Source organism: Cupressus sempervirens, chromosome 11 (assembly GCF_028749045.1).
Source record: "Cupressus sempervirens isolate cs-2001-9-10 chromosome 11, ASM2874904v1, whole genome shotgun sequence".
Taxonomy (NCBI): Eukaryota; Viridiplantae; Streptophyta; class Pinopsida; order Cupressales; family Cupressaceae; genus Cupressus; species Cupressus sempervirens.
Genome location: NC_143128.1, coordinates 518113202 through 518185290, shown reverse-complemented (window position 1 = coordinate 518185290; position 72089 = coordinate 518113202). Strand labels below are relative to the sequence as shown.

The following is a 72089-nucleotide window of genomic DNA, read 5'->3' as shown; positions in this document are numbered from 1 at the left end:
AAGACCAGAAGGTTTTTGATATTCCATCTGATAGCTTGATGCAACCCTATGACTAGGCCTTCATACTCAGCTATATTTTTTGTGCAAGGGAATGATATCTTATAAGACTTAGGAATGAGGTCTCCTTGCGGTGTAACAAACAAAATTCCTACCCCTGATCCCTTTTGTGTGAAGGAACAATCAAAGAATAACTTCAAAGGTGTAGTAGGGGTAATAGTCATAATAGTATCATCTGGAAAATCTACTACTATAGGATGGTCTCCTGGAAGAAGAGCTTTAGCAAGATGATCTGCAATTACTTGTCCCTTAATGGCCTTGCACTCCTTATAAACAATGTCGAATTCACTCAAAATCAAGACCCATTTTGTAGCTCGACTAGTGAGGGAGGCTTTTGATAGCAAATATTTGAGTGGATCTATCTTGGCAATGAGATGTGTAGTATGATTAAGCATGTAATAGCGTAGCTTCTGCATGCAAAAGACTACTACCAAACAAGCTCCCTCAATAGTAGTGTAGTTCAACTCATAACCAACTAGTGTTGGACTAAGATAGTATATAGCTTGCTCATTACCATTGTCATCTAGTTGTGCCAAAAGGTCACCTAAGGCAACTGAAGTGGCTAAAATGTATAGGATCAATAGTCGTCCTACAATGGGGGGGACTAGAACTAGAGGATTAGCCAAGTATGCCTTAATTTGTTCAAATGCCTTCTGACATAAACAATCCCATTGAAACTTAGTGTCCTTACGAAGCAAATGTTGAAGAGGATGGACCTTATCTGCTAACTAGACTATAAATTGGTTGATGGACTATAACTTTCCTTGAAAAGTATGGATTTGTTTCAATGTGGTAGGTGGAGGCATTTCAATGATGGCTTTTACTTTGGCGGGATCTACCTCAATACCTCTTCTTGACACAATGTAGCCTAACAACTTGCCTGATATAACCCCAAAAACACATTTCTTAAGATTTAGGGGCACTTTATATTTCTCCAATCTTTCAAAAATGGTGGTGAGGACATTAATGTGGGACTCACGTGTCTTTGATTTTCCTAGGATGTCATCAACATAGTCCTCCATTATGACATGTAGAAGATCATGGAATATGGTAGTCATTGTGCATTGATAGGTGGCGTCGGCATTCTTCAAGCCAAAAGGCATGACTTGATAACAAAAGGTTCCCCATGGGGTGTTAAATGTCATTTTATGTTGATCTTCTTCTGCAATTTTGATTTGGTTATAATCGGAGAAACCATCCATCAAAGACAACATCTCATGTCCAGTAGTCAAATCCACTATGATGTGTATGTTAGGAAGTGGAAAATCCTCCTTAGGACATGTGAGGTTTAAATCTCAAAAATTTGAACAAACACAGATGCCCCCAGATGTTTTCGCTATAGGAACAATGTTGGAGACTCACTCAGGATAATCAATAGGGCAGATGAACTTTTACTCTAACATTTTTTGCAACTTTTCTTTGACTAAAAGTGCTACCTTAAGATGCATTTTGCGTACCTTTTGCTTCACTTGTTTAATCTTGGGATCCACTATCAAGTGATGCACAACTAAATCTATGTCTAAACCAAGCATATCTCTATATGTCCATGCAAAATTGATTTTACCCTTTTTCAAGAATTTAGTCATTGTCTTTTGTTCTTCGAGACTTAGGGTAGCTGCAATGTAAGTGACTTGTGGATAATCCTTTGTACCCAAGTTGATTGGAATTGTGTCCTCCTTCAAAATAGATGACTTTTCTAATTGTAAATATCTGAATGGCAAGTCAATCTAGCCCTCTTTTGGAGCCTCTAAGAGGTTTTCACCAAAATATGCATCGTTTATTTTATCTTTTTCTTCATCCAAAAGTGCCCTAGAAGAGTTTTCACTAGAGGAGGTTTCTTTTATTTTCACATTTTTATTTTCTTTTTCTCTTTTGCAACTAAGAGAGTTGACTTGGCTACCAAAGTAGGCTTCCTTGTTGTATTGAATCTCATGTTCATAATCTTGGAGATTCTTAAGGCCAAAGAGTGCCATCACTGCCTCATCAAATTTGCAAATATCAAGAGTTGGTGGTGTATCCTAAAGGTCCTAGGCTATCATGTCAAGGTGGGTGAGCGGTAGGTTGGTGGATGAAAGGTTAGCTATGGTAATGGCATGGATATGGTTATCTAGGTCATCTTCAATTTATTGGAAGGGTATTTCAAAGAATTCCTTCTCTTCAGTCTCAGAATCAGATTCAACCATACAATAGTTGTTAGCAAACGATACTTTAGGTTTAATGGAGCCCAAACCATGTCCTTTAGGATAGCTATTAGCTTCCAAGGGTTGTCTAATTCCATCTCCTTTAGGTCTAAGGCCAGTACCATGATATCCCATGTTTTTGATAATGGGAGGGGCCTTAACATACTTATCCTTGGGAAACTCTACAAGTTCATCTTTTCCATCATAGTATAGCCAATCTAGGATATTAGATTCCATATGCTCATCACTAAGTGAACCCCAATGTTCGAACATGGTCTTGTTAATATACATAGTCTCTTTGTTGGTAGGAGGTGATAATTGTGAAGGTTTTCCAAAGGAATGGAGGGAGAGTGGTAGTTGTGGAACACACAAGGAATTTTCAAACTTATACTCTCCCATTCCTAAATGAATAAAAGTAACCTTCTTCCCTGTAGTATTGACCTTAGTATCTTCCACCTTTTCTTTTTCTTTGCGATAATTGGAATCATTATTGGGTGACTCTAGTACTGTTGTGGAAGGTGATTCTATTATGGTGAGAGGCTTAGGTATAACTTCAGCAAATTCACTGATTGGACAAAAATTTGTTGGTGCACCTTCCAATCTTTTGCAAAAGGAAAAAGGTGTAGGATCTCCTCGAATTGTGACCTCTCTGCCTTAGTGGGGAAATTTCAAGCATTGATGATAGGTAGATGGGACAACCTTTAGTGTATGTATCCAAGGTCGACCAAGAAAAATGTTATATGGAAAATCCAAGTCGAGGACATGGCATTTAGTAGTTATCATGGCTGTTCCAACCTTTAATGGTAACATGATAACTCCTTTTGATTCTCTTTCCCTTTCATCATGTGCTTTCATTGTTATCCTCTTATTGACATCTAGGAAGTCTTCTAGAAGTCCCAAGAAATGAATCATCTTCAATGTACATAGGTTCAAACTGGATCCATTATCTATAAGGACTCTTTTAATCTTATGTCATTGTATATGGACTTTAATGTGGAGCAAAAAATTATGGTGGGGATCAAGACCTTGTAAATCCTTATCTATGAAGACAAGGTGTTGTTGTGTGGCAAGGTTGACAATCATGGTAGTGAATTGGGAGGCATTAATATTTTCAGGAACACGAGACTCTAAAAGAGCCTTCTCCAAAATTTATTTATGGATGGGTGATGTAGTGAGGAGCTCAAGAATGGATATTTGTGCAAGAGTCTTACCTAATTGGGACAACACATCATAGTGGGAAGTGGGCCTTTGTGAGGTGGATGGTGTAGCAGGTGCATGTGGAACTGATGGATTAGTGGGATTGGGAGTGGTAGCTTGCAAAGTAAGTCTTCCCTATCGAGTGGTTGCATCACAATTAGCTGCTTGTAGGACAAGGGTATTCACATGAGTGTCTACCTCTTCAATGCAACTACACATGGAGTCAGATCCACATATATCATTGGTTTCTATTTTACCACACAAGGAGTCAAACCCTAATATGTGATTAGTAGAATAGTCATAGGGTAATGCATTTGATGTGGAAGCTCGATTTGCATTGTTTGTATTTTTGTTTCCTTTGTTGTTATTGTCATTGTTGTGATCAAGAAATGGCTTTTGGAAGATCTTTAGCTTAGCATTTTTAGAGGATGGTCCTCCTACCTCAATTTCTCCATCATTGACAAGGTTTTGAATGAAGACTTTGAGTTTTATACACTTGTTTGTGTTGTGTCCCTTAATGCGATGGTATTTGCAATATTCATTTTCCCTATACCATTTTGATTTGGTTTGATTCTCATCAAAGGGTCGTGTGTTAGGAAACAACATCAAATTGTGTTCCACCAGTTTTTGGAATATGCCTTCCAAGGGTTCATGAAAGTTAGTGAACACCCTATTGCGATCATAGTCATGGTTTTAACTACTGTTGGTATTGTTGTTGTTATGAGGGAAAAATTGTGTTTTATTGCGAGATTGCTTATTGTTTTGACTCTGATTGTTATTGTTTTGGTTACGATAGTTGTTGTTATTTCTTCCTTGAAGGTTTTGCATGTCTTTAACATTAGTGATGTCATCGTGTGTGACATCTTTGTTCTTGGACCAAAATTTGGGCTTTCTATTGTTATTTGTGTCATTGTTTGAGGATGATGAGCTATAATGTTTCATGACACCTTTGTCTAAAATCCCATTTTCAATGCTCTTGCCCCTCTTGACTAATGTAGCGAAATCTTTAGGGCTAGCCATCTTCATGTGAAAAGACATTTCTGGTATCAAGTTTTTGATAAATATATCCACAAAGTGGGAATCCTCAATTTTGTAGGGCATGTGGTTAGCAAGATGCCTCCACAGTTGTAGAAAGTTGGCAAATGTTTCACCATTTCATTGTTTTGTGTTGCACAAGTCACTTAATGAGGCATGGTGTTCAATGTTGTAAGAGTATTGTGCTACAAACTTTGCTATTAAATCATTGAAAGATGTAATGGAACCCTTGGGTAAGTTCGTTTGCCACTCTAGTGCGGGGCCTCCAAGACTTCATGTGAAGAGCCTCTTAAGATAATCTTCATTATAGGCTACTTCTTCACACAAAATTGAGAATTCTTTGAGATGTGTGATTGGACATGTTTCTCTTGTGTATTTTTCAAATTTAGGAATCTAAAAATTTGGTGGGAATGGTATCATGCTAATGGATTTATCAAATGGGAAGGGACAAACTTCCTCAAAAGAGAAATCCTTCTCCCCTTTGTTGGTCATGGAATGTACCAAGTTTCAAAGTTCCTATAATTGCTGCGCTAAATCTTGGTTTGGTTGCACTTGTGACTATTGAGAATTTGCAATCCCACCTCCCAAGCTATAGGGAGTTCCAAACATATTATAAGGTGGTGGGAGTGCTCCACTTTGGCCAATGTATTGATATGCAGTCGTTGGAATTGGCACGGATGTTTTTACCATACTTGTTGGAATTTGTGAATAAGAAAAATACATTGGTTGTGTTGTAATTTCCATCTATTGAGTAGATATTTTCCCAATGTTTAAGCATCCTACAGTTGGACCTATTAAGGTGGACTGTGGAGTACTAGCACGCGTAGTAGTGTTGGGTATAGCACTAATGATTTGTTGGATATGTTCCTCACTTAATTGGAATGTCGATTGTGTGGTGCCACTTGATGTAGATATAGCACTAATTGTCACTGTTGGTCCTTAGCTAGACGCTTGAGTTGTGTTTGGCAATACGAGAGCACCACCCTTTGTAATCTATCTAAGAAAGGTGGTCTCATTAAAGCTTGTAGGGACATTACCACTATCCTTAACCAAGTTTAGGAAGATCTCAGTTTTTTTTTTCCTTAATAGATATTTCCATCATTTTGACATTGTATAGATCTACAAGGAACGTTCAAACATGATTGGGGATATTGTTGTTGTCAATAGGGTTTTCCTCTTGGTATACTTCCTTGTCATCATTTCCCAAAGTTGTGTTGTGAAAAGGATTTTTTGGTTCTTGTGTGCATGTTAAGCTTGGCATGCCAAAGTTTGAACTAGAGGGAAATCCTCCCACCAATGATGTTATGTGTGGAGGAAAAGGATTCTCCATCTCTTTTTTCCTTAATGATTCCAATAAGCGAGACATGGGATTAAATGTAAATCTGTCGGATCATGTATGTACCATACAATAGTGACCAAATCAAAGGGTGAAAGACTATGGAAGAAAGAGAGGAATGTGAGAGAGAACTATTGAACCTTATGCAATGAAAGGGGTCAATAACCTAGATGTAAACAAAAGACCTTGATTTAGCAAACAAAGTGTGCTTAGTATCTTTCTCCTACTAAAGATGGTCAAGTGATCTTTAGGCAAGATAGGCAACCGAATTGACTATTTACTATTTGCAGATAGACTTGTGATCCCAAATGAGTGATAGGTGTTTGCTTGTGGATAAAAGGTCTAATGTTATAATCTTGGAAGGTGTTCTTATGCCCAATTTTTTAGGTTCAAATGATCAAGCTCTCTAGAGGAAGTTCGCAAATGGAAGACTAGAAGTTTGGAGAAAGAAAATGGTATGTGGAGAACATAGGTGTGGTGGTCACTTATACATTTAACTCAATCCTCACTCACGAGAAACAAAAACCTGGGTTTTACTCCTCGGAAGGTAGACCAATTTCAAAGTTTTGCATTATACTCAATTCTATCGTAGCGGCCTTCTTTAGCTTCTTCTTTTTGGATGTCATTGATAGCGTATCAAAATTGTTTGTCACCGTGTGCTAGGTTCTTCCTTTCCTTGTAGACAAATGGTTTGGACAATTTCACCTTCTTATGTTTGACTTTGTCGGTCATGGCAGGAACAAAACAAGACACAATTTCAAACACAAACTAGACTCAACCAATTTCAAATTCTAGACCAATATAGGACTCTTGAAAATAATCGTAAGTCAAGAGGACCCACTTACCACTGTTTCATTCACTAAAGTTTAGCTCACAATTTCACTCGTTTTGCACTTGTTTGATCTTTGGTGTTGGTTTTTAATGTTTAAACAATCAGTCATGCAGAACATGCCAAAAATCCTAATAAGGCTACAACTAATCTAAAGGGTGTCCTTGATATACATAAGGTACGTGAGGCCCAAATCTATAGATTAAAAAAAAAATTGCCACACAATCAGGAGGACACAGTAACCCAAATCTCCTCCTTCACTTCCCAAAGGTATAAAGTTCTTTGGGGCTTAGCCAAGAGTGACAAGATTTTCCTTCGAAGAGAGGTATCTTTCAATTCACCTCTTGATTCTTATACTCTGCCAAAACATTGGAGTTGAGGTCATCCCAAAGGGTGATGAAATCTCTAAGCAAGCCTCCTAAAAAGAAAAACAAGACCACTTATTTCTTGTGCACCCAAGATCACCCAAAGGCATGAGGGGAGAGAATACGTAAGTGGCCTCAGAGTTTAAAAGACACTTGTTCTTTCCTAGTGGAGCTTTAGTTTTTGTAATCTACTTTGAAGACACACGTGTTTAAAGCATACGATGTTTTTTCCAACTTGAAATCATTGTCAACATAAATAAGAGTGTAGATTCATCAACAAGAAAGTAAATTGCTCGTGAACATAAAAAAATTGTTGAAAATGAAATCAATTTCCTTTAAGGCATTCAAGAGTATGTGAATTCATTTTAAGCACTAAATCCAAATATTTGCTAGCCTAGACATGCATGTCCATTCCCTTAAGGCATTCAAGAGTGTGTGAATTTGTTTTAAGCACCAAGTCCAAATGTTTGCTATCCTAAACATCCATGTCAATTCCCTTAAGGCATTCAAGAGTGTATGAGTTCATTTTAAGCACCAAATCCAAATGTTTTGATATTCTAAACATCCATTCCAATGAAATATGAATAAATTCTTTTAAGGCATTCAAGATTGGATGTAAAGTTTTCCTTTAAAACATTCAAGAGTGTGTTTCAGTTTTACTCATTAATTGCACCATGCATTCAAAAGACAAGTGCTTATACCATGCAAGTTAATTAACCTTTAATCCTAAAGTGATGAAAATAACTACAAATTTTCTAAGTGATAAAAATCATTATTGGTTTGTTTCAAGTCTCCCAAGGTCTATTTCTTGCATGCAAACTCATTAATAGTCCTTGCAAACGACCAATCAGTGAAAAAATGTGTTTAAAACTTAATGATTCTACCAAAAATTGTAGACAAATTATAGGCACAGATGACAAAACACAAAAACGCTAAAATTCACAGATGCCAGAACTCAAAGATGTTGAACTGCAAAGATGGCAGAAGGCAAAAAGGTATAGCTGGCAATCTAGTACTTTTGTCAAACGCAAACGACAGTTTAAAGATCAGAGACACTAAAAAAATGCAAACAACAAAAGGCATCTAGCACACAATGTAGATGATAGTCTGAAAAGCGTAGACGATAGAATGATTTTTCTAAATTTAAACCCACCCACAATGTAGATGACAGAATAACCTACGCAGCTACTAAAACTAGGTTCTCAAATGTAATGTGGGTAGCAGGGAAAAGATGCTAATCTACACAGATGCTAGTTTACAAAGACATCAGAACACAAATGACACTGTGTTTGACGCAGATGATAATGCGAGATTTTTTACGACAAACTACAAATTCTTGATAGATTTTTGAAAGGAAAATAAGGACGTGGGTCCCATCGAGCATGCCAAAATGTATTGCATAAAAATGTAACAAGGAATAAATAATAAGTAGCTAAAGTCTATTCCTACATATTCATGAAAACCTCAAATATGATAGAAAACATGTAATCAAAGAGCTTAAACCATTCAAAATAGCAATAATGCAAACCTCATAAAATCACCAAGTGGTTGATGATTTCATTGTTGTGGGATGTGGTTTCTCACAAATCCTACAGCATAACAATGGGCTAGATAGTGCTTTTTGGAAATGAGGAGAGGGCTCTCCTTTTATAGGAAATGAGATGAAAGAGACGGTTGAGATTCAATGCAAGATGAAGGGTTAGGATCTCTCATGATCAATGAGGTGTCCCTGAGGTGGAGGCCAAGTGGACTCCATGTGAATTAAGATTTTTGACCATTCAAAGGGGGAAAGATGCTCACACATGTGTGAGCAACCTTTGATATGATAGGTCAATGACAGGTGTAAGAGGTGTGAGAAGCATGGTTTCTCACAAGTGTGTGAGACACCTTGACTCTCATGTGAAGGGGGACAAATGTGTAAGAGGTGTGCAAGGCATGAGGGGTGTGGGAAGTCTGAGTGTTCCTCACAGGTGTGAGCACACATTTAGGATTAAAAGGGGATTAGCAAAGTGATTAGGAAAAGTAAGTGGGATTAAGGAAGTGGGTAAGTTTAGAAGGATGAGTTAGGTTAGGAAAGTGAGGTTAGGTGAGGGTTAAAGTTAGAAGCCATGTGCTCAAATAGGATTAAATTTAATATTTAATTTCAAGTGGGCTTAAAAGGGATTAATTAAGTAAACGAAGTACTTTACTTAATTAAAGTGAATTGGTTACGATGTGAGTGGAAAGGCTAGGATTTAAATAAACCTAAGTTTATTTAAATCAAGGAAAGGTGAATGTAATTAAATAAATGTAAATTTATTTAATTAAAGGTAGGGTAATTAAATAAATAATAAATATCTATTTAATTGGTCATGAAAAGGGGATTTGGACAATTTTACATGTCTACAGTATTTATCCACCAACCAAGTGCTTGTCTTGTCCTTGTAAACTTAGGTGCAAGTATCAAGAAAATCATGGGAGGGACAGACATGATTGACTTTAGACAACCCCAAATTTTCATGCCACCTTCCACTTTAGATCAAGGGATGTATGCTTGTTCTAGGGGGAAGTGAGATGTGTTGAGAACAATGTGCCTCCATCCTCAAGCGGGTCTCACCTCCCTAGGTGCTAAGTGGGTGGAGTAATGGATTTTTGAGATTAAAAATAATAATAATAAGGATCAAGGCAAACTTATGTTATACCTTATCCTTTCAAAAAAAATCTACTTGAGATTCCATGTTATATGTACATGCCTGACAAAAGTCGGAGGGAACTTTCCTAGATGTCCCACGTTGGGTATGGTGAGATTCATGCCCACCTAGGAAGTAAATGTTTGGGGAGGTAGATGTTAGACTAGGGAAAAAGGGGAACATAGGGATTAGAGGGTTAGGTGAGTAGAAAGGTAATGAATAATGGTTTGGTAAGTATTAATAAACTAATGAAGTTCTTAATTAAGGTTAGTGTATTTTATGAAAATTAATAAAATTTCAAGTCAGACATAGGTAATTTCTAAGAATAAGTAAAATGTAAATTTAAGATGTTATAGGTAGTGAAAGGTTAAGGTAGCTTTATATTAGATGTTGAATTTGACTGACTAATAAGGTATGTCATTTAGAAGGAATAAATGAGAATGTTTTCTATTAAATTAGGATTATTAGGATTTATTGATAAAATTATAAAGTAATAATGTTATAGTGAATAGGCATTGATTTATAAGATAAATTTAGTAATTTAACTAACTCACAAATAGGTACTAGTAAAGAGAGATTTGTATATGTAAAGATAATAATAACAATAAAATAAATAAAATAACAAATTCATTGGATAATTAATATTTGGGGCCTAGTTAGTAGTGTCTAGTTAGTAAATTACCAAGATGGTTAAAGTGGAAAAAAAATAAGGGACAAAAGATACTAAGTTCATTAAGGGGATGTTTATACGCAATTAATGAAAAATGGAAGATAAAGGGGATAGGTAGGTATGAGATGGGGTAACTTGTATTTAAACATTCAGGACAATTATTAAACATCTATGTGTTCGTAACCCCTGGAACCATTGCAACTACATTAATATGAAAATTGAATTTCACATGTATTGTGGGGAGTCTCAATTAACAGTATACTAAGTGAAGGATTTATAATCAAAATATCATTTTAACTTAGTAATGAAAACAATTTTAGGCAACCCATCTTATAAAACTTGAATTTATATTTTGAATGGAACAATCTTCATTCCATCAACTAGCTTAACATCTCCAAGTTTAAGTATAGATTATGTATCATATCTTTAGATTTATCTCTTGTTTTAAAAAAAAATTGTCAATTGCGTTTTTTTTTTTTTGCCTTGTAAAATTGTGGGCATGACAAATTTTAGTTTTCTCCATAGTCTGGTAGTTTATTTTTAGGTTTGAATCTTGTGAGATTCATAGCTCTTACTATTGACTTTGTAGTCAAAACCTCCTTGGAGATTTGTGACATGACTTAACTACCTCCCATGGATTAGGTTAACTCATCAAGTTATTTAATTCATTGTTGAGGTTAATTACAAGAATATATACACATGAGGTTTCATCTTACATGAATTCCTTCTAGTATTTTTTTTGAGTCAAGGTTATTTCATTAACATACCTAATTGCATATTAAGCATAATTGCATCAACATACATTTGTTGTTCTTCGTTGTTAGATTTACTTCTACTCCATGTTAGCATTCCTTTATTTACATTTATTTCAATTAAAGGTTGATTTCTCAACCATGGCTTGACTAAGGCAAGATCCTCCCCACCAAAACAAATTTCCCTTTCTTGTGTGTAGGAGTGGATTTATTGTTTTTTAGGATCAAGTTTGTAGATATAGGGTTATAGATTTTATTAGAGCTTGAAATCTCATAATATTTTGTGCAAATTGGATCAAGGTTGACCTCATCCCTTAGCGGTCCATCCCTTACCCTCCAGATTATTTATTTCCCTCTAGGTCATCTCTTACCTAGAGCTTCTAGATTCTCAAAGTTTGTAGATTCTCATTTGTAGGTTGCAGATCATGCTCAATTTTAGTTTCCCCTACAATTTAGTAGACTATTTTTCATGTTTGAATCTTGGTGAGCTTATTTCCCTCTTTTCTTTCATAGATCTTACTTTCACATATCACTTTCATTTCAATATGATTCCTTCTCTTAGGGAAATAAGAAATAAACTCCAAGGGACCTTTACATTGAGGAGATCACGCATTAGTACTTGCCCTTATACTATTCAAATTTCCTTTAAGTTACAATTTTGGTTTTCCTCCTATATTTTTGGTGGTATATCTCCATCTTCAATATCATGGCAACTTTAGTAAAGAAATTTCATTAAAAAAAACCCCAAAACTTGTAGCACATGGACATTTCTTGCCTCTTAAAAAGAATCATATTGATACTTCAACTAACTCTGAATAAAACCCATATGAACATATATCCCCAAATCCAAAAGTCCTAATCTGACAAAGAGTGTCTTATTTATAAAGAACATCACCCAATGTTTTCATCTTCAAAATAACTTATTGCATACAAAAAATGATTAGTTGAAGACAAGGCATGGAGTCATATATCTCTATGTAGATGCAAGCATGTATGAAAAGTTTGGAAATATAGACAAAGCACATGAATTGTTACATAGATGCCACCTTAAAAAATATGGTGGAACGCTAATTCAAAATTCATAATTATTCTAGTCATCAAATTAGGACAAAAAACATGTTCAAAATGGAATATTAGAGAACTGATAAGTAAGAGATGTTTTCCACATAAAATCAAATTCTGGTTTTTTGAGTCCAATGGATTAACATGTGTTTTGAGTAGTGGTTCACAAGAACCCATCTCTCATAAGAATGACCGAAACACTTAGCACTCATTACATCTAGGTGATTCACAAAAGGATGAAGCACTAGGAATTTCTAGGAGGTTGTCCATCCTACTACTACTCTGGCTCCAGTATACTTAGCCACAAAGTTTCCTGGTTAGGCCCACTTTTCTTGTAAGCCTATTTGTAAAACCTTCAGCAAGTATTATGCCTTATGAAAAAATCATTATAAAGCCCCTTAAGCTAACCAGACGACAAGTAGGAGATATTTTCATCAACAAGTTGAATTGTGATGTTTCTATCAAGATTCAATTGTGTAGTTTTGGAGTCAAATACATTGACCCAAGTTTCAAGAGTAGTGGTTCATGAGAACCTCCCTCTCATTAGAATGAATGGAACACTTAGCATTCTAAGTGTTTCATTCATTCTCACAAGAGGTGGTCTCTTTTGAACCATGGATTAATGTGTATGACTCAAAAACTACGCACTTGAATCGTGGCAACAATTTTACAACATTATTTTCCCTCCTTGTTGTTCATTGGTATTCATGTTTTTTAATGCAAAAATTGTACATTGAGAATAAAAAATGGAAGAAATGTGCAAAATTTTCATTTGCACCACAAAATAGGCCTTTTATTTCTCTATTTATGTTGTGGATAGAGCAAGTATATCCTAGCTATTGGAAGTAATTGTATATTTTGTCATGGTTGTCAATAGGTATTATATTTGTTGTGTTAAAATTTTGAAGGAGGCTTTATTTCTTCAAGAATTTTAGTTTTTCATAAAACATTGGCATCTAAATTTTATCCCAAATTGGGAGCTCCCTTGCTAAGCTTTAGTTTGAATAAATTTATTTTCTATATCACTAACTTTTTAGAGATATGAATACCTTAAAGTTTTTGGTGATTCATTAGATTCCAATATACTTCTCATATTACTTGGGAGAAAAAAACTATAGCCTAAATCTATGTTAAGATTAGATTTAAGTATTTTCCAAGAAGCTCTTAATAGTCTAGTTTGTTTTCCATCAAACCTTGGATAATGACACCATTATATTTAGATATTAAAAAAATCATAATGATGAACATCTCTTATGTGACTTCCAAGCCAACCAAAATTCCAAATACAATAAGACAATCGAGAATTTGTTATTATTCTTTATTAAGACAAATGGCTTTACCAGCTGAACCATCGACTCCACCTACTTGGATGGGTGTTCACCCCAATAGAAAATGTAAAGCTTGACCTCCTCCCAATCCTATAGGAGTTAAAGTAGGTGTTCATTAAATTCAATCTTCCTAAGACTTATTATACAGTGTATTGGAAGTATCGAAACAATATATTCCTTTGATTTTTCTTGATACTTGCATAGGAAATGGCTCGTTCCACATCTCCTTTATCTATAGTTATAAATGGTTTTCCCTCAATATTTTGTCATTATAAAAGTTGTCCATATTAGATAAATTTCCTTTATATCTCTTCATGGTTTTGGTGACTTGGAGTTCTTAATCACATAAAGTGCTTTTTTATTATTTATCTTCATTTTCACATTGTCTAAGATATGGATCTAATATGTTACCTCCAATTTTTTGATGGTACTTATTTTATGGTAAAATGCTAATCTTTTTGAAAGAGTTGTTATAAAGCAACTCTTAACATTTACATCAATGTTCACGAACAACTCTTGAACAAATAACATTAATTGTTCTTCAACATGGACCTTTCTATTCTTCATTTCTATAATTCTTCTCCTCATTTTAATATTTACACACCCTATTATCTCATATGTTCCTTAGAAAAAGAGATTTGGAAGGTTATAATCAATTATATTCAACATCATATCAATCATTGGACACATAAGTATCTTTTTTATTTCTTTTTCATGTAAGCCACTCTCAAAGTTGTGATATAGCCTCTCATGGTTTATAGATTTATCATTATTGAAGTGTTAGCCATGTTACTAGTAGTCACCTTTATGTATTCTTTCTGGTCATAAATAAATTTGTGGTTCATAACCACTTGTCAAATCCTTTGGCTTACAATGTTTTTCTAGTTGATCAGTCTTTATTGTTGATCTTCACTATGTCTCCTTCTTAGAGTCAGACAATTCTTTGTTACCAAGTCTTTGGAATTTAAAGTTATATGTGTCAAAGGCTTTAAACCTTAAAAAGCTTTGAACCACTTTGAACTAGGTTCAAATTGTACAATTGTGTTCTAAATTTTTGATGGTGGTGGACCCCATACTTTAAGCCAGATTATCAGGTATGACATCATCACATGGTGAAGTGGCCAAAAAATCAGGACAATGTGTGATGATATGTTATGATGTGGCAAAACCTCATGAAATGCAGGACATTTTGATGGCATTGATCTTAAAAGGTAATCATTAATTTGAGTGGTAATGGATAATCAGTGCATGTAAGGAAATTGTAAGGGACTAAAGGTTTTCTCATGTGTGAGTGAATTATGATGAAGTGAAGATACACGAGGTGAAAAGAGATTTATTTATTTCATCGATTTTAGGTTGTCAAAATTTATTAAATTCCACGGCATGTGAATCTTTCCTCTTTAGCCTCATGATTTGTCATTAGTTTCCTCTTTTTGGTTTAATAAGGTTTCATTTTTACAATGACAATTTGCTAAGTGTAAAGTTGGTGACAAGAGAGGTGAGATATAGAAGTTCAAGGAAGTGTTCTCTGAACTTTTTGGTGATTTCAAGGTAATTTCTTTTCAGACCCACTTAGTATTATTTTTCTACAGTTGTATTTGTATTCAAATTGGGCATTGTTATTATTTTGTTGTTGGGAGGAAATGAAGTCATATTTGCATGCATTTGGTAGTGGTCATGGTATGAAATGTAAAGAGCCTTTAGTCATAGATACAGACTTAAAAGGGGTAAGTGTAGAAGCCATTTGGACTAAGTTATTTGACAAAGAAGAAGAACCTTATTCAAGTGAAACTCTTGATAGTGGTTTGTTAGCAGTCGCGACTTTCCCACCAGCCATTGTGAGCCCCAAATTAATTATGGAATGTATAAAGCACTATGATATAAGGTTCAAATGTGTTTGGGTAAATGATGGGAAATTCTTACTTTGGCTTAACCAAGAAACCATCATGTCCATTTTCAAAATTCCAAATCAAACCTTCTCAGAGTAAACCCCTACCTAGTCCTTAGTTGTGTTTAATGAAGCTCCTAAAAAGAGCCCTAGCATCATAGCTAGATCTTGGACAAAGAAATTCTACAAAGGAGGTTCATCGTTTCCTAGAAGCTTGAATAAAGATCATATGAAACACTATGTTCATAACTTTTTAGTGCTTTTACATAGGGTTAAAAGGTCTGCTAAAGCCTATCTTTTTTAGGACTGGATGTATGGTTATACAGAAATCATCTTAGATGGGAATAAATATATGGACTAGAGAGAGTTAATTATGTACACGGTAAGAATACATATTCATGAAACTTTAACGTAGAAAGTGAATGGAATAATGATAAACTATACTAGACCCAAGATATCAGCAGCAGCAAGTAATCTCTACAAGTGTCTCATGTTTCCCTAACTAAACCACTAAAATAGCTCTCGAACTAGCATCTTAGTGACAGTTCTAGAATGGGATATTGTTAAAAATGCAGATCTACGATAAAACATGCAAGATCTATGACTAGAATGCGGATTATATGTGAAATACAACTCCTAGAAATGCTCTTGAAATGATCATGCTATGAACTAAATATGCAATAAATGAAGCTAAATGACACAAAATGATGCTAACAATGCTATGAAATTACTACAAAGAGAATGCTAAATGATGAGTGCAAATGTGCCTATAGTGCAAATACATAAAAAACTTAGGTCCTTTGTCTCTTAGATTTCCTTCCTATTTATTGGATTTCGGAAGGGGTTGGGGTAAGTTCAACAAGATTTTTACTTTTGACTAGGTGTGAAAGTGAAACTCAAAATATCTCATAAGAGGCCAGGAGGAGGAGTCCAACAGACTTGGTTTTGAGAATAATATGAGGATTTTTAAAATTCTTTTAAATTGTAAAAGGGAGATTTCCATCTTGTGAGGATAAAGTGATTTTATTAATTTACTAAATGATTTATTTTCAACACTTTATCTTTTTCCTTCCTCCCTTTTTGAATTTTATTTTGTGAATTTGAATTGTTTACTTCCTCTTTTAAAGTTGATTTAGGTCTTGTTGATTTGATAGGTGATTAATGACCTGATGTGATTTTTGATTTAAAAGTTTGTTGTGTTTCTTCTAATTTTCTCTTTAATTTGATCCTAATTGATTGGGATTGCATGATTAAAGTCTTTGCCAAATTTTGGGTGTCTACAAATGCCCCTCGTTTAGCTAATATGTGAAGCATATTAGTTCAAAGACTATCTTAATTTTCTAATTTTAGGTAAAATTCTGGTGACTGCATGTTAGTTTGATGATATTTTGTCCTTTCGTCATTGTTGTGGTCTCTATTTGTTGATGGCTTGATGTCTAATCGTTGATGATTTGATGTTTGATCATTGATAATTTTTTGATTGTCATTGATTTGATGGTTGGGTTGCAATGTTGATTCGATGATTTGATTGCAATGATTTTGTTTGGATACCTTGGTTTTGATGTTCGCAAATTTTTGGCTAGGGTAGATCGTTTTTGATATTTCAAAAAAATTTAATGCCCCAGCTTGGATCCCCCTATTTGATGCAGATATACTGCCCCCTCATAAATAAAATTGGAAGAGAGTATGAAAATGTGAAAGTTGAGTAGGGTCCAATTTTATTTCTAACATGTTGCAAGATTGGCAGGAAAGATAGTTAGAATGGTCTAATACAATACTGAAGTCAGTTGTGGTGATCAAAAAGGTGCCAAGAGGGGGTAAATAATTTGAAAAGATGATGCAAATGCCACTTGGGGGGTTAAATAGGTCAAAAAGAACTTTTACCCTTGTCATTTTCACTTTTGGCTTTTACATTTGGTGATTTGGAGCTCTGATCCAGTGAAGATGGTGGTGTCATTACACAAGCATAGATTCAAGAGGGGTCATCGGTATGAGTGTCCAGCAGACTACAGTGCCCAAGTAAGTCGTCAATATCCTCTTTGTTGGAGATTTACCATTTTTTACCCATATTTTGTGAGTTTTTGGGTGGATTTTTAGGGTAGATGTGTTTAGTTTAGTACTTCAACACATTTGCATATTCTTTTAGTGCATTTGCATTGCTCTAGTGCATATGGGTAGGGATTTAGTGCATGCATAGGGCCTTTTAGCTCATTTGAAAACCCTAGATGTCAGGTATTTTAGCGCATATGGTAAATTATAGCACATTCGAGACAAACAATAGCGCATTTGGCCAGAAAAGCACATTCGAACAATATGATAGCGCATATGCAAAATGTTGTAGCACATCTAAAAATAATAGTGAATCTCCTAAATAAAATAGCACTTTGAAGCATAGTTGTAGCGCTTTCAATGTAATAGTGCATCCAAGGAGTATTCGAGCACATATAGAAAATTGGGTAGCGCATCCACATAAAGTGGCGCAGCCGCATAATTTAATAGACCTTATAGGATAAAATAGCACATTTGTGATATAGAAGGGCACTTTTGAAAGTTGTAGTAGAGCATTTGAATTTGGAACTTATTTGACAGAATGTGGATTTTTTATTGAGCGTAAGATAATGCCAAAGATTATAGTCCTGGTTGGTCAACCGGGGATGGGCATAACAAGAAAACACTAGAAATCAAGTAGTCATGTAGTGATGGGCATAGGATCAATCTAATGATAGATAGGTAATGTCCCAACTCAAGATACAGAGTAGGGAAGTCGAGCCAGTCCAACCCAGGATAGAGGAAGACAAGCAATAGGTCCAAGATAGAACCAGTAGCTAGATGGCTAGATGTAATTATGAGATTGAATTTTAATGATCACTTTGTGACGAAGACTGATGTGTTGTGTTTGCTTGATGAATAATAGGTGTGTGGGCGTAAGCTCATGGTATGAGGGCTATTAGAATTCTTTTAGAATAACTTGTGGGGGGGGGGGGGGGGGGGGGGTGAATCAGTTATCCAAGGTCTAATGATGTCCAATTCAACTTTTTCTTCTAATCCTTAATGGCACATAATTAAAATTATCATGCATGCAATTAAACATTAAACAAACATAAAAAGTAAACATGCATCACACCATAACACTAAGGATTTTGATAACCCAGAAACCCTCCAGGAATAAGAAGGTAAAACTGGGGTGGGGATGATACCCATAGAATAACTGCGCAATTGATTTCAACCACTTCTGATGGTCTGCCCTGTTAAAGGCCTGCCCTGTTAGAGGCTACAGCACACTATTAAATGTGACCCTGTTAAAGGATTTCTACACCCTGTTAGGAGTGTGCCCTATTAGAGGACTTAAGAACATTCAACTTGGAATGCCACCCTGTTATAGGATTTACATAAAGCTATTAGGCTCACCCAAGTCCATGGGATTTACAGTCACCTTCTCAAAAGAATCTTTCATCCCTCTCTAAAGATCTCCTATCCTCTTCCTAAGGATCTCTTATCCTTCTCCTAAGGATCTCTTTATCCTTCTCTTGGGGATCTCTTTATCCTTTCCCTGAGGCTTATCCACCCAGCTGTTAAGCTAACCTAGCAATGTAGGGTTTCAATGTCTAATACAATGGTAAGAAAGTATTAGAAGGGTTTTGACCTAATACAGATTGCAACTTCAACCTTGCAGATTTTAGATCACTCTTCAGTCCTTTTCTTTGCTTGGCTTTCTTCCCTTGCAGTGCTGACAGTTTGTTCACCCTTCAAGATCTGTCTCCTTGAGTTCTTCCACTCGTTATGTTAATGCACTCCATGGTCACTTGATCAACTCAGAGTCTTGATACTCTATTCCTACTCCTCTTGGCTTCTTCGCATGACCACACTTAAAACCAACTCCCTCTCATACATGCGCATTTTATCTTTGATCTATAACTCCTTATAAAGAAGTTATGTTCTTCATTTCCCGCTCAAATCTGAATTTGATCTTGAGAAAATGGTATTGTTTTCCCTCCAAATTGTTTCTTCTAAAAACTTCATGATAAATCCATTAGCATTCATCTTGAATTGGTTTGCATGGTTTACATAAAATTCTGTGACATCTACTCACCATCTTTATCATCCAACTAATTCACAAAATTCAATGTAACAAACTTATCGCTAATGATCTGGTGAATCTTTGACTTAACAAATAATGCAACAACTCGGCATCATTGATTTACTAATGCTCGGCTCCTTCTATGTTACTCGGCTCCTACTGTTATTTTACTGGCGCTCGGCACCTATAATATTTCTGCTTTTCTCAGCACTTGAATATCACTCGGCTCCTGTATCTTGCTTGGCACCTAAAGTCATTCGGCACTTGATCTTCACTCGGCACCTGAAGTGTGCTCGGCCCCTGTTGGATTTTTTGACTCGACACATGTTGTGGCTCGACATGCATAGTGTGCTCGACTTCAACTGAGAATTTGTTCGGCTCTAACTAGCTTGAGAGTATGTCATCAATACATTATTTCATCAATGGCTTAGCCGATCCTTATACTTCATTGCAACATCATAACTTCAACCTTTCTCTAGATATTCTAGTTACATCTTATTGATTGCCACCTCCTTGTCAATCAACCAATTAATAGTATTTGGATCACTTAAGCAATTGTCATACCTACAAGTAGCAAGTTTGACATCAATGACAAAACAATGATTGAAAACATTCTTTACCAGTTCCATTATTCTTCATTCATGATCTTTTCAATCATTTCCAACAATCTCCCTCTTTGGCATTGATGGCAAACCAAACTGATCAATTGATCAACTTAGTTACCACCAAAATTACATACATTTTCTACCAAAATTACATACGTTTTCTACTTGGTATATAACTCCTTTTGCTGATACGAACTGAATCCTTTGTTCTGCTTCTCCCTCTGGACTGTTGCATTCTTACTACATCCTTACTACTGATCTCATACATCTCCATATCTTTATCTTTCATTGATCAGTTTCTCATAAATCTCCCTCTTTGACATAAATTCCAAAGATGTAGCATCTTCAACATGCTAAATATAAGCTTTGCATCTTCATGTTTTCTCCCTCTGTCACCATGTTTGTGACTGATCTGGAGTTTCTGCTCCTGTTGTCATCCTTTGCATCATTCTTCTGATATTTCAATGATCTACTCCTGTTGATGCAGGGCAGTTTCTCTATTGCTTTAGACTGCTTGAGTTAGGGGCACTACCCCCAACTTGCCTCTAAGATATTCATAAGCATCCTTGGGCAATGGTTTGGTGAAGATATCTGCAATTTGTTCCTTTGTGTGAATGTACTTCATCTTCACGTGTTTGTCTTCCACCAATTCTCTGACATAGTGATACTTGATTTCAATATGCTTGGTTTTTGCATGCATTACTGGATTCTTGGATATGTTTATAGCACTTGTATTATCACAATACAGTATCATGGGTTTGGCTACCTCTTCTTCCATTCCTTTCAACAGATGTTTAAGCCATACAATGTTTGTGAAATTGACTGTTGCTGCCACATATTCTGCTTCTACAATGGACTGAGATGTGCATGTTTGTTTCTTGCTAGTCCAAGTAACTAGCCTTTTACCTAAGAATAATGCTCCTCCACTTGTACTTTTCCTATCATCAATGTTGCCTCCCCAATCTGTGTCTATGTATGCATTGAGCTCAAACTTCTCATTCCTTTTGTAATATAGGCCAAAATCATCAATTCCTTTGAGATACCTCATTATCTTTTTTACTGCCATAAGATGATTTTCTCTAGGATTAGCAAAGAATCTAGCCACTATTCCAACTGCTAATGCTATGTCTAGTTTGCTATGTACAACATATTGTAGTTTTCCAATCATGGATCTGTACATTGTTTGATTGACTTCAGCTAATTCATCATTTTTAGATAGCTTATGTCCTATTTCCATTGGTGTACTGACTGGTTTGGAGTCTTCCAATCCAAACTTCTTGAGTATCTCTTTGATGTATTTTAATTGTGTCACAAATATGCCATGTTTTAGTTGATGTACTTGCAATCCTACAAAGAACTTGATTTCTCCAAACATTGACATCTCAAACTCATGTTTCATTTTGTCAGCAAAACTTTTGCAAAGTGCTTCCTTTCCTCCAAAAACTATATCATCCGAAAAGATTTCAAATACAATGATATCCTTACCTTCTTCTGATTTGATGTACATGTTGATGTTATTATCAGTTCATTCAAATCTTATTTTCACTAGATACTTGTGAAGTCTCTCATACCATGCTCTAGGGGCTTGCTTTAATCCATATAGAGCCTTGTGTAATTTGCATACATTATTTTTGTTTTTTTCATCAACAAAACCTTCTAGTTGCTCTATGTAGACTTCCTCTTCAAGTATACCATTCAAAAATGCGGACTTTACATCCATTTGATAGAGTTTAAATCTTTTGAAGGCTACATATGTCAGTAAGGTCCTTACTCTTTCCATTCTTGCAACTGGAGCAAAAGTTTCTCCATAGTCTAGTCCTTCTTCTTGTGCATACCCTTTACAAACTAGTCTTGCCTTGTTCCTTATGATTTCACCATTTTCATCTAACTTGTTTCTAAACACCCACTTGATTCCAATTACATTCTTGTCAGCTGGTCTTGAAACTAAGGTCCATGTCTTGTTTTTCTCAATTTATTCTATTTCTTCTTTCATAGCATTGTACCAGTCATCATCTGTTATGGCTTCACTTACTATTTTTGGTTCCATTTTGCTAAGCAGACATGTTTCACTTCTGAGTCTATTCCTTTTCATTGGTCCTGCCTCTTTGTTTCTAATAATTTGATCTGCAGGATGATTTCTTCTTACATACTTTGCCAATACTGGTTCTTTCCTTGTTTGCATATTGTCTCTTTCAGAATCAGAATCTTCATGTATATTTTCATCAGATATCTCTTCATTTCCTTCATGTTGATAGTTCTCAGAAACTGAATGAACATTTTCTATATTCTGCAGCTCAGCTTCTGAATGTGTCTATTGTTCGGCATTCACTATCTGTGATTTGAAAGATACTGAATTTTGTTGTTGATTGTCATTATGAGTTGCAACTTCACCATTATTAGGTATACCTTCATAAAAGTATGCAAAGGTATTGTATTCTTCTGCTTTCTTGGTGTCCTCAAAAATTTGAACTTCTGCAAGCTCATCAAACTTCACATTTGTGCTTTCTACTACTTTGTTAGTGTTAACACTCAAGCACGTATAAGCTTTGCTTCTAGTAGAATAACCAAGAAATGTGCCTTCCTCACTCTTTGCATCAAACTTTCTATTTCTAGACTTTATATATATATATATATATATATATATATATATATAAAGCATTTGCATCCAAATATTTTGAAATGTTTTACATTAGAAGAATACCCATACCATAATTCAAAAGCTGTTGCATTTGTACCTTTCTTGACTTGAACTCTGTTGAGTGTGTAGACTATAGTACTTACAGCTTCTTGAACTCTGTTGAGTGTGTAGATTGTAGTACTTACAGCTTCTCTCTAGTACTTGAGTGCAACATTTTTCTCCATCATTAAGGTCCTGGCATAGTCAATAACAGATCTTTCCTTCTTTCTTCTATACCATTCTGAGGTGGAGTCCTTGGTGCTAATGTCTGTCTTTTGATTCCTCTTTCATTACAGAATTCTTCAAATTCTCTTGATGTGAATTCACCTCCTCTATTAGATCTGAGACATTTTAGGCTCTTCACAGTCTCTTTCCCTACTTTGGCCAAGTACCATTTGAACATTTCGAATGCATCTGATTTTTGTTTCAGGAACATGACTGTCATCATCCTTGAATAGTTATCTACAAATAACACTATGTATATGTCACCTTTGTGGCTTTGTACTTCAATAGGACCACACAAGTCAGTATGAACTAGCTCTAATACTTCATTAGAGTTATAAGTCTTGCTTTTGAAAGTTGACTTGGTTGTCTTCCCTAGTTGGCATTGTTTGCACATGGTGTTATCAGGTTTTTTCAACTTTGGTAGACCTTTGACTTTCTTCATTTTGCTGATGCTTATCAGATTGTCAAAATTTACATGACATAGCCTCTTGTGCCATAATCATACATCATTAGTTTGAACAATGAGACAAGAAGCATCTTCCATATCTAGGTAGAACAAATTACTCCTAGTCTGATCACCTTTTCCTATTAGACTTCCTTGAGAATCATAGATCTCGGCAATTCCATTTCCAAATTCAACCCTATATCCTATGTTGCCTAACTGTGAGACACTTAGCAAGTTATAATTCAGGCCTTCAACATAGTATGCATTATCACATGATATCTTTTCAGTAAGCTTGATACTACCTTTCCCTTTGATCTGCCATGGTGCATTGTTACCAAATCTAACACTATTTCCTTCATATTGAGTAAAGGTAATGAACTTACTTTTGTCTCCAGTCATGTGATGATAGCATCCGTTTTCTATGATCCATTTGTCATTTTTGTTCATGCAGGTTACCAAGGCAATTGCTTCATCTTCATCTAATTCATCTTTCATAGCCACATAGACTACTTCATCATCATTCTCGTTAGAGTCTTCTTCAACAATGCAGCATCTTTTTCCTTTACCTTTGTAGTCCTTGTTGTCCTCTTTCTTGTTCTTGAAGTTGCCTCCATCCTTGTAATTTTTCTTTTGTGTGCATCTGGCTGCAATGTGACCAACTTCATTACAGTTGAAACAAATGATTTGCAGCTTACCTTTGAATTTTCCTCTTCCTCTGTGAAATCTTCTTGCTAGTAATGCCTCCAATTGGTCTATGTCATCTTCATCAGTGCTGTTGTCACTGGATACATACTTTCCTTTTCCACTCTTTTTCTTTGTTTGCACCTCATCATTGTCTTTTATTTTCATCTTGGCTTTGAATGCAGATTTAAAGTTTTCTGGCTTGTAGTTGTCAAAGTTGGATAACTCAAAGGCAGTGAATCTTCCAGTTATTCCTTCAAATGACAATGCGTTCCCTAGTACACACCTTAATTCTTGGATGGCTGATACTCTTATGGCATAGATGGGAAGCAAAGTTCTCAAGTATTTGCTACATACTATGTCATCTACTAACTGTCCTCCTAGGCTTCTTATGGCAATTACTACTTCCTTCATCCTTGCACCATATTGAGCAGCATTTTCTCCTTCTTCCATTTTCATGTCATCAAACTTTCCTCTTAGGCTCTCTCTTTTGGCTCTCTTGACATTATCATCTCCTCCATAGATTCTTGATAATGTTTCCCATATCTAATGTGCAGTATCACATCCTTTGATGTCATCATACTCAGCATAGCTTAGTGTTGAAGCAATATCTAACATCGTTTGATTGTGCTCCTTCTTGCTCATGTCATCTGCAGTGAGAGGTCCTACAGGGTCTACATGATCAACTATGATTGAGGTCTGTGCATCTTCACCTATTGATCCAAGGTGTAGCTTCATCAGACTTTTCCATGCAACAAAATTGTCTTTGTTTAGCTTGGGAACTTCTCTCTTAGACATCTTGATCTTTCTGCTACTAGTACCTTGAAACAAATCATCAGTACGCTCTGATACCAATTGTTAGAATTCTTTTAGAATAACTAAGAGGGGGGGGGGGGGGGGGGGGGGTGAATCAATTATCCAAGGTCCAATGATGTCCAATTCAACTTTTTCTTCTAATCCTTAATGACATATAATTGAAATTATCATGCATGCAATTAAACATTAAAAAAACATGAAAAGTAAACATGCATCACACCATAGCACTAAGGATTTTGATGACCCAGAAACCCTCCAGGAATAAGAAGGTAAAACTGGGGTGGGGATGATACCCACAGAATAACTACACAATTGATTTCAACCACTTCTGATGGTCTGCCCTATTAAAGGCCTGCCCTATTAGAGGCTTCAGCACACTGTTAAATGCGACCCTATTAAAGGATTTCTACACCCTGTTAGGAGTGTGCCATGTTCGAGGACTTAAGAACATTCAACTTGGAATTTCACCCTATTAAAGGATTTACATAGAGCTATTAGGCTCACCCAAGCCCATGGGATTTACAGTCACCTTCTCAAAAGAATCTTTCATCCCTCTCTAAGGATCTCCTATCCTCCTCCTAAGGATCTCTTTATCCTTCTCCTAAGGATCTCTTTATCCTTCTCTTGGGGATCTCTTTATCCTTTTCCTGAGGCTTATCCACCTAGCTGTTAAGCTAACCTAGAAATGTAGGGTTTCAATGTCTAATACAATGGTAAGAAAGTATTAGAAGGGTTTTGACCTAATACAGATTGCAACTTCAACCTTGCAGATTTCATATCGCTCTTCTGTCCTTTTCTTTGCTTGGCTTTCCTCTTGTTCAATGCTGATAGCTTGTTCACCCTTCAAGATCTGTCTCCTTGATTCTTCCACTTGTTATGCCAATGCACTCCATGGTCACTTGATCAACTTCGAGTCTTGATACTCTGTTCCTACTCCTCTTGGCTTCTTTACATGACCACACTTAAGACCAACTCCCTTTCATACATGTGCAGTTTATCTCTGATCTGTAACTCCTTATAAAGAAGTTATGTTCTTCATTTCCTGCTCAAATCTTAATTTGATCTTGAGAAAACGGTATTGTTTTCCCTCCAAATTTTTTCTTCTAGAAACTTCATGATAAATCCATTAGCATTCGCCTTGAATTGGTTTGCATGGTTTACATAAAATTCTGTGACATCTACTCATCATCCTTATCATCCAACTAATTCACAAAATTCGATGTAACAAACTTATCACTACTGATCTGGTGAATCTTTGACTTAACAAATAATGCAGCAACTCAACATCATTGATTTATTGATGCTCGGTTCCTTCTGTGTTACTTGACTTCTACTATTATTTTACTGGCACTCGGCACCTATAACATTTCTGCTTTTCTCAGCACTTGAATATCACTTGGCTCCTATATCTTGCTCGACACCTAAAGTCACTCGACACTTGATCTTCACTCGGAACCTGTTGGATTTTTTGACTTGGCACATGTTGTGGCTCAACATGCATAGTGTGCTCGGCTTCAACTGAGAGTCTGTTCGGCTCTAACTAGCTTGAGAGTAGGTCATCAATACATTATTTCATCAATGGCTTAGCTAATCCTTATACTTCATTGCAAAATCATAACTTCAACCTTTCTCTAGGTACTCTAGTTACATCTTATTAATTGCCACCTCCTTGTCAATCAACCAATTGATAGTATTTGGATCACTTAAGCAATTGTCATTCCTGCAAGTAGCAAGTTTGATATCAATGACAAAACAATCATTGAAAACATTCTTTACCAATTCCATTATTCTTCATTCATGATCTTTTCAATCATTTCCAACAAGGGCTCTATCTATGGCCCTTAGAGTCAGTGGGCCAATTTTCTGACACTGATAGGCAGGTGATCGATAGGTGTGGCATCACGTATTTGTTACAGATGCTCCAGTTTCGAGTGAATAGGGGATTATTGACAGCTATGGCCAAGCAGTGGCACTCGGACCACAACACATTCCATTTGCCAATGGGGGAGATGAAAGTGACTCTCGAGGATGTGTACAGGATTTTTTAGATCCCAACTAGAGGGGATTTGGTGTATTATGATCACACCGCTACTGGGGCTACATTTTGAGACTTGTTTAGAGATGACAATATTGGTGATAACAGCGTGTCCTAGTTTTAGATGTTGTAGTATGATGCATTACCAGCAATATTGGTAGGACTAATAGGTGGATTTTTGTTGCCAAATCCTTGAAGGCGAGGGTGTTCAGTTGATGGGGTCGGTTGATTCAGGAGATGATTGATGAGCCACAGAGATTGTATGGGGTAGTTGTATTTTGGCTCATTTGTATCATGATTTACACCAAGTTGTATATTCGGGGGCCTCATCATTATTAGCAGGTGTTATTTTTCTATAGGTATGGACATGGGAGCATCTACCCATTACTCATCTAGTGTGTGTACGACAACGGCCGCAGGGCATGCCGTATATGTATACTTATTTGGGTCATATCATGCAGCCCCATTTGGGCAAGATAGAGTACTAGCGCTAGATTCTGGATGATATTGATGAGGTTGTATGGAGACCTTACAGGTTTACAGAGCCATGGGCAGAAGATGATGATGAGATGGTGTATTTCTTCAGTCCAAGGTTTTTTCTTGGTCAGATTCCTTCTATACTAGAGCGGTTTTGCTTTAGGCTAGTGGTGAGGCAGTTTGGTTGGCAGTAGGGCATGCCACAGGGTATTGCACATTATGCCTGATTTCAGTCAGAGAGAGTAGTGTGGGGACTAACTCTAGAGTACGAGGCTTATCAAGAGGCCTTTTTATAGATGATAGACACACCAAACCCTTGAGCCTTATGAGATGGAGTAGAAAATATCGGGATGGAGGGGTATTATGCATGGTGGTTTCGAGATCATCCCTTCCCAAGATACACAGATCCGGCCAAGCCGATGCTAGGTATTGATGAGTCGTCGAGTGGGGGAGAGGATGATGGTGGTGGTGGTGGTCCAGGGAGAGGCAAAGGGAGGCGACAAGCTAGGGTCAGAGTGGGCAGAGTATAGGGGAGACAAGGTCGAGTAGCCATGGTGTTACCATAGAGGGGAGTGGCACGAGGCCCAATGCAAGGACCTATGGGTATAGGGAGAGCCAAAGATGTCTGCGGCCGAGGTGGTGTATGGGTGAGAGGAGGGATGGTTGGGCGGCGTGATGGAGTAGAGCAGATGAGGGTGAGATTGCCAGAGGATGTATAGTTTGTCTACTGATAGAGGCCACGAGTGCATGGTCCTAGCGGAGATCCACCAGGTGCACACCTGCAGGTACTGCCAGAGGCACGGTCATCAGAGAGGTCTCGAGGATCGACTAATTTGGAGACATGGGTGAGTGCCATAGAGGCTCGAATGGGTGAGGCGTTGAGTACCTTGCAAACACTCATAGCAGTGATTACACTAGGGCCACCACCACCACTGAGGACGGATGGGGCATCTTCGAGTCAAATGGTTGTGATTGGACCCATTGCACCATTGACAGATGCGATAGAGCAATCACGACGAGAGGATATGGGTGCCAGTGAGCAAGGATTGTCAGATCAGGCACCCTCAAAGGGATGAGTTTATATGATTGTACTGTGGCCTCCTTTTTCATTATGTATGATTATCCATGTGATGTGCACTGGACATTTATGTAGAGGCATTTGGTTGATCCTCGATTTATGTACTTTAAAGTTATATTATCATGTGATGTTGATGCATTTTATCTGTTGTTCATGTGATTTTAGCCTTCTGCAAGACTTTCTGATTGTCATGGTGCTTTATGAGATATCTGAGCTTCATGAATGGTTTAGATGTGTGCACTTATCATGTCATGGACTTATGTTGTCATGTGATTGCTTGATGTGATGATTATGTTGACAGTGGATGTGGATGTGTATATATATGTGAATGATTAATGTGGATGAATCATGATTTAGAGTAGATGGTAGGTTACTGATGATGTAATGAAAATGTGATGTGGTAACATGAATGTAATGAAATGAGATGAAATATGAAATGAAATGAGATGTGACAATATGATATGTAATGTAATGCAATGAAATGAAATAAGAGAATGTGATATAATGAAATGTAATATGAGGTAATGAAAATGATTTGTAATGCCATATAACAGAATGAAATGAGAGATGAATTGTAATGATGTGAATGTCGTGATAAAAGTGTGTGAATGATGATGTAATGAAAATGCAATGAAATGAGTAATGAAATGAAATATATAACGAAATGAATGAAACAAGGTGAATCGCAATGAGCTGGAATGAGAAAACGTACTACATGATGAAATGAAATGAGATGGATTAGGAAATAAAAATGGAATGAGATGAAGACAAAATGGTATGATATATGAAATGAAAATGACATGGTATGAAATAGAGAGTGAAATGAAATGAAATGGATTATGTAATGAAATGCAATGAGTAATGAAATGAAAATGCAATGGTATATGAAACGAAATAATATGAGATAGGTAACGAGATGGAAGATGGAACAAAATGAAATTATGTGGAATGTGAAATGAAAATGAAATGGGAAATGAAATGAACTATGAAATGAAAACGAAATGGATTATGCAATGAAATGAAATGAAAATGAAAATGTAATGGAATGAAACAATGTGAAATGTAAGGAAATGGAACAATATGATATGAAATGTAATGATAAGATGTACGTGACGAAATGAAGTGGGATGAAAATGTAATGAAATGATAAGTGAAAATGTAATGAAATGTAGTGAAATGGAGTGAAAATCTAATGAAATGGAATAATAATTAAAAATGTACTGAAATGATATAATAGTGAAATGAAAATGGAATGAGATAAAAAGAAGATTAGAAGAAAGGATATGACATGAAATGAAAACGGCAAGGAATATGTTTTGAAAATGCAATAAGATGAGTTATGAAATGAAAATGAAACAGAATACGAAATGAAATTGTTTGAGATTCAAAGGCTCTGAGTTGGTATGTCAATAATTGCGATTCAAAAGCCACTAAATGAATGGATGAAATGGTGAAATGAAAGAGATGGAGAATGAGGAAAGTCAATGCAATGAATTAGATGCAAATAGAAGGTGGTTAAATGAGATTGTTTGAGATTCAAAATCCATGCAGGGCAACAAATGAGGTGGTACAATCTGATGGTGAATTGATGACATGTAATGCTGGCGTGGATGAGATGAAGAAACAAAGTCCATGAGTGCTCATAAGCTCGCTTTGAGGGTGATGTTGATGGTGTTGTACGTGTTGTTTGTAACCAGTCATGAAATTGTTGGTTAATGTTGGTGAATTGTATCCTAATTTATGTGCCAACCATATGTTTTGCAAGGAACCCAAGATGAAAAATGCAAACTGGATGAATGCAAATAACTGTCACTTTTTCAAAGAGATGCAAACTAATTATCATCATAGAGCATGTGATAAAAGAGACTAAGTACAACCACCACTAGCTCAGCTATAGTGATATGAATACTATGTCACGCCGAGAAGTACTAGCAAAAGGAACAATGTACAAGAAAACATGGCAACCACTAAGAAACAAAAGCTATAGCCGCAGAATAATAAAAACAAGCACGCCAACCTGTCACATGTCAAATAAAAGACCTCATCTAAGGTAATGCACAAAATTGGTCGAGGTACACATGGTATTCCATCCAAGAGGAGGCTCTTATAAGTGGACACCAGTAATGTGTGAAACCAAAGGATCATAAGAATTAAATAGTGAAAAACCAACAAAATATCATTACTTTATCCTGGTACCTCTAGTCGAACACATCATTGGGATACTAAACGTGCATGATAGCATAGAAAACCATTATGTGTGAACCAAGCGTGCTTCCAATTGTGTGTAATAGTATCCTATTATTTTGTTTGTTTTGTTTAAGTCTGCCAGGGAGTAACTTGTTGTATCAGATGGATGAGAAGGCGTGGGATGTGTCAGCGGTGACTTAGCAGTAGAATCTGGTGGTTAGTGTGCATCGACAGAAATTGGGGTGGCAGAGTGTCAGAGTTGAAGGTCAAATGTACCAGGTACTAGTGCAGCAGGGTGCAGAGAGTAGAGATGAGGAAGACTAGTGCAGAACGAGGCTCAGGTGAATGATGGCTATAAGGAGGTGGATAGTATGATAATGAATCAAGGTGAATTGGAGAGGAGAACGTGATTATTGGAGACAGCGAGAAGTTGTGGGAATCGTGCAAGTGAAAGTATGTCAGGCTCACTAGATCAGTCGTAGCGAGAGGGTGATGCTAACCAGGGAAGGTAGAGGAGGCAAGGGCGGAGAGCGAAATGCATTAGGTGAACTTCCAAGGAGTGGGTGGATCAACTAGAGCCCCAAGTGTTACTTTCGGGTCTGGGTGAGACAAGCCAGCCAAGACAGAGGTCAGCGCAACCCAAACAGGTGGGAATGGAGGTGGAGGAAATACCCTTGTCGGCTTTAATGATGTTATTCGGGACTGCGTCACAACAAGCACTACAGGAGGAAGTAGATGATGGGCCAATGACGGAGGTGGAGGATAATCTGTCTAAAAAGACGAAGAGTATGTCAGGAGCGGAGGAGGAAGTGGGGGAGATAAAGTCTCCTGAAAAGTCTATGGGAGAAACTGCAAAGGATGTAGGGGGTGTTAGTGGTGGTGAAGTACTGAGTGGAACGTGATAGTGGATTAGCCTTGGGACATCGGGACGAGGGTTCAATAGAAGGGGGAGCGAGTGTTGTAAATGCAGGGGAACCACAGCTAGAGGTGAGAGATAGTGATCAAGCATCACGGGACATGGAAGGATTACGGAGACTATTGGCGATAGAGAGAGTGCAAGCAAAGAACGCAGAACAAGAGGTTGCATTTTTGCTAGGATTTATGGAGAAGGCTCGGGAGGATTGAACACAAACAGAGGCAAAGTGACTGCAGGCGATGATAGACGCAGAGCAGGCATTTATGCAATTGCTAGAGATGGAGTTGCACATGGAACATGCACGAGCGGAGGGAAGTGATGTAGGAATGCGGGTCGAATGATCAAAGTCCCAGCAGTTGCAAGAATCAATGAAGATGGTGCAAGTAGGTTTGGAGAGCACGCAAAATGAGCTAGTGTTATTGCAGTCATAGTCTGAGTCATTTAGGGAGGCGATTGCAAAGGCGAACTCCTTAGCATTGAAGTTGCAGGAGCAGTTAGCATTAAGTGAGGGGAAGGTGAGGCAACTACAGCAACATTTGGGTGAGGCAAAAGTAGATGTAGAGCATTAGCGAATGATGACCGATTAGATGCAACAAGAGCCGGATGCAGCCCAACGAGCGATCACTGCATAGGGGGTAAGCAAGTTGGTGGAGAACGTGTCCGTGGAAATGCATCGGACGGCCAAGGTACACCGAGAAGTCGCTTATTGGATGGGACGTTATTACCAGGCATTCCCACATGAGGACTAGCGAGAGATGTAGTTTATAGATAAAGAATTTATATCTCTGTTAAACGCGCAATTACGTGGCAGAAGGTTTCCAATTCCTATGGAAGCAATATGGACACGTAGGGGGTTGACACCGGGAGCTTCTTCATTTGGAGCTAGGCCAGAAGAGACACCGTTAATCAGACACCCTGTTGTGCCACCTCCCCCAGGAGGCCAGAATAAATGATCCACTAAACATTGTTGGGATGTAACGCAGTTAATGTTGTCGTAGGTTGAATAAAAAGTTGGTCTTTGCTGTTGCAACAACTAATGTTGATTGTAATGCATTGTCGTGTATTTTTGGTATTTTCAAAATATATTTGGATGTTTTTGTGATTTTTTCAAATATTTAAATGTTTTTGTGATTTTCTCGAATATTTAAATGTTTTTGGAATGTTTGGTAAATATTTGGATGTTTTTGTGTTTTTTTGATAAATGTCGGAACAGTTTAACTCTCGTAAAAATGGGAACAATACCATCTGTAGAGTGAGGATAACCATGACGGGTTTAGCAAGAATGTTTGTGTGTGTATGAAGAACTAGTACAGACAATAATAATGCCAATAGGAGGACATTTCTCTAGGGGTGTGACGAGACGAGCATTCTTGAGGCCTATGAAAAGGCGTTTGGGGCCCAAAAGAGGACACGTGGATCTCAAGTATGCAAAATAGGGCCTTGAAAAGACGTTTTTAACCTAAGAAAGGCATGTTGGGGGCCCAAAAGACATCGAGGGTCTGGAAAAATGGTGAGACAGGGCCTATAAAAAGGCATTTGGGTTGAAAAGGCATTTAAGGGGCCTCAAAAAAGGCGCGCCTAAAAAGGCGTTGGAGGGGTCCAAAGAGGATGCATGGGCCTTGAAAAAGGTGCTAGAGGGGCCTAAAAAGGCGCTTTGGGCCTTAAAAGGTGCTAAAAGGGTCCAAAAAGGACGCTTGGGCCTTGAAAAAGGCGCTAGAGGGGCCTTAAAAAGGCATTGGAGGGGTCCAAAAAGGATGCTTGGGCCTTGAAAAAGGCGCTAGAGGGGAAAGCCAAGCTCACACGCTTACGCCTACTTATTATGTGCCTCTGGTTGAGTGAGGATGAAAGAGTCTGACAGATATTTGGGCTTTCAAGAGAGCATTGACATATTTGTTGAAGGAGGCTAGACTAATTGTGGCCATTGCAACTTAAATAAGACTAATGATTTGTGGGGAATTGTTGCTCTTGACAAGAGGAAGGAAACAGGGGCACCTCTTGCGCTATCTGTGTTGTGTGGGAATTTCCAAAGTCCTACGAAATGTTTCAGGAGATTACCACACTTCTTCTTAATATTAATGGGGCGTGTTGGGAGCAAATGTCTTGTTGGATAGCTAGATTGAGAAATTGACAGGAATTTTGGGGTGTTGTTGACAGGAATTGCCCCTGTTTTGAATGCTTTGGGCTAGTTGTGAATTTCTAGATGATTTTTGAAATTTTTTGGACATTTTGGATAGTTTCTCAATTTTTTTGACATCTTGGACAATTTTTGAATTTTTTTGACATTTTTGGACAAATTTTGAATTTGTTTTGACATTTTTGGACAATTTTTTAATTTTTTTGGTAGTTTTAAGCTATTTTTGGATTTTTTTGGCATTTTTGGGAACTTTTTGAATTTGTTTGGTGTTTTTGGATGATTTTTGGGATTGTGGGGGTGAAAGGGAGAATGTGAGTGAGATTTGGTGGAATATGGGGGCGACCAGGACCACATGAGATACATAAAGAGGCAATGAAAGAGTTTATGACGCTGAATGGGTTGACTGAGGACTATAACAAATATTGGAGATCAATGGACGAAGTGGATGGCAGAGATGTGCATTGATTTTCCTACAATTCATGTCTATGGTATCTCAATACATAATCAGACTCTTTGTGTTGTTGAATTTGTGGTGCTCCCCATTGTTGCTGTCATACTAGTTGTTTCCACTATTGTGTACATTCACCCAAGGAAAAAGGCTTTGATTTGCTCTTGTTATTGTTATTATTATTGTCATTATGAGCTATGTTTCCCTTGCCTTACTGTTGTTGCCATACTGATTATTTTTGTTGCTACGAATCCACTCTTGATGCCAAAAGATCTCAGAACTGTAACCCACAAATGTTTCTCAAGGGGGTATGTGTGAAATTTATTCTAGATAGAATACCAACCTGATAGACTATGCTAGCTTCTCAACCCTAGATAAACAAACAATTTTTTGCCAAATACCTCCAAATAATTCAACTGTAAATGGTACCCCTTCCTCTTATTCCCATCTTATATTAATTGCAATGGGAAGCCACAAAGAACCAAAATGTGTCTCAGAGACAGTAAATCAACCATTCAACTGCAACCCTTTTTCAGCATTGAAGGCCTTGTGTTGTTTAGGGAAGTCTAAAAGTGTTGTCTCTCACCCCTTTTCAAACCAAAAGTGGCGTTCTCACTTCTTTTGTACCAAATTTTTTTTTTTTTTTTTTTTTTTTTGGTATTTTTGATGTTTTTCTCAAAGCTTTTAGACATAAAACCGTTTGAGATCGATGTTGTTGATAGGTTCTACTAATTATGTACCATCACAATCTAAAAGTCGGTAGGTACCACTCCCAAAGGATTTTGTGATAAGGTAAGAACCAATCCAATTGGCCTCCCATTTACGTTTCTTTTCTCTTGCCACTTGGTTCTTGGGATTTTCTCTAAGCACTAGGTCACCACTCTGAAAAACACAAGGTTTTACCTTTTTGTTATAATGCCTTGATAATTAGTTCTAATACACTTTGAGATGGTCATGGGTTATACGTTGATGTTGTTCTAACAACTCTAGATGTTCTAAACGGCCCACTCTATAATCCTCATCTGATAGGACATCTTGAAGAGTAACTCTCAAGGATGGGATCTCAACCTCTAAAGGGAGAATAGCTTCACAGCCATAAACCAAAGAGAAGGGTGTCGTGCCAATAGGCATCCTGTAGACAGTAAGAACACCATTTTGTACACGGTAAGAACACGAATTCATGAAACTTTAACGTAAAAAGCGAATGAACTGATGACAAACTATACTAGACCTAAGATATCATCAACAGCAAGTAATCTCTACAAGTGTCTCATGTCTCCCTAACTACAACTGCTAAAATAGCTCTCAGACCAGCATCTTAGTTACAGTTCTAGAATGGGGTATTGCTAAAATGCAGATCTACAATAAAACATGCAAGATCTATGACTAGAATGTGAATTATATGTGAAATACAACTCCTAGAAATGCTCTTGAAATAATCATGCTATGAACTAAATATGCAATAAATGAAGCTAAATGACACAAAATGATGCGAACAATGCTATGAAATTACTACAAAGAGAATGTTAAATGATGAGTGCAAATGTGCCTATAGTGCAGATGCATAAAAAACTTGGGTCCTTTGTCTCTTGGATTTTCCTCCTATTTATAGGATTTCGGAAGGGGTTGGGGTAAGAACCAAGATTTTCACTTTTGACTAGGGGTGAAAGTGAAACTCAAAATATCTCATAAGAGGCCAGGAGGAAGAGTCCAACAGACTTGGTTTTGAGGATAATATGAGGATTTTTTTTCAAATTCTTTTAAATGGTAAAAGGGAGACTTCCATCTTGTGAGGATAAAGTGATTTTATTGATTTACTAAATGATTTATTTTCAACACTTTATCTTTTTCCTTCCTCCCTTTTTGAATTTTATTTTGTGAATTTGAATTGTTTTCTTCCTCTTTTAAAGTTGATTTAGGTCTTGTTGATTTGATAGGTGATTAATGACTTGATGTGATTTTTTATTTAAAAGTCTGTTGTGTTTTTTCTGATTTTCTCTTTAATTTGATCCTGATTGATCGGGATTGCATTGCATGATTTAAGTCTTTTCCAAATTTTGGGTGTCTAAAAATTATTGGTTCATTAAGAGAACAATTGAAACTCACTCAAACAATCAATAATTGATGTATTGTCTAGCATGCACGTAGGATTTGATAGTAATCCACATGAACCTCGGAGCAATGATATTATGATCTATGATTATTGTTCCTTACTACGAAAAGATCATGTTTTGGCTGACTACAAGAAAGTGAATGATATTTTATGGGAAGACTGTGCTTTGAGTTAGCTAGTGTGTCAGAACATAGGATTTCCCCTGAAGCTTATAAATTGGTTCGAACTTATGGCAGTGTGTACATCCAATTTCCAAATTTCACCTACATCAAAATAGGAGGTTTTGATGATGAACCCACAAACACACCTAGATATTTTGTCGATTAATTTATACTCACAATAGTATGCAGGTTGTTAGCATTTGTATTAAATAGGTCTCTCCTTGAGGAGAAGTGGGAAACTATTTTTCCTATTAAGTTGGATAAGCTCTTTTGCGAATCCATGAAATATGTAATTAGTGTCAAATGTGATTTGTGTAGTTTTGATTTTAATTTTTATGAAGGAAGAGAAAGTTTTGATAACAAAGGGTTTGCAAGAACGACAATGGAGCTAGAAGGGGATATAACCCCTTCTCCTCACATTGAAGATTTCTAGGAAGATTGTTCTAGTTAAAGGGAAGTTAGTAAAAGAGATCATTCAAGGTTATCATTATCTCAAATTACCTTTTTGCAACTAAAAATGAATATAAATGGGTTGCAAGAGGACGGTTCAGAAGTTGTTGAACCTAAATATTTGAAACCAAAAGAAGCAATTATGCTTGTTGTTGATTGGACAAAAGAAGAGGTCGGTATCACTCAAAGAATCAGGCCTATTAGTTAGTGTACAAATACTTGGCTAAAACAAAAGAGAAAGGAAAAAGAGATCAACATGTAGTTACAAGAACCAAAGAAGAATTCACAGCATTCTCCTATAGCTAATAAAGTTCTTTTGGTTGACTATATAGGTGTGAAAAAAGGTTCAAGTAAGACAAATTGTGAAAGAATCAGCAATCAACCTACTGCACACAGAACCAGATCCCATACTAAGGTTTGAAAGAGAGGGAGAATGGCAACCGAAGACTATGCAGTGATGGATCTAGATCACAATAAGGAACATGTTGCAACTTCTATGGACAGTGAACTCCAAGTACAAGGAGCTATGGACATAGTTTCATAGGTACTTGATACTCTAGTCACACCAATTAAGAACACATCAAAGAAAGAAAGCTTAAAGATAGTACCAAACTAGTTATCTAATTCCATAACTAAAAAGCTCAGTCTGGTTCCAACAGTCATTCGTATCAAGGATGTAGTGAGTAAATACACTACTAAAACCCCTAGGGCTAACAAAACCAAGAATGTTGCCAAGATGATCATTGATTCTAAAATAGGGGAGGTAATTGTTGAAATTTCTTAGTACAAACTGAAGGGAGACTATCGATTTAACTATCAGTGACTTTGAAATAACCAGAGTCGGGTTAAGAGTGCTCAACTGAGAGATTAAGGAACACTGGTTGGAGCAATCTGCCCAGAATATGGTGGTTCAATCACAGAAAGATGGTACAGAGAAAAGAGGAATTAAGTAGATTATCAATGCCCTTGTTGAGTACATAGATTCATTCGGTGGATTTGGAGTGCTACCTATAGTGCATGCACCTCATACCTTTGACCCAGTCTCTCCTCACAATAAGAAGTTGATGAGTCAATTGCAAAGAGGAAAAACTAATATTACTATGATGGAAATTAGATTGATACAATAACTAAAGATGGGGTATAATTATGCAAGAATCCAGCATGGTTTTTAATGATGTAGATGCTTTGCTTGGGGGTATCCAAACCTAAACTCCTCTCTAGGAAATAGACCAAAATAAGTGGAAGGTAATCATCACTTAGATTTTTGAAATAGAAGAATATGGAATTGGTAAGTTCTTAGAAGAGAATCCCTTGAAGTTACTAGGTGCAAGGATGCTTTATGTTGTGAAGAAAAATATGGGATGGAAATGTTTGATAGACGGGTCCACAATTGGCCAATCTAAAACTATTCAAAGAGAAATCAAGAGTATGTATGATATTTTGATCAAGGATATGATAAATGTTAACCCAGTTGGTCTGCCACATTATGAGGGGCTTTAGATCAGGAAATAGTTGTTAGGATCTTCGAAGACACCATGAAGGAAATCAAAGAAGAGGCTAACCTCACAACAATAGATTTTATCAAGGTTGTGCAAGTGCAGTCTATGCTCAATTTGTGTACAACTCAACTTCCCAACTATGTGGACTAGGTCCAGAAGATGAGATGGGATAGGGACACATGGAAGATGAGGATACAAAGCCTAAAGAACCTCAACACAAGTTCCATTCAACAGTTAGTGAATGCATTCCAGAGCTAGAAGTTGACATGTGGGACTATAGGCAAAGATGAGCAAAATGAAGAAGTGGAGAATGGTTCTCCCAATTAAGTAGGCTTTGTTTTATGTTTCTTGATATGTTAAAACTTTGGGGACAGGTGTCTCCCATATACCGTTAGTTTTTGTAACTATCCTAACTACCGTTAGGAGGTCAAGTTTTCAGGGAGACCTGACGATCTAAAACTACATATATGTTGAACCAAACTTAGTTAAGGTTAGAAATAGATATTAGGGGGAACGCTATATCAATCTAAAAACTCGTAGTTTTTGCTTTGCTTTTCTCAAACAAGTTGAACTTGATATGATATATATGTTATTAATGAATTTTTTCTTAGTCTTTTGAACTTTGATGATAACATGAGATAGTACAATGATTTGAACCTTTTGAATTCGTGTCGATGAAACAAATATTTCTTTTGTGAATATTTTACTCACATATGCTAGATTGTCATATCATTCTGAAAGTGTTAATTGTTAAGGTTCAACTATCGTGTTTAGTGAAATATTTTGATGATTTTCACTAGAATTTGAAAAAAATTGTGTTCTCTCTACATTCTTGTGATTAATTTGAGATCATATTTATTAAGGTCATTTATCTAATGATAAGCAAGGCTACCTGCATACTTTCTAGTTAAAAGTATATGTGTTTGTTTAGAATAGGGATTCATTGTAAATCTAAGAAGGGAGTCATAGCTTATGCAATTCAAAGGGAAGCAATCAATGTATGCTTACCCAATTGTAGTGAACTTATTATGTCTTCAAAAAGTGTAGGGTCAATTGAAAAGAATAGTAGAGAGGAGATGAAATTGTTCACCAACATGTAGCTTTAAAAGAACTTTATGATTTGGATCGAGATTCTTTAAGAAGGAAATAATGGAAAAAAGAATAAAATTTTGTGAACTGGTATAAAATTTGTTATCCCAAAGAGAGGTTGGTTAGGTATAAGATCCTACCTCCCCAACACATGAAAATAAGTCATCATAAGTTGTAATAATCTATTGGAGATGTTATAAACAAGTCTAATCGAGAGAAAATCCTTTAAGTTCAAGCACCTAAATCTAGATAATCATTTTTATTTTATTTAGGATGTCAAACATTGGCAAGGGTGGTCAACTAGGGGGGCAAATGAAGCTAGGAAGTAATTTACTTGATCTTATTTCGAGCCTAATCCACTAAAACATCTTACATAAACACAATCAAAGGGTTTATAATGCTTCTAATAATAAATCAATCAAGCTTGAGATAAAATGATAGTCAAACAAAAAGAAACATATCATGTCATCCATGGGAATGCAAAGTTCTTATGAAACTTGGTATTCTTGTGAATTTCCTCTTTATCTTTTGTGTAAATAATAACCCTTTAAGACTCAAAAATCTTGATAGCAATATCACAATGACTTCTAGTGGAAAATATCTCCTATTTATCAGTTGATGAGCTTAAGAGGCTTTCTAATGAATGGTTCGTAAGGCACAACACTTGGTAAAGGTTTTGCAAATGGGGTTGCAAGCAAAGTGGCTTTAACCAATAGGGAGAACTTCATAGTTAAGCTCGCTCAAGGTAGAGTGGCATTGGGATGGGTGACCTCCTGCGAAGTCTTAGTGTTTCACCTCTATAAGCATCACCTATATCCAATGAGTGCTAAGTGATCTATTCAATGTCATGAGAGATGGGTTTGTGTAAACCGCTATTCATAAAACATGGTCCAATGAGTTTGACTCAAAAAGTACACAATATGACTTATTGTGAAAAATATCTCCTACTTATCAATTGATGAGCTTAAGGGGCTTTCTAGTGAATGGTTAATAAGGTACAATACTTGGTGAAGGTTTTGCAAATGGGATTTCAAGCAAAGTGGATTTAACCATGGAGGAAACTTTGTAGTTAAGTGTGGTCGAGATGGAGTAGTACTCAAATGGGTGACCTCCTGAGAAGTCCTGGTGCTTCACCTCTATGAGCATCACCTAGATCTAACGAGTGTTAAGTGTTATATTCATTGTCATGAGAGATCAATTTGTGTAAATCACTACTCGTGAAACATGGACCAATGAATTTGACTCAAATCACATACAGTTGAATCTTGATAGCAATATTACAACCCTTAAGAAGACAAAATAATCATATGGGAACATCCCCTTTAGGCTTGCCTAAAATTAATGTTGCACCTTTGAAGTACGATCCTTGAAATGTTGGCATGTGAGGTGCTCCTCAAATCATAATAGCAATAATATTGTGTTTTTCTAGTTGATAGTCTTGGTATTGATTCTCTTATTTTGTTTAAGTCTTGACCATTTCCCAAACTCTAATAGAAGTTAAGGCATTTGACTGGTATTATGATCAAATTTAACTATATATTTTTTAGTGGCCACTTAAGAGACAATAATCCAACATTTAAAAGTGGCATTTGAATGAATGCACATAAAACATTAACACCATCATTTACAAATTCAACTTTGTTAAAATGGAAACATGCTATAAGGAAAGAAATCAAGTTGATAAATGAAACATCCTTTTTGTTAAATTGGCTAAATTGTGTCTTATTGGAACATCTAAGTTTGAAACCAGAGGTAATCAATAATGCATTGCTTGGGACTTTAACAGAATTGGGAATCCTCAAGAACAATGAATACAAAGTTTCCCTCGACACTTAGCTTCGACTACTATGCAAGTTATTATTGTGGTCCTTTGCAATCTATTTGGTTAAAAGTATAATTTTCATTTAATTTGTTTGATTTTCAACTTAGTATTTTTCCACATCAAATAGGGTCCTTATCTGAAACATGTATTTTTCTACTTTTAAATAGGTCTGCCACAAGTCTTTTTACTCTTTAAACAAATTTTCTCTTTATGTTCAAACATAAAAAGATTTAAAAAAATTAAAAATCCAAAACGGTTCAAAAAGTTGCATGAGTTCTGCAATCTCTCACAATTTTGAAAGTTAGACCAAGCCATGGAAGAAATAACGAGGACACTGCAACTAATGCTCCTTAAAAAGCTAGTGCCACAAAAAAAAAAAAAAAAATTAATCGTTATAGCTAAGCTTGATAGCTGCTTATAGATAAGAATCTGGCCTAGCAACATAACCTTGAAATAAGCAAGGCTTGTTCATATGCTTAATGTATGGAGAAAACACTGTAGATTGTTGACAACGTTATCAGATCCATAGTTACAGGACTCTATGCAACTCCAAAAGTGAACCATGAAAACGCGTCAAACTGGCCCTTGCATTGAACTCGACTGAGTCAAACCGAATCTAGGTTGACTCACCAAGTCAACCAAACTTGGGTATAAAAAAAAATTTTAAATTAAAAAATTGAACCCATCTTGTTTATAGCTTTCCTCAAACACATAGAAAAATAATATCTTTCATTTGCAAACACAAGGAAGAAATGAACAAGGGATTAGAGAAATATATTGGGGTTTTAGAGATCAGACTAACAAATCAATTGGCTCTCAAATATTGATTGTGGAATATGTGGTTCAAGAGGCAAAGGCAACAGTGGCGGCAGAGGCGGCTCAAGCACTAAGAAATCCATTAGATGGCCCTAAGGCTAGGAGTGAGGAATTTGAGTATGATGAGGATGAGGATGAGGATGAGGATGTATATGTTGGTATTACTCAAGTTGAGCCTCAGACGTAAGCAAATATCGTGGCTATGGAATCTTCCAAGAGCTATCTTAGGCATAGACTAGTCATTAATATAAATTATTCTATGCCTTACTCTTCTAGGCTCTAGCTTTTATTTTGATGAGTATTGAACTTTTCAATTCCATAAAAATTGTAAACATTAGACAGTGACACTATTTATATTTCATATGTGCTATTTAGTATAACATATTTCCTTTGTAAATTTGCACTCATGCGATGTGCTATTTAGTATAACATATTTCCTTTGTAAATTTGCACTCATGCGATCAATGTAAACTTGTGCATATGTGCAAAGTAACTTCTATTTATCTCAATTTGTATTATTAGAGCTTATTTATTAAATGATACATGTTTTTAAAAAGTCTTAAAACTTTGAAATTCTTGGATTTTTCAATTTGTTGAATCCTTGTTGAATTTTGCCAAGCTTCAATCTGAGTTCTAGACTTGTAATACTAATCTGAACACACATCACATTAGAGATGATCAAAAACATCCAATGATGAGAATCTTGATCAAGTAAATTACTTTCCTAATTTATTGTTTCTCAATTCATTTGGATGAGAATATTTTTGCATCAACATTTTGAATCAGACTGTGATCCAAAATCAAGGTCAGAGTGCACACAGAAAAAAAACTCTCCTCACACTCTCTCAGTCTAGCGATGTGCTCACAGAGCATTGATGCGAAAAATAAGCACAATTGAATCTAGAAGCACCAAAAGAACTCCCCCTTGAGCTTTCAAACCTTGAGTTAAGGCTTGCTCATGTTCTTAATGAGCCAGATGAGAGTACACACAGCAAAAAACTCTTAACTCTCCTCGCACACTCTCCCATCCTGGTGATGTATCAAGAAGCGTGATTTTGAAGCATAAATGCAAAAAAAGGCGCAAAGAATCTAGAAGCAGCAATATATCTCCCTCTTAAGCTATGAAACCTTGAGTTGCAGGGCTCGCATTCTTAATGCATTGAATACTGAAGTACGTTTTATTGGAGTTTTATTATGGTGAGGGGAAGATAGTTCAAACAATCCAAAAATTGATAGAATTGTTCAAGCTCTGGATTAAGCTCAAACTTCTAGACCCAGCAGAGGTAAATAAAACAAATTTTCATTCTATTTCAATACCTAGTCTTAAGAAAGCAATGAACCTTTATGGTACCCACATCTGCTGAAAACATATTTCAATTTAATCTCGCAGGGAAAAGTTCCAGTTATTCTGTTTCAGTACTCTACACTGTCGTCTCTTCCAGCCCTTCCACCTCCAAGAAATTCTCAGAGCCTTTATAGAAAACTCGAGGGGCTCCTACTACCCATCATTGTCCTCAACGAAAATAACAACACTGTCACAAGTGGCCTGACCATTTTCCACGTTACACTGAACTTTTAAAGCCAATAAAGAGTCAATCAGCCCAGGCCCCTTATCAGTCAAAGCCAAATCTTATATTTTACACTGACATTTAAATCAATCAACCTAAATTATCTGACTTTTGACATTCTACAGTTCGAGTAAAAAAGTTTACCTTTAAGCAGCATTAGCTAAAACCTTTAGGCATATTTACCTTCGACTATCTGGCTTCTATAGCCTGTCAGATGTATTGAGTGTCAAGTAAAGGCATTTCAAAGTAAATATTCCATTAGTATTTTCTCAATATGATTTTGATTTCACCCTTGGTGAGAATGAAAGTTAATTTGCATGGTCTTGATAATCGATTAGTGTTCGTTTATCATAATCGAAAGATAAATAGGCTTCACTTCCATCAACCAATGTGTACACAATGATTTAACAACATAGATATTTTGAAAAGCACAATTAACCAAAACACTGTCTTACAGCAATTAAGACATTATCCTACTCTGAACAGCGTGATATAATTTAGACAAATAGATCTCTTTACTAAATATGAAAGATGCTTCCTATTTTAAATATAATCCACACTGATCCACAAAGATCAATTATAGAACATCAAATAAGATTAGAAAAATAAAGTATGCTAGGCAAATAGATTTGAGCACATAGAAAAAGAACTTAGCATGCTGGCACAAAAACAACCAAAGAATTATAATCACATCACTGAAAAACGCGACTGAATGTGACAGCATGAAAAGGATACTCAAAGTTCAGCAGAGATAAACAAAATGAGCACCTTATGTAATTCTATACATACAACATGGGCGAATTTATCAGTCTCATTTAGTGAAACTTTTAACCCCAAAGGAACAAGACGATGAAAGTTTTCACCAAAAATTAGCAAATCCTCAAACACACATAGGCTCCCGATATTGATGAAATTAATACAGTAGTAAGATCTCTCAAAAAAGCAAACCCAAAGTTAGTAGCCCACTTATAAGTAAGAGATGCAATTTTCGGTGAAGTTTTGGAAGTTTTGATGATTCTTGTGGTTACTGGAAAGCAAAAATCGTGCCCAGCAAATGCAATCACGTTTTGTGTGCTTTTTGCTATTTTTTGGAGGGTCAAATACATTGATAAACGAAAATAAATTCTAATGCTGACTATAAAATCCACAAACATATGACACTTGTTAAGAGGAGGTCCAGGAAGCGAACTAAAACAATCTGCTAGGGTTTGAAGAATTTACACATTGCAAACCTGATATATCTCCCCTCTTTCAACCAGGCCACCTAGAGTTATTCTCGGCCCAACTAATTGATATGCTATGGGTGAATAAGCAACAAATTGGTTGGCAAGGGTGTGTAGAGATCCATCCAGTCGATGGTTGCCTTCCTCGCTAAGGGTCAAAGCAGATTATTTTGTTTATGGTTTGTTTCAATGCCTTTGGCATGTAGACAAAAAATATACACATAGACAGTGCAGAAAAAATTACATGATTTTGCTAAACCGTATTAATACAACTTTGACATTAGTCCCTTCGATTACCATGTCAAGTAAATATTTTCCATGTTTCACTGCTGAATAAAAGAGAATTAAAACTTGAAGAGCATACCGCACATTTATTCTGACAAGTTTAATATGCAAAGCATATTTCCTTTTAGTCACTGTCGTCAGAATCGTGCCGCTTTTTCTTCTCCTTCCTACTTACATCTGATTCATGTCTTCTCTTATCTCGCCTTGAACCCGACTCACTACTTCTTTTATCTCTATGTAGAGCCTTCCTTTCTTCTCTCTTTCTTTTCTTGTCATCTATTCTCTTCATGTGCCTGCTCTCTCGATCATTTCTATCAGCTTCTGTTTCTTGGACACTGGCCTGGGGAACTTCATCCCTTTGAGAATTTGAGCAAGATTCATTCCCTCTTTCAAATACTTTGTCATTTGGAACATGTTGGATCTCTTTTGGAAAAGCTTTTTCACTCATTGAATGATGTGATGCCCTGCATTTTGAAGGCAAAAAAAATCAATTATCATACACAAATGAAACATATAATTATCTTTAACCATGCAACCTTAACTGAAATCTTGCAAAATGAAGATGCTCTGGCATACTAAGAAAGCATATCATACACTAGGAGCAAAGAAAAATGAAACTAAACTTACCGAGTAAAACCCAGTCCCTGCACACGTTCTCCATCAGCATAACCAGGAGCCAAATCCTCTGCACTTACTCCTTTCTTAAGTAAATCTGCAGCCTCTCTTTTATCCAAACGGTTACCCATAGGACGACTTTCACGCTTTGGTGCCAAACCTAAAATCTCTCGCATAGAACGTTCTTCCTCTTCTTTAATCCTCTTGATTTCTTCTTTTGCTGCATCGACACCAGAATCTCCTCCCTTTTTATCCTTTGTGTACCAGAAAAGATCCTTTCCTGTGTAAAATTGATATTAAAAGACTTATGTAATTGTTTTCACCACAAGAAATTCAAATAAATTAAGAACCACTATTTATAACACTCGTGAAACACAACCAGAATGGTTACTGACTGTTCTCTTCCGTAACACAACCAGAATGGGTACTGAATGTTCTTTCCATGTCACTACTGAAACATTGTCCAACTGGACACAACATCTATGAATAGAAAAAAGGCATTGTAAAACTAATTCATAAAGAGGTAGAATGGAATTGAACAGCCTCCCAAGAGCTAAACATATTACCAGACATAATAAGACTACATAACTAAACAAATTTTTAATTTTTATAGTTACTCAAATGTGACAAGCTCAATAAGACAACGAGAACAGAATATTAATTCTAAGTAAGAAATCTACACTTTCAGCCAATTCAAAGTGTGAGGACCTTTGTAATGCACCACAAGGGACCTGAGAATAGTCCTTTTATTCAACTCAGAGATATCTCACTTTATCCTTCAAGGAAAAAATATAATTACAGAACCAAAATATCAAAAGTAGCCAATAAGCGATATTTCAGATAGAAATAAAAACCTTTTTGCCATCGACCAACTGGAGCCTTGAGGCTATGACCGAGATAATTTTCTCTGTGCTTGTCGGCTTTAACATCATCCCAATTGAATTCTGCAAGTCAAAAACAGCATTCAACAGTCAGCAGCAAGATTTTTAACTTTAAGCAGAAAATTCCATGTAGCCTTGTGGCAGTGTACCTTACTGAGTGTTCTGTGCTGAAAACCCAATTAACATGATTGGTCTTTGAAAAGAGAGATTCCAAAGAAAAGTTGCGTAGAAGAGAATTTGATACAAAAAGAAAGAGAGGGGGTTCGGGCCATTATTTGCAGTACATCATCAGGATGACTGATGGACTGAACCACAGATCAGAGCTCCTTGCGTTTGAAATTTACAGATTGATAGGAGAAGCTAATTACAGAATTTGCTTCCAAAACTAATAAATTGGGCGTAAAAAACACCTCCAAAGGCCTCATTCCTTTTAAGATAAGGTTTTCGAGTAAGAAGTCATTCAAAGAGTGATAAGGACTAATACTTGGAATGTCGTCTCAAGGGAAACAGTAAGACTAAATGTCGTCTCAAGGGAAACAGTGAGACTAAGTGAATAAATAAAGTTCGTTTACTTCAGAAATCTTCTAAGCACACGAGGCAACCAACCCTTCAGATTGATGAAAAACCCTATATTTATTAAATAAATTAAATACAATAATATAAGACCCCTTCAGGTTGATGTAAAACCCTAGTAATGGTTTAAATAAATTCAATGAGTGGGTGTATTCAGTCAAGGGATTAAGAGAATTAAACGGATCATTCCCCTTCCCCTAGGGTTTCAAAGTGATGGCGGTTAAATATCCCCCTTGCCATCGAAGATGCATTGCTATAACTCTGATCTCCCGCTTCTTACCTTCGAATATGCAAAGGCTTTTATTGTTGGCAAGGAAACTGTGATTGAATTCAGGTTCCAAGGGTTTGAACAGGTAGCAAATAATAATAAGCGTTTAGGTCCAAATACACTGATTCAAAACCTCTTCCGATTGCTAGCAGAGATGTTTTAAGCTCAACAAGGCAGAAATTTCTTGTTCAATTTTTAGTTTTTAAAGAGAAATCTAAAGGCAGAGCAAGAGAAAAATACATACGATCTCGTCCTCCACGTACGCCTCCCCTTGATGGATGATACATTGTGTTGACGATTTCAATCAGAGAAGAAGATCTCCTTGCTTCTGTTCTCTCTTTGTCTGGAAACGGTAGATCGATTTACAGGTCGATTCTTGCCAAACAATTTTTAAGCCGTCGCCTATCGAGAAATGAGATTTTAATATTACGAGTGTGCTGTTTATCCAGCGCTCTCGAAGAGTCCCTTGTATCACAATAGAGCATATATGTAAGAATGTGATCTATATAGTCTTTTTAGTTTTAGTTTGTTTGGGATTTGCATTAAAAAGGAGGTGTAATAGTTATGTTGATAGTTAGATATATAAATTAAATATTATATTAAATTTATAAAAAAATTAAAATGGTCAAAAATATTATCATATGTCATAATAATAAATATGAATGTATTTATGTGAAAATCTTCTTTCTTCATACTGCTAAACTTAAAGCGAAGGTTTCTCTACAATAAGATTTGTGGCTTTACAATGAAATCATGGTGCTCAAGAAAAAGGTCGGAGTCATTCAAAAAGAGTTGGACGATGAACATGCCATGAGAGTCCACCTGGAGAAACTTGTTGGCAACATCTTTGACAAACTAAAGGATTGCAAGCTAGAACTTTGTCAACTTATTAAGGAAAGCAGGCAGAGAATGAAGCAGGTCACTTCCAATTTGTGTGTTGCAAGAGCCAGTCTAGGCAATAAAAGTAACGAGGAGATCATGTCTCCAGACACTGATGTGGTGAGGAGTCCAGAAGGTCCTAGCAAGAGAACAAGCCAGAGTATGAGAAAAAAGATTGTTGATGCTCCTGAGTTTCCTAGTTCTGCCACGATTGATATTATCCAGGCTACTGCTAAAGCTAGTAAGGGGGTGGAGAAGAGCATCAAGGAACTAGTGTAGATGTTGGTCGTGGTTTTTAGTGTGTTAATTGTTGGTCTAGGTGGTGTTGTTCGTTATGTTTTTATTTTTCCAGCTTTATGTTTAAAAACTTTAGGTTCTAGGTCCTTGTAAAACCTAGGTGTGTTTGGTTTAAACTTGTGGTTTCAAGTCCTTGTAAAACCTAGTTTTTTGTGTTTTTGGCTTTACTCTAGGTTTCAAGTCCTTATGAAACCTGGCTAGTTTTTAATACTGGTCTTTTGCTTTTGTTAAAGGGTTTTGGGTCCCTTCAAAACCTATTTTTACCTTAATCTAAAAATAAATATAAATGTATAACTATCCATATCAAATATGAACACTTAAGAGCTTTCAAGATACATTTAACTCATATATAAGCTAGAATAAGTAGATTTGTTCTTATGGTAATATGTCTTCTTTATTAAGGTTAGACATTTCCCATAATTAGAATTGGGATTACATTTAAAGTTTCACTAAGATTAAGTTTATTATTATGATTAAGAATTAAAATCAGACATTATTTAATTCTTATATAGAATACATTAGTTTAAGAATAGTAATTTTTTTTTTTAAAAGAAACCTGACAGGTTTACTTTTTAGCTCACCAATTCTCATTCACCTAATATATTATTAATTATTCTAAATTTTAAAAAAATGTAAACTTTACCCTATAGAAAGATTGCATGCTAGAAAAACTATTAAAATACACTCTACCAACTCATACAAACATTTTTTTAGACTATTTCCTCTCCCATCCCCAACTACACAAATTCAACTTAAATGAAAGAAAAGAAAAGAAAAAGGCATTTCTCATGAAAAGAAAAAATATACATCTAATGGCTTTTCACAATCTGACCACCAAAATACTCTCAAAAGTTAAACAAATAAGGTTCCATAACAATGAAGTTCCTGCCAAATTGAAAGGATTGTTTAAAACTTATAGAATGATTTTAACAATATATAGCAAAAGAATTGATTTTAAAAAAATAGTATCTATGCCAAATAAAAATATATATTAAAATAGTGGAGGTATAATCACATTGATACTTGAATGTATTTGTAACACACCACTCAGGAACCCTAAAGAAATAAACCTAATATGTTACAAAGTTTACTAATTTTATTTTTTAAAGTTTATACAACATCAAAGTAACAATGCAGAAGCAATACACGCCAACATAATATTAACACATGTGCATTTATAGTAAAAAAATAATTCATTAAGGGTTCCTTCACATTGAGTCGCATTTAAGAAGTTTTATTAATAAGTTTTAATCTCAAGTACAATGTCCATAATCATAAAGTAAATAATAGATACATAATCCCATAAGTACAATTGATATGATAAAGTACATCCAGATAACATCATCCATTGCACATGTCGTGAGGTATGCAATAATAAATACAAGTACATCAATATACAATACAACGTCTCGTAGGATCTCAAGTTACATGATACATAGATACATCAAATGAATAGAAGTCTCAAAGACAAGACCAAGAATGATAAAGGCATAGCTACATCAATTAACATCTAATAACTACCAATATGTGGGGTGGCCCAATGGTAAGAAGTCACTACCTCCTAACCTTGTGGCAGCCTAATCAGGAACCACTCTCACCGTGCATGGAAGATAATGAACAGTCCACACTCAGATAATCAAATCATAAAAATAATCCTAGGCAAGGAATCTTGATAGTCGAATCTATCTCAAGGGTACACAAACTGCTGATAAGGAAAAGATGACTGAAGTCAAAAAGACACTCAACCAATTCATGCACCACATACCAAAGTCAACAACAGAGACCAAGTATAAATCAAGTATCAAACTCAAAGAGATACAACATTGAAAGAATAACCATTTCCAAACCAAGTGTGAAATGTCAAAATTGCAATAACTAATAGATAAAATTGTCATCAAAGAGAGTAAATCCCTAATTAATAACTCCAATAATAAATACACCACCAAACAAAAATAGAAAGTGTATGGGGGAGACTCAGGCTATATACTAGGGAGTATCATCACATGGTCAAACTACTTGACTTACCTTGGGTTGGTCTCTCACTAGACCTCGGACCCTCAAGCATTGAGTTATCCTAGAATGGTCACTCTAGACCTTGGACCCTCAACATAGCACATGCAAAGATGGAATACTCTCTCAAGAAAATGAGGAAACTAGTCATACCTCTCACTAGGTATCATCCCATTCCCCGTTCCTAGCCTATACAAGCACTCAAGGCATGGGCTATGCAATATGTCTAACTTATATTTTTAATTAATTTCAAGGCATGGATGAGACAAAAATTTAATTACTATATTATCACTTGTTACATAACTTACAATAGGTTACCCTAGTACATACCACTTCGGGCCTCAGAGCCCTATTGTAAGTCACTTCCAAAGACATGCACCTAGACAACCTCTCCTAAGTTCATAAATCACACTTGTGTCCAATTCCACATAACTATAATAATCAAATTTGGTTCCATTATAGACAACTCGAGAATACACTGGTTCTCAAACCTAAGTCAAATGTTCAACAACATAAAACTTATAACACATAAATCTCGATTCAAATCATTAAGTACATCTTAACATCCAGTCAAATAGACAACATAACAAGAAAACTCTCAAGAGCCCCTGGTATGTGTCCTAGATGGCCAACTAACCAATAGACAAGAAACCCACAATGAAATAACCATAACCATAAACTTAAAAAAATCCATTGAAGAATAAAATCCAAAAAACCCCTAAATCAAGCACATAGAAAATAAAGGGTTTCAATCATATGGTTAAATTCACTATGTCCTAATGTATAGTCTAGCCATGAAAGTATGATCATAAAATAATGTCATACACATTTTCTAATAAGGAGTTTTGCTTTCACAAATAACATCTCAATGTAAGGCAATAATAATAATAAGTTACTAACAAAATCGCTTCATAAATGCTAATAATAAAACATTTATATTTTATATCCAATGCTTATTGAACTTATATATATATATATATATATATATATATATATATATATATATATATATATATATATATATATATATATATATATATATATATATATATATATATATATATATATATATATATATATATATATATATATATAATTTTATTTTATTTTTATTTTTTTATCGTTAAATGGCCGAAGCCTTATATACTATATTAATAAAGATAAGATTACAAATGTCTCCATTCAAACAGGCACTAGTAGGAAAGAACAGAGAGGAAAACCTTCAATCTTGCCCAGGACCTTAGTCATTTACAAAGTACATATATAAAAGGGGCATTCCCCAGCTTTAGAGTGTGATTATCAAATTACAACATTTCTATGCTAACTTACTCCTTTGTCCATATTTTAATAACTAATTCTCTGATACAATTGTTGTTTTGGAAGTAAATTCTTCCTATTCATTTTTGTGAATATATTTAAAAAGTCCATGAAAGTCTCTGATCATGGCCAAGAACATCCTCTTAAATCTTTGTTATACTTTTTGCTTTGTTGATGGTATATTTCTTGCTTATGTTCTATAATCACAAGCCACTTCAAACTTGTTTTCTAAATGTTAGTACTATCTGTCAGTAAAAATTGATATCTATATTTAATATAAGACTATTTATAAACTTGATTAAAATTACATTAAACTCTACTCTATCTTCTAAATTTCCTAAAAATTAAAAGTTTGAATTGATTTTCATTAATAATTCATCCTTAAATTAGTTCTAAAATTCTTACTAAATTATAATATATGATTACAGCTTTAATTCCTCACCAATTATATTTTGGATACCTTCTACTAATTTCAAAAAGAAAGTATATTATAGTTTCCACTTTGGGGTTACTCACTTCATATGCAGATCTACTTACTGATTTTTAACTTACAGATTTTAATTGTTTTTATTGTGATTCATGGTTATTTCTAGTTTTATAAAATATTTTGTGATTTGTGTTCCTTTAACTTCCATTTTCTTAATGTTTAATTATTATTCGATAATCTCTGACTCTATTTACCTATCGATTACTGACGATCTTAATTACATGTGTCTTACTAAAGGTTGATAGTTGGGTGTCCTATTCATTTAAAGTTCATTTCAGATCATCCTTACTCTGCCATGATGAAAAATACCCCTGCTTTGATATTAGAAATACGTCTTCCCTATTTTGATTGCAAATATTTGATAGAGTCTTGAAGATTCAATTGCTATTGAACATAGATACTAAGAATTAAAAGCTTAAACATTTTGATAAGCAAAGAATAGATATGTAAAATATTGTATTTACATGTGCTTCTAATACAAAAGGTTGAAGCTATATATGGGGGTCTAGAAGACCAAAAAACCAGATTCCTAAATCCAAAAACTACCCCTTAATTCTTTATCACTTTGATCTACTTACCTTCCCTATGAATAAAAGGATAGATTGCTCTAGTGATCCTAGTTTAGAGTTTAGAGTTTAGATTTATTGTGTTTAGTTCTACTTTTGTTTTAAGATCTATGTACTATCCTTCTCAATCGTTGATTATTGTGAATAAAGTGATCAAATGAAAAATTAAATGTTAATATCTAGTGATAATACTAGTATAATGATCCTACCCCACCACCTATAGGCTGATGTCGACTGTTATTACAGTGAATTGAGATACTAGACCTACCAAAGGCTACCATAGTGACCTTTGAAAAATTGCTATTGAGTGTTTGTTTCGATACTTTAAATAATGCAAGGAATTAACCAAAAAAAGGTGGTAAAGAACCCAAAAGCTAAGAAAAAGGAAAAAAATGAAATAAACACCCCAAGTGACAATGATTTGAGGGATATTTTCACCAAAAATTGAAGTATCTCCAAAACTCCAACAATCAACATCATTTTAAAGTCTTTAAAATTTTGCATCCAACGCAATTCGAACGGGCAAAAACGGAGTTCATACGCTCGAGATATGACCAGTCAAAGTTGGGTCAAACATTGAGCAGAGGTCATAAAAAATGTGAAATTTCAAACTCTCCAAAATTGGTCAAAGTTGGCGCCAAATCAAAGGTCTCATCGAGAGCTTTTCGAAAATGTTCATTTCGTCGAAATTGGACTCCGTATGCAAAAGTTATGTGCAGTCAAAGGTGGTTGACCAAAAGGATTGATGATAGTGACGTGGCAGATTACAGAGGTGACATGTGTCACCAACGTGGCATTAATTAATAAAAAATTAGGTGCCACGCATATGGCAGGAAGCCACGTGGCACCTTCGGGTTTTTTGGAAGTATGTCTATGTGGCGGCATTTTAATTTCAACATTAACAAGTGAGCAATGGGGGTCGACCCCATGACCACCGGGCGTCAAAACAGAGCTGGTGGCCATTACGCCACTGACTACCTTCAAGCATATAATGCGCCATGTTATTGATAAACATTCACCGACCCTAGTTCGGTGTAAAGCGCGGTGCGGTGGTTGGAACCACCGACCACCCCCTTCCTTATGTATTTTTGCAAAACCTTTCTTTGCCACTACACCACGTGAGTGACATGTGATATTTTTAGCATAGATTTTATTTAAACTTTATCCAAGCCCGATTTCCCCTTGCCTAAATAAGGGCAATTAGTAAATAATGACAAATTTATAAAATGGAAATGAGTCCCATTCCAAGGAAGGACTGTTGTAAGGGGCTAAATATATTTTACCCTATTATTAGACATTGTTTGGTAAAAAAAGAGGGGTTAGGGGCCTTTTGAAGGCATGAAAATGAAGGGATAAATAATGCAAATGTTGAGAGAGAGTTTGTCTATGCGGAGACTTAGTGGATTTTCCTGCACATAGAGGAATCTTGTTGCATGTGCTTGAAGGGAATTGTCACAAATCACTTGTATTGATTTATTGGAGTTAATCGGATCGGTCCCCCTATTGGAGCTGAACCCGAAGACGTAGTCCTAACCAGACGAACTCTGAAATCAAATGTGTTGTCTCCCTATCTCTCTTTCTGTCATTTCATTCTGTGTTTTTCTTAATTGCAATTACATTAATTTTCTTTATTAAATCTTTAAAATTAACTTTATGTAATTGGTTAACATTATCTGTAATAGTCCTAGATCCTAGAAATCAGATCAAATTTGGTATCAGAGCTTTGTTGGACTAGTATTGCAGATTTGAATGTTAACAAGATCCAGGTTGAATCAAGGTGAAGGTGATCTTGAAAACTATAATCCTGAGATCGGAAAACGAAGAACAAATCCACCATTTTAGGTGGAAGATAAAGGTGGTGGACAAGGTTCAGAAGATCAAAATGTCCAGAAGGCTCTCCAGAGTTTGCAAGCAATGGTAGAAGTTTTGTTACAAGAAAGAGAAGAGAATATGGGAAGGTGTGCAGCTCGTGATGAAAAAGGGAAAAAGAAAGGCACTGATGATGATCCTGATCATGAGCCTCCATCTCCTCCCTCTTCTCCTTCTCCCCCTTCTTCTCCTTCTTCTACACATTCTGAGTCTTCTAATATTCTTAAAGGCAGACATAAGCCTCGAATTAAGTTGGATGTAAAGTTTGACTTGCCAAAATATTGTGGGGAGTTAAATGCTAAGAAATTAGATGACTGGATTCAGCAAGTAGAAGTCTACTGTAGAGTCCAAAATCTTGTAGATGATGTTGATAGAATTCAGTTAGCCACTCTTCGGTTAGGCAGTGTAGCTCTAACTTGGTGGGAGAGTAGGACCCAACATGAAACTTCAAAACATGGTAAGTTAAATATGTCTTGGTCAGAATTTGTTAGTGCTTTAAAGAAGCAATTCTATCCCCTAGGCCATATGCAACAGTTAATGATGAGCTGGCAACATTTTAGACAAGGGAAAGGTCAAACTGTCCAAGAGTACACCCATGAGTTTCGTAAAAGGGCTATTTCATTAAATGTTCCATTGTATACCCAGGAGACTTTACTCAAGTATATAGGTGGTCTTCATTCTTACCTAAGGCACTCTATTCTCATCCTGAATCCTTGTAATTTGGATGAAGTATGTGTCCAGGAAACACATTTAGAGTCAAGAGGTAAGGGTACCTTCATTGATAAGTCTGACAAAAAGTCATCTAAGTCTGAGGAAAAGTCCAAAGGCAAAGGGAAGGGTAAAAAGACAGCTACAGTAAAGAAAGAGGGTGAGAAACCCACATGCTTGCATTGCAAGAAAGAAGGGCATGATGATTCTAAGTGCTGGAAGCTGCATCCTGAAAAGAGGCCAAAGCGATTTGGTGGAAATAAAGGCAAACAAAAGACTGCTGCTGTAGCTTAATAGGATCTTGGATCTGACTCCGAAGATGAAACAAAGATCGTTGCTACCAAGATCCAAGGTAAAGGAAAAGGTATTTCTCTTTCATCAGCTACCAGTTCTTCTAGCATAAGTGCAAGTACAAGTGAAGATTCTTCTCCTAAGAATGATAAGAAAAGGAATGAATTGTTTCACACTCAAGTTGTCATCAAGCAAAATAAGGTTGATACATTATTTGATACGGGTTCTCAAGTTAACTTGATATCTGAGGAAATTGTTAAGAAACTCAATCTGACTACAACACCTCATCCAAAGCCATATCCTCTTGGATGGGTTTGCAATGATGCGCAATTACAAGTAACCAAGCAATGTAAGTTAAGATTTGCTATCACTGCAAACTTTGTAGATGAGGTAGAAGCTGATGTAGTCCCTCTAGATATTTGTGGTCTTGTACTTGGGAGTCCCTATTTATATGATCAACAGGCTATCTTCTATAGGGGGGAAAATAAGTATCATCTGTTTAAAGATAAAATTGAATACATTGTACGGGCACATAAGGTTAAGACTAATCTGGTACTAGTTAATGCTGGTCAGATGAAAAGGTTAGTCAACTCTAGTAATAATTTTGTGCTGATGATTGTAAAAGCCAAAGAAGATGAAACATCTGAGGCATTTAAGGGATGTGATCCAAAACATAAAGATGAAATGGTCAAAGTAGTTTTCGCCTACGATGACTTGTTTCAGGAACTGAAGGGGTTGCCTCCCAAAAGAGAGATACAACATGAAATTTAGTTGCAGCCAGAAGCGCCACTTCCTAATATCGGCATGTACTACTTATCAGTCTTGCAGAATGAGGAAATCAAGAAGCAAGTTCAAGAGCTCGTGGAGAAATGAGTTATTCGTCCTAGTACTTCCCCTTGTGGTTCTCCTATTGTGTTGGTTCCAAAGAAAGATGGGACTTGGAGAATGTGCATTGACTACAGAGCTTTGAACAAGATAACGATAAAGAACAGGAACCCTCTTCCCAGAATTGATGATTTACTTGATCAATTGAAACATGCAATTTATTTCACTAAGCTAGACTTACGTAGTGGATATCATCAGATAAGAATAGCAGAAAATGATATTTGGAAAACTGCTTTTAAGACAAAACAGGGACTTTATGAGTGGTTGGTTATGCCATTTGGGCTTTGTAATGCACCAGCTACATTCATGAGAGTCATGAATGATGTCTTTCGTCCTTTTATTGATGATTTTGTCATTGTCAATTTAGATGATATTCTTGTATTTAGTAAGTCTTGGGATGATCATGTAATTCATGTAAAGAAAGTACTTGATGTATTGAGAAGAGAAAAACTCTATGTAAAGATGTCAAAATGCAAATTTGCAAAGACATCCTTAGTGTACTTAGGCTATGTCGTAGGAAATGGTCAATTGAAAGTAGACCCTGTGAAGGTTGAATGTATAATAAAATGGCCTAAGCCAAGTACAGTTACAGAAGTCAGGAGCTTTTTAGGTGCAGTTCAGTACTGGAGAAAGTTCATTGCAAACTTCTCTTATATTGCATCACCATTGCATGCATTGACCAATACCAAGGCAACTTTTCAGTGGGGAGGTCCACAACAAAAGGCTTTCGACACTTTGAAGGAAAAGTTGAGCACTGCACCAGTTCTGGCTTTACTAGATTTACATCAACCATTTGAGATTGAGATAGATGCAAGCGGGTTTGCCATGGGAGTTGTACTCATACAAGGAGGTAAACCAGTATGCTACCACTCTAAAACTTTTTCAAGAGCAGTAAGTAATTATCCTACTTATGATAAGGAACTTTATGCTTTAGTTCAGAGTGTTAAAAAATGGAAGCACTAATTAATGGGAAAGGAAACTATAATCCACATTGATCACCAGCCGCTACAATATTTGCACTCACAATCTAAGTTGCAACAAAGTAGGCATTTTAGGTGGATGGGTTTTCTACAACAGTTTCATTTGGTAATTAAGTATAAAAAGGGTTCCCATAACAAAGTAGCAAATATGCTCTCTAGGCCTCCTGTTAAGAATGCTTTGATAATCCTTCAGAATAGTTCTATGGTTCATGAAAGTTTTCAGGAGCAATATGCTAATGATGAGGACTTTAAGGATATCTATGTAGCTTTAATCCAGGGTAAACATGTGGAATTACTATGTGCAGGATAATTTGTTGTACCACTTGGGAAAAGTATGCATTCCTAAAGATGAATAGGCACATGTAATCCATGAAGCACACACCTCTTTGATTGCAGGGCATTTCGAGGTAAGTAAGACATTAGCTCAATTGCAAAAATATTGTTACTGGCCTCGTATGTAGGAAACTGTCACCAAGTATATAAAAGGATGTGTAATGTGTGCAACCAGTAAGCCAAGTAATAGGAAATTGGGTTTGTATACACCATTACTTGTACCATCCCGTTGATGGGAAAGTGTGTCTATGGACTTTGTGGGGGGTTTACCTATGTCTAGGAAGGGTCGTGATTATTTGTATGTAGTAGTTGATCGGTTCAGAAAAATGTGCATTTTAATGCCTTGTAAAAAGCAGATCACTGCTGAACTAACTACTCATTTGTACTTTCAAAATGTATGGGTTCATTTTGGGTTACCTACTTCTATTGTATCGAATCGAGATTCTCGATTCTTAGGGGAATTTTGGTCATCTTTGTGGGGACTCATGGATACCAAGCTGAAGAAGAGTATAGCCTTCCATCCACAGATTGACAGACAGACAGAGGTAGTCAATAGGATGGTGGTTCATCTGCTTAGAGGTTACTGCAGCAAGCATCCTAAGTTGTGGGATGAAAGTCTTCACTATGTGCAACATGCTTCCAACCATGTAGCACACTCTTCTACAAAGAGGTCTCCTTTTGAAACTTGCTTCGGTTATTTGCCAAAAACACCAATGGATTTTTCTTTTGGAAAGGACAATATCATCGATGGATGCCATGATGCAGAAAGGGCTTTGAAGTTCATCCAGAAGGTCCAAGCAATCCATCAAGTAGTAGAAGCACAGTTGGAGTAGAGCCAAGCACAATACAAGGCTCACCATGATAAGCATCGCATTGATCATCAGTTTCAAGTTGGTGTTAGAGTTTGGTAACATATCAGTAAGGAAAGAATGCAAGGTGAAGGAAGGAAGCTCAAGCCTATCAGGTATGGTCCTTTTGCAATCTTGGAAAAGATCGGTACCAATGCCTTCCACCTTAATCTTTCTCCATACATGCAAATTTACTCAGTTGTTAATGTTGAGAATCTGAAATTGTATGAGCCTCCAATGATCTTGGATGAAGACATCAGTGTTCAGGTTCCATCAGTTGATGATCTTTCACCAGAGTATATGACAGAATTGCCAAACGATGTCATCCTTGACAGGAATGTCAGAACTTCACGATGAGGACTAGTTGGATACCTCCAAGTGGGATTGAAGGGGATGCATCCAAGCAAAGAAATATGGATGGAGATTGGTAAAGTGAGGGAGAAATACCCTCACCTATTTTCTAAGTAATCAAACTTTCGGTGGTCTGAAAGCTTCTCAATGGAGAGGCTTGATCTGGGGAATATTTTCACCTAAAATTGAAGTATCTCCAAAACTCCAACAATCAACATCATTTTAAAGTCTTTAAATTTCTACACCCAACGCAATTCAAATGGGCAAAAATGGAGTTCATACGCTCGAGATATGGCCAGTCAAAGTTGGGTCAAACATTGAGCAGAGGTCATAAAAAAGGTGAAATTTCAAACTCTCCAAAATTGGTCGAAGTTGGCGCCAAATCAAAGGTCTCGTCGAGAGCTTTCCAAAAATGTTTGTTTCATCGAAATTGGACTCCGTATGCAAAAGTTATGTGCAGTCAAAGGTGGTTGATCAAAAGGATTGATGATGGTGATGTGGTAGATTACAGAGGTGACACGTGTCACCAACATGGCATTAATTAATAAAAAATTAGGTGCCATGCGTATGGCAGGAAGCCATGTGGCACCTTCGGGTTTGTTGGAAGTATGTCTACGTGGCAGCATTTTAATTTCAACATTAACAAGTGAGCAATGGGGGTCGACCCCATGACCATCGAGCGTCAAAACAGAGCTGGTGGCCGTTACGCCACCGACTGTCTTCAAGCATATAATGTGGCATATTATTGATAAACATTCACTAACCCTAGTTCGGTGTAAAGTGCAGTGCAGTGGTTGGAACCACCGACCACCCACTTCCTTATGCATTTTTGCAAAAGCTTTCTTTGCCACTGTGCCACGTGAGTGGCATGTGATATTTTTAGCATAAATTTTATTTAAACTTTATCCAAGCTCGATTTCCCCTTGCCTAAATAAGGGAAATTAGTAAATAATGACAAATTTATAAAATGGAAATGAGTCCCATTCCGAGGAAGGACTGTTGTAAGGGGCTAAATATATTTTGCCCTATTATTAGACATTGTTTGGTATAAAAAGAGGGGTCAGGGGCCTTTTGAAGGCATGAAAATGAAGGGAGAAATAATGCAAATGTTGACAGAGAGTTTGTCTATGCGGAGACTTAGTGATTTTTCTTGCACATAGAGAATCTTGCTGCATGTGCTTGAAGGGAATTGTCACAAATCACTTGTATTGATTTATTGGAGTTAATCGGATCGGTCCACCTATTGGAGCTAGACCCGGAGATGTAGTCCTAACCAGACGAACTCCGAAATCAAATGTGTTGTCTCCCTATCTCTCTTTCTGTCATTTCATTCTTTGTTTTTCTTAATTGCAATTACGTTAATTTGCTTTATTAAAGCTTTAAAATTAACTTTATGTAATTGGTTAACATTATCTATAATAGTCCTAGATCCTAGAAATCAGATTAGACAAGAATAAGTCTTATGCTAAAGCTTGGAGTATAAATTCCTCACCTTCAACTCCTTTATTTGCTAAAATATCTGCTTCAATATTGTCTTCCCGATATATGTGTTGAAACTAGTTTCTTCAAACTGGTCAATTAAGCTAAGAACATTTACAAGTTTTGACTTCATCACCCAAGTCAGAGTTTTACATTTTCTAATAGCATTGATAATGATTTGGGAGGCTCCTTCTATAAGTATTATTTTTATACTCTTTTTTAAACTTAGTTCTAATCCTTCCCTAAGTGCTTCTAATTCCATTATATTGTTTGAAGATATGCCTAAAAGTTTTGCTCTTTTAATGATCCATTCTCTAGTATCTGATCTTATAATGCAGCCTATTCCTGCTTTCCTTGGGCTGCCTCTCGATGCTCCATCAAAGTTTAGTTTCATCCAGCCTCTTAGTGGCACTTTCCATTTGCATTGTTTCCTTTCTTTTTGGTCTTTTTTTTTCTCATAGGCTAATGGTGGGTTGATCAAGAAGACCCAATTATTTTTCATACTCTCATCCCATTTTGAGAATGACCCTTTGATTTTGTTAAATTTCCTTAAATAATTGTTCATAACTTCTATAATACTAGCTTCTACTTTGTTAAGAAGAGAGTTCACAGTTAGTTTTATGTTGTTGAATATGTGCCCATTCCTTTCTTTCCATATTTCCCACATTAGTATGGCTGGGGATATATTCCACAATTTTCCATAAATGCTAGAGTTGTTTTCTATTTGCCATCCTAATAGATGACTATTGAGATGCTCAAGAAGAGGAGAGGTCCAACAAAGTTTCTAACAAAGCCAGTACAAGCTTCCTTTTCTAAAGGAGCAATTGTAAAGGAGATGCTCTTTTGTTTCAAGATTTCCTTGCAAAGGCAACATCTTAACAGGCCTTCAAATCCCATCTTTGTGAACATATCCACTGTTAGGATTCTTTTTTTCATCGTGACCCATAAGAAGATTCTTTCCTATGGTAGGCATGTTGGTCCCAACATAACTTGAGAGGAATGTTAATGTTTTCCCATCTTTGTGAGTTAATGATAAGATTATATCCTAACTTGAATATGTAAGATCAGTCTTTTGAAGCTCCCCAGATAAGTTTATCTTTCATATCTTTATAATTCACCTACCATTGTTTGAGGATGTTTTCAAAATTCTCTTTGTCTACATGTGTTATATCTACACCCTCTAGAGTTTTCCATGCCCAAATATCTTCCCCATTTTCCTTTATGATATATTTGTAATCTAAAACCTTTGAACCCCATAAATTAACAAGCACATTCTTGATAATATTGGGGATTTTGGAGTTAATAAGGGGGGGGTTGTCCATCCCAGGAATCTTTCCAGAAAAAAGCTTCATCTCCTCTTCCTAAGTCCAATGTGATAAAATTGCTAATCATTGGTTGACATTTTACCATGAAGTTCTAGGCTTTTGATCATGAGGGTGGGTTCCTAATTTTGAATAATGATGTTGGATCATTTGCATTTTAGTATATATTGCATAAGATTTTAACCCATTTGCTTTCCCTTTCTTGGTACGTTTGTCATACTAGTTTTTCTCCTAATGCCCCATTTTGTCAGCTGAAATTCTTAACACCTAATCCCTCTTGATCCTTAGGTCGGCATATCCTATCCCATTTTATTAAGGTTGGTTTCTTTTTCTCTTTTGTTCCACTCTAAAATAAATTTCTAAGCTTACCTTCCAATTTTTGTTGATATACTTAGGTATAGGGAGGCATGAAAATTAGTAAGTGGGAATTGCTAAGAGTGTGGATTTAATTTTAATTGCTCTGCTAGCTTTTGTTAACCACTTTTCTTTCCATGTTTATGTTTGTTTATCAATTATGTTTAAAATATTACCCCATGCTTTGTTCTTCCTTATTCCTTTTTCGAAATGGATCCCAAGATACTTACAAGGGAAAGTGCCTTTCTTATATCCCATTTGATTACATATGAAACCTTCCATTTCTCTTGTTATATTAAGAAAGAAAAATTTTGATTTTTTTGCATTTACTTTCTGCCCTGAGGCTTCTAAATATTCTTGAATGATTTTTTTGAAATTTTGTGCTTCTTCCTTAGTGCTAACTCCTAGGAGTATAGTGTCATTAGCAAATTGTTAATGAGTTATGTTAGGGATCTTTTCTATCACTATAATTTCTCTGATTTTACCATCTTTTTGTGCCTTCTTTACTGATCATCTCCCAAAGGTTTAAGAGATGATTATAAATAAGAAGGGAAAAATCATATCTCCTTGATAGACACCTCTCTATATAATAAAATATCCTTCTAGGGTTCCATTGATTAGTAGATAAATCTTTGGTGTTGAGATGCAATTTAATATTAGATTAATCCATTGGCATGAGAACCCAAAAGCTTCTAAGCCTTACATAAGAATCTCCAGTCCACTACATCATATGCTTTTTGAATATCTAATTTCATAAATATATATGCTTATTTATTATAAACCTTTGAGTGAATGGTTTCTTAAATTATTGATATCATGTCCAGGATGGATTTTCCTAGCACAAAGCTAGTTTTTTCTTCTGAGATGATCTTAGGGAAAATAGCTTTAGTCTGATTTGCTAATGCTTTTGGATAGATTTTGTATCTAGTATTGCACAAAGCGATAGGTCTAAAGTCACTTGGAGACTCTAAGGCTGGTTTTTTGGGGATTACAGCAAGAAAAGTGTGATTGATTTTAGTTAATATTGATCCTCCATTTCTGGATGCCTCAATTGCCTTCCAAAGTTCTTCCCCTAAGCTATCCCAACATTTTTGGAAGAAAAAGGACTAAAACCTATCTGGCTCAAGTGATTTGTCTGAGTTGAGATTAAAAAGGGCTGACATAATTTCCTCTAAGGAGAAAGGTTTATTAAGTGTTGTGTTATATGCTGGTGTGACCACTTTAGGAATTACTCTAAGCAACTTTTCTTGAGCATTTTGATTGGAGAAATCAAAGTTGTTAAAAAATAATAATAATAATTTACAAATATTTTTGCTATTTTAGAGGGGTTATCTTCCATATTTCCATTCCTATCTTTAATTTTAGTTATTTTATTAATTGTTCTATACTAGATAATGTTGTTATGAAAAAATTTAGTATTTCTATCTCCTTTTGCAAGCCATTTTTCCCTTGATTTTTGTCACCAAAATATCTCCTCTTTTTCTAATATTTCTTCCTATTTAGCTAACAATTCTTTTTCTTTAAGGAATTTTCCATTGTCCATACCATTTTTAATTACCTCTTCATTTAAGTTTTTAAGTTCTTCTTTTCTCTCAATTTTTTCTTTGAATATGTTATTGAAATGAGTTTTATTCCATTTTAATATTCTGTCTTTGATCATCTTTAGTTTTGACACAAAACGATACATTTTTTATCCTGTAAATTTACTTTCTTGCCACCATTGTTTGATGCATTCCATGAAGTTATTGTCTAGAAGCCACATTTTTTCGCATTTACAAGGGTTCCTAGATGGTTTTTTAGGCTCTATAAATTATATTCTAACCGGATAGTGATCAAAACCCACTATTGATTGAATAGTTGCTAGAATTGTTAGATCCACCTTTATTAAATCTCCTTTAAATAAAAACCTATCTAGTTTTTCGGCTAAGTACTTGAAGTCTTTCCTTCTGTCGTTCCATGTGAATATACCATTGCTGGTTGGGATTTCTAGTAGCTTATTATCCTCTACCCATTTTCTAGAATTTCATAGTTGCTCTTGTGACAACTTGAGTTCCTCTATATTTTTCATCTAAGTTCAGAATTGCATTGAAATCTCCTCCAGTGACAATATTTTCAATAGGGTATTTTTCCATAAATGTGTTGATTTCATCCCATAACCTTTTCTTATTTGTTGTATATGTAGGTTTGTATATGTTGACTAAAATTAATTGAAGGTTACATCTGTAGTTAAAAACTTTGATCCCCATCCAGTTATTATTGGATTCTATAGTGTTAATGTCTACTTTATGTGGTTTCCAAATGACTCTGAATCCTCCTGAATCCCCATTCGGTTCTCTAATTTCTATTTTTCATCTGCCTAATTTCTTTCCTAATTTATCTCCTTCTTCTCTATTCAATTTGGTTTCTTATATTAGTGTTATATCTGATTCAAATAAAATGAGATTGTGCTTTAATAAGTGTTGCTTGCTAGGAGCATTTAGGCCCCTAGCATTCCAAGTTTTAATCCTCATTGATCAGTGGTAAGGCTCTTCCCCTTCCCTGTATTTAGGACTTCAAATATCTTTTTTTCTCCTTTGCTTACCCATCTACCTCTCTTAGCTCTTTTATGAATTCTTCCTCTCTTCATTTTTATTTTGCCACATTTCAAGGTTCTAAATCCCTCTTGATTTATAAAGATGCCTAGCTTGTCCATTGAGTACAGATCATTTTCTAAATTTTATTTCTTCTTCCTTGTATTCTCCCTCTTCTATTAACTCTTTAAATATATGATTTTCTAATTCCTTTTCTTCTCTACTTTTCCCTTTGTGCTCTTTGACTTGTTGCTCTAATTCATTGACCTCTGCTATCTCCTTCACTTTATGTATGTCATCTTGAACCCCAAACTCTTCCCATATCTAATTGTTCCCATTATATTTTGTTTCTATTCTCTTCTCCTTGTATGTTGTTATTTCCTCAGGTTCTAATTCTTTTTAACTAGCTCTCATGGTTATCATCTTCTTTCTTGTTTGTTTCCCCCAGTGTTACTAGTTCTTTTTGTGTTATTTTTTGACTTGTTGATACTCTTTCTTTTGTTTATCTTTGCTAAAACATAATCCTCCCTACTAGTGTTTTTTCTCTCTTCTTTTTTATCTTTACTTTCCTCTATTATATCTACCTTATGATTTAATATTACCTTTGTTCTTTCTTTCCTTTGGTCATTGTTGACATTGTTGAGTGCCTCTTTTAAATTTGATATTTTGTATTCTATGTTCAAGTTAGGTTTGATAACTCCTTTGATTTCTCCTTCAAATTTTGTAAAATATAGTTTATATATGGATCTATTTTTTATTAATCTTTTTGTGTTAAGTTTCTTCTGACCTAACTCTATTTCTATTTAAAATTTATATTATTGGATTGGTTAAATTCCGATTCAATTCCTATTAAATTTCCTAGAAATTTACCAATTTTGATTAGGGTTTGGAGATGATTAAGTTCAGGTGGAAAGTTTTTACATTCAAATCAGTTTGGAGCTTGATTTTTCCTAATATGTTCATCCCTCCAGTTTGGTTTTGAAGCTAGAAATTTGATAGAGTATCCTTTGTAAAAGTAGAATGAAATTGAAAACTAGTTTATTCCTAATTTCTCTATTTTTACAATGCACATAAAATGAATAATTAGAAAATGTATTGATACTTACCTATTTCTTACAAATCCTCTTTAATCTTCTTACTAGGTTTGAATGAAACTTACTTGGTCCACTCAAGTGTACAAATATGGTTAGCTCTGAACATTCCATCCATTTCTCCTCTATATTTTTATCGCTTATGATTAGTGTATCAAAATAAATTTTATGATTATCTAGGGATCCTTTAGAAGGAGGAACTGAGCTTTTAACTATGTCCTTACTTCCATCTATTCTTTTATGAGGGAGAATGTAGACTTTCAGGTTAAGAGATTTGATTAGGGGAACCCTAAGATCAATTATGGGTACTATGATCTACTGTCTAGGGCCTAAAGGGATACTATTTTCTACTAGGATTTTTTTCAAGTTTTTGTTTCCTTAAATCCCTACCATCCTCGAGATTCATTTTGGGTGCTTTATGTTCTTTGAACCTTGATGTCTTCTTTGCATATAGTGTTTTGCTGAAGAATATGTCTTGTCATTTGACAATCACATCTTCCTCTAAGTGATTTGAGGCTACTTCTATATTCTTTCGCAACGTTGTTCCCCTCCTAATCTTCCTTTTTGTCACTTTTCGCCACCCACTTTCTTCTTCATTGGTTAGGTTTTTTTTTCCTTGCATTCTAAGTATTTCTTTGTTCCTACCTTCATGTAGTTTGACTATAGGATTGAATGCCACCCTCCTCTGACCTTTGCCTTCTTCCATTTCAATTGATAAGACATTGAATTTGTTACTGATAGGAAGGAAAGGACACTCCAGCTGGCCATTTCAAATGGGATATTAGTAATTTGGAGGATTTTGTTTAAGAGGTTTTTCCCTATTAGGGCAGGAGCCTTTAGTTTGATAATTGCGCTCGACTTATTCGGATAAGCATAATTGTTGACTACTTTTTTCTCTTTTACTGCTTTTTCGCTATTACTGCCATTTTCTCAAAAAATATAAAATTTTCTATATTAATATTTATTAATAATTAAATAATAATGTAGAAAAAAATGGCTCTCCAAGCAAAATTTTCTACTTGGTGATCAAAAATTATGAATCAGATTGTACCTACAAACAACGATAATTCTATCCAAAATCAAAAATCAATTTTCCAGACAATGTTCTCATTTTTGGATAACTAAGTATATTGTTCCCTTCTACTCCTCGTTGCTAAAGTTGTATAGAGAGATAGATCAAGAAAAGGGATGGATCCAGGTCAAAAATTATCGATCAAGGAGAAATAATAGTAGAACCTTAGCATATAGAAGTTATTTTATTCCACCAAATTGGAAATCTCCCCAACATAGAAATAGTTTAACAAACTTCTTTGGCTCCCTTCAAGAAAGAAAGAATGCAATACTTGGCCTCAAAGAACTACTGCAATCACCGAAAGAAAATGGTACCCTATCTTAGGGATTGATGGATTTTGATTAGCATGGAGGAAGAGATCAGGGAAAGGAAAGCATAGAAGTCAATATTTCAAATTAATGGATCTAATATGCTCAAAGAAGATGTCAGGACCAAGGTCTATTTTCTCAATGGACAAGCCATACTGAGGAGGTCAACCAAATAACAAAATGGCTCAAAGGCTTCCTGGGTAAGCATGTAAACATTACAATGATGGAAAATGAATTCATTTATTTAGCATGTGATAGTATAGATTTAAAGGAGGGAATTTTGTATGGAAACATTTTAATTTATAGTGGTTATATAGCTAAATTTATTGATTGGGGACCCTTTTTTAATCCTAAAATCTCTGCTAAATTTGAAGTAGAAAAATTCATTTTGTTTCCAAATCTTCCAATAGAATTCTCAGTACTAGATATGCTTAAACTCATAGGATCTAAATTAGGAACGTATATAGGAATCGTAGATTTAGATTTAGTTGTCTCGAGTTTGATTATCATAGTTAAAATGGATGTTAACAAATTATAATTCAAAACCCTAGATTTGAAAGTGCAAGGTAAAACCTTTTTATTTAAACATGTCCTTGCTAAGGATCTCTTTAGAATCAATCAAAATCAAGATCCATCTAAGTTTAACAAAGATACCTATCAAGATAGGATAGAGGACATTCAAATTACCCTAAATGAGGGAGGAGATTTTTTGATTAATCAAAAGAATCTAGAAGTAGGAAAAGAGGAAGGGGTAAGTATTCCTCATCTAAAATTAGTTATAGTTACTTGGAATTAGGAGAAGAAAAATGAGTCCTCAAAGGTCTCAACTCCATCAACAGTAGGAAAATAAATTGTAAGGGGAAATGAAAATATCTTGAATATGGAGGAAAACATTCAGGAGACTCCAAAAAGAAAGGAAGTAAAGATTAGGACTATAATAGAAGCCTTAAACAAAATGGTGATTGAATATCTTATGAACTAGTTCATAGATGAGATATGTGATGAGGACAATCTCAAATTACAAAAATCTATTATGATCTCAAGAATTAGGGATATAGATAACTTAGATTTAGAAATAAAGCTTGGTAATGAAAATATTGATCAAGTAGAGGAAGAAGAGTCAAAAAAGGATAAGGAAGAAACATTGGGCTTAGGAGTCACCTTTCCCATTAGGGAAGGGTCAGATTGTGCCAAATTTTTGAAGAAGAGAGGACATAAATCTCTTCAAGAGTTACGCTAGAAAGATGGGACTGCCAAAGGGCAAGCTAAATTAACTGATATTCTGAATGTTGGGAAGGGGGAGGCCCTTCCCAAGGCATCATGACTATCCTAACATGGACTATTAGAGGTTTGAATGTCCCTAACAAGCAGTGGCTTCTAAAGAAATGTATTTTAAATACTAAAGTAGATATAATTCTTCTTCAAGAAATGAAACTTAGTAGTGATGAAATGAGTAATTTTAGGAGATATCTGGGTTGAAGAGAGATTGTGGAATCCCTAATGAAGGGAGCATTTGGTGGATTAGCTATTACTTGGGATCCGAGGAACATTTTAACATCATCTTTAGATGTTCATAAGAATTGGATGAGTGGAATGGTGAAAGGAATCAAATCAAATTTTTTCTATAGGGTTTTTAATGTTTACGATCCTACCCATAATGGGGATAGATCTAGGGTTTGGAATGAATTAGAAGAAAAGGTTTTATTAGAAAAGGAGGGTATATCCATTTAGGAGGAGATTTCAATGTTATTCTCTGAGCCTCAGAGAAAAGAGGAGGCAATATATTATACTCTCTCAGTTGCATCGAAAGAGTTCTTTTAGTAACATAGCTGAGAAATTAGATAGGTTTCTATGTGCACCTATGCCATTCCAAACTGAAGTCAAGCCTATTCTAGGGTTGGACCACTACCTCGTGGTGCTTAGTATTTTGGAAGACAAATGTCCCAACAATTTCCCTTTTAAATTTGAACAAATGTGGCTCAAAAATGAAAATTGCATTAATCTTACAAGACAATGGTGGACGGAAACTGAAATTTTGGGTTCTAATATGTACTAGGTAGTTAGCAAACTAAAGATAATTAAAATAAAGCCAAAAGAATGGAATTCATAGTTTTTTGGTAATTTTTTTAAGAATAAATTAACCTTGGAAGAAAATTTGGCTTCTTTACATAAGGAAGTGATGGAGAAGGGAATGGGAGAAAACCAATTCCTTGAAGAAAATAATTTAATGCAATAATATGAAGAAGTTTTGGCTAAGGAGGAGTTGTTCTAGAGGCAAAATCGAGGGAAACATGGTTAGAAGCAGAGGATAATAACACTAAATTTTTCCATAACACTTCTAAATAGAGGAGAGCTATTAAAAGAATCACTTCTATAATTAGGATGGATGGGGATCTCAAGAGCTCTCTAGCATATATCAATCTAGAAGCCATTACCTATTTTGAAGAAATATATAACAATGGAGTCAACTCTAACCGAATAGATCAACAAAATATTCTTTCTAATGTCTCTAAAATGATATTAGAGGAATAGAACAAGATCCTTTTATAGAAGCTCTCCAAACCAGAGATAGAAGTAGCCCTTAAACAAATGAACCCAAATAAGTCTCTTGGTCATGATGGATTCCCAACATTCTTCTTCCAAAAATGTTGGGATTTTATTGGAGAAGACATTGCAAAGGCCCTAGAAGGATTTAGGAACTTGGGGAAACTACTAAAAGAAGTCAACAATACATTTATAGCTCTTATTCCAAAAAAGGATAATGCAAACTCATTTAGTGAGTTTAGACCTATAACACTCTAAAATACTCTCTATAAGTTGTTCACTCAGATTATTGTTTGGGCAAGCTAAAAGTAAAGAAGCAAAGGAAGGAAACAAGGGCAATACAAAGCTTAGGAGGATACCACAAGGGCAAGGGTGTGGCATACGTTAAAAGTTTCTTTCCAAATTTTCTAGGGTTATTCATCTAGTAACAGACAGGGTTGTATAGGTGTCTAGTTAGATATGGCTCTCTAGATTCAGTGTTGTATAAGTATAGATAGTAAAGTCATGTCTAGATTAGGTTATAAGGTGATATAGTCATTTTGTGCTAAATAGGAAAAGGAGGGCAATTAGTTTTTGGGTATTTAAAAGATAATTACATTGGTTATTTTGAAAGTTTATCTCTGTATTGAAATAGCTTAAATTATGTTATGATAATATATGCTTCAAATTTTAGCTTTGAATGGAAAAGTTCTCTGTTACTTTCTTTATCCTATTCATGGGTAATTTTGGCAATCTTCTACAACTAATTTTCAATTTAGAAGATAGAAGTTGTATATGGAATAGATATACTTGAATCTTAGCCATTATCTTAGAAATATGGGTAAAAATTCTAGGAATGAATGTTCAGTTTCTAGAATAAGGAATTTAAAAATATCAAGTTATTTTTGTATTAAGATTTTGGAGTGTTATCCTCCCTCATAGAAATCTTTCAATTCCCTCAAAATATCATGAGTTAAGCCTTAGAATGGGGAATGCATCTTCTTCTACTAATTCTTTTAAAGTAAACTATAATACATATAATGCAAGAATTATTAGTCAAGATGATGACGACCCCATAGGGGATTGCAAAGGTGCAGGAAAAGTGAAGGATAACAACAAACTACATAAATGGGTCCATTTTTTTGGTTTTCTATACAGACAAATTTCTTGGCTTCCATTCTAGGACAAAGGGTATTCCAAATTGGGCCTTAGGGTATCATGAACAATACTTTTTATAGTGTTTATTTAAGCAGAAAGAGGATCTAATTAGTCTAGATGAATTTTAGCTTACTAATGTTATATAAATTTCAACTAAAACTAGTAGACTGTAATGCCCACCTATATTTTTCTTTTCCGTTATGATTGTCAAATTTTCTTAGGCCTATTACCATGCTTTTGTTAGTTTTAGAGATATTTATTTTATAGATTGATGGTATTGTTTCATAAATTGGATTATTGATATATGGGTAATAATTGCTTAATTGCCTTCATTTCATGTATTGTTTAATGATTATGATTTCTCATGCATTAATGGTGTTTCAATGATTCCTAGTTATAATTGTGATTTCTTTTACAATAATGTCATATGATCTAATGCATTATTATATTTGAGCACTCAATGTTGACTTATGATTTATTATGATACTTACCCCATACTTGTATGTGTATGGTGTGCGTGTCTATTTTATATTTCTTTTTGACATGTTTTATGTGGTTAAGGGAGCAAGTCATAGTCACCTGCTAGTCAAGATCTACACAATATACCTCTCCCTAACATTGTCTATTTAGTTTAGATATATTTATATACATGTACATGCTCGTCTTTTATGCAGGATGTAGGTACCGGGCATCGACTTCCCTGAATTGTCAGGATGAGCATGCCCTATTACAAATACTCAAATGGTGAGAATGGGAAGATAACGACTAGGTCCAATCCCAGACATAGCCTAAATACTTGTCCTACAAGGAGGACTTGTAATAGTCTGTCTACCCTTTTTAAAACCCACGAGTCTTCTG

General features: G+C 35.6%; 1 protein-coding gene across 1 annotated transcript; it reads right to left on the bottom strand.

Annotated features, from left to right (window-relative positions):
* Positions 1 to 45139: 45139 nt before the first annotated feature.
* LOC149530636 (leukocyte immunoglobulin-like receptor family A protein) lies at positions 45140 to 48011 on the bottom strand. The gene is made up of 4 exons (XM_089809658.1): positions 47778 to 48011; positions 46666 to 46755; positions 45824 to 46091; positions 45140 to 45660 (listed from the first exon to the last, which is right to left on the bottom strand). Exons 1-4 carry the CDS (start codon positions 47818 to 47820, stop codon positions 45321 to 45323), a joined length of 741 nt encoding a protein of 246 aa, XP_089665784.1. The 5' UTR covers positions 47821 to 48011; the 3' UTR covers positions 45140 to 45320.
* Between the last annotated feature and the right edge of the window lie 24078 nt (positions 48012 to 72089).

Coding starts and splice junctions, on each gene's coding strand:
- LOC149530636 (XM_089809658.1), bottom strand. CDS start 47,820: ATGTATCATCCATCAAGGGGAGGCGTACGTGGAGGACGAGATC. Junction 46,756..47,777: donor CGTACGTGGAGGACGAGATC/GTATGTATTTTT, acceptor TTTGACTTGCAG/AATTCAATTGGGATGATGTT. Junction 46,092..46,665: donor AGTTGGTCGATGGCAAAAAG/GTTTTTATTTCT, acceptor AATTTTACACAG/GAAAGGATCTTTTCTGGTAC.